Source organism: Mytilus californianus, unplaced genomic scaffold (assembly GCF_021869535.1).
Source record: "Mytilus californianus isolate M0D057914Y unplaced genomic scaffold, xbMytCali1.0.p SCAF_15, whole genome shotgun sequence".
NCBI lineage: Eukaryota > Metazoa > Mollusca > Bivalvia > Mytilida > Mytilidae > Mytilus > Mytilus californianus.
In genome coordinates this window covers 7,018,780-7,090,868 of record NW_026262637.1, presented here as the reverse complement: position 1 = coordinate 7,090,868, position 72,089 = coordinate 7,018,780, and the positions used below count along the sequence as shown (strand labels likewise).

Here is a 72,089-nt window from a genome sequence, read left to right as displayed (position 1 = left end):
TCACATAGAAAGAACACATCTTTTTGCAGATCATTCAAAAAGAAGGAATAAGCCTCGCGTTTTAAATTTGAAAATTTAACTGTCTCGACTGGATAAATATCGTATATATATATATATATATGTTATGACTAATAAAGACATAAAACGTTACCTTGTATTTATTCTCCTCAATGTCCAAGGCTGACAGTAACCAATGATTCACATCGGTATATACTAAGGACATTCCCTAACTTATACAGGCTCCCATCTTGTAGTAAAAAAAACTTGTTATAGTTGGGCGTTCGATGACTAAGTGGGATGTATAAATATTCAGTCACGTCAGGTCGGAGTGGTAATGTTAAATCCGATTCGACTTTGAAGATGGCAAACGAACAGAAAGTCGCGGTTAATGACTTAAAAACATTCCGTTTAAATATAAAAGAGAAAACTATTTAAATATTATCTTTGTATTACTCAAATCATAATTTTTGTAGGAAATTGTTAATAAGCATTACTAAATAAATAATTACAAACTTTTAATCATGTTAATAGATATAAGAAGATGTGGTATGAGTGCCAATGAGACAACTCTACATCCAAGTCAAAATTTATAAAAGTAAACCATTATAGGTCAAAGTACGGTATTCAACACGGAGCATTTGCTCACACCGAACAGCAAGCTATAAAGGGCCCCAAAAATTAAGGCTATTTTCATAACCACAAAGAAGCTAGCACTTTACAAAAACAAAAGTTGTCTTATAATAAATAATATAATCATTATTATGGTTTCAATAGGTCTTATAATAAATAATCTAATCATTATTATGGTTTCAATAAGTCTTATTTAAAAAAAAAAATGTATTTTGTATATCTATTCAAGAAATCTATAGTATTAAATTTGGAGACCAAAATTTTTAGCCGGTTTATCTCCGAGCCGACGATCGTCTGAAGTATTATATAATAATAAATAGTTAGTGTATGTAATGTACTTTATAACTTCATATAGTGATTGCTTTAATTAGCGTAGCTTAATTAATCAAACCCCAAATAAAGTTCCGTAGCTGGTTCCTTACCGTCTTCGTTTTGTAAGCAGGCGGAAATGGTTTTGTATTCAATTTGTCTTGAATTTATGCCAACTCGGCTCACGGCCAACTCGCCCAACTCAAAAACTCTCACTAATTATTACAACTTGCATCACTTTATCAAACTCGCACCACTCAAAAAAAGAAAAAGAAAAATAACAAACTCGAAGAATCTATCTATATACTATTAAATTTGGAGACCAATTTTTTTAGCCGGTTTGTCTCCGAGCCGACGATCGTCTGAAGTATTAGAACCATGTGCATAACAGTGTAGCCGAGACCATTGATTGGCGCGCAAAAATATCCCATTGACTGGGTCAGATTAGGTGAACGTTCGTCTGTAACGCCCAAAACTCACGACGTATTTATTATAGACATTTAAACTGTGAGGTCACCAAAGGGTCTCAACGCCTAAATAAAATAATTCGAAAAACTAATCAGGAATAACCTTTGTGTTTTGATTTATATTGAATACTTATGTAAACGTTCTTTACTTGTGTTTTCGTTATGTTTTGATAATCAATTTTTATGACATCGCACGTTCTTTCAACAAAAAAAAAAGGATTTAACTGGCTTTAAAAGTTACAATGCATGTGTTGATTATTATCTTTTTTTTCGGACGTCAAGGCGATTTAACAATTGCGGTTGCATGTCCAATTATGTCATCTTTTAACTTTTATCTGGTCAAAATTTTATTTTAGAACGAATGCATGATCAACTTTAAAAAGTGTGCGTACACAAAACATATAGACAAAATATACTTCTGTCCTGTCTTTTTCGTACTTGCAAGTTATTAGACAATAAAAAGGCTATTTGGATCAAGCCTTGTGGAATTTGCATTTACGATTTTGAATAGGTAAAATGTATAGTTTGGTGAACTTTTCTGCTAACTACTATACTTGTGAAAAACCCTTGGCAACAGAAACATTTTCAGCTTTTTTTTTAATCGATATAATATACTGTGCACTGTAGTTCGTATATATACTGAAACCCGTTGGCAACCCCACAGTTTAAATGTTTATAATAAATACGTCGTGAGTTGTGGGCGTTACAGACGAACGTTCACCTAATCTGACCCAGTCAATGGGATATTTTAGCGCGCCAATCAATGGTCTCGCCTACACTGTTTTGCACATGATTCTATATAATAATAAATAGTTAGTGTATGTAATGTACTTTATAACTTCATATAGTAATTGCTTAAATAAGCGTAGCTTAATTAATCAAACCCCAAATAAAAGTTCCGTAGCTGGCTAGCGTTTCACAAAGAATCGTACGATTTACGTTTACGATTAAACTTACGTTAAGCGTCAGATTTTACCTACGAGTGTTTCACAAAGGTGATTGTAAACGTAACGTAAACGTAACGTAAACTTACGATTACAATGAAAAATGGGTGCTTTCTTTGACAGCCGCTTTCATGTCTAAAGAATCGTTCTTTCAAACCAGGAACAAAATTCATATCATCGTAGTTTGAAATGGTTTGTTTGTATGGTGAATAGGTTTTGTGAGGTAAACATGGTAAGTATCCCGTCTAGTTTAAAGATGTTTTTTTGTTTTGGTTTTATTAGAAAAAATTGGCTGGTGGTGGGTTTTTTTTCAAGCCGAGCGTCTGTTTTTGCTATTGTTAAAGAACGATGAAGTCATAAAAAAAACCAGACAAATTCATTAGGACTTCGACATTTCTTGAATCCAAATCGATATGAATTTCTAAATTTCTAAATGGTTAACACGAAATTATACGTATCTTCAAATGTTTAATAATAAATGAACTGGTATAAAATTCGTTAAGCCTTGTGATTCTGATGCATGTCTAGGCTTTTTTAAAAGAGGAACATACTGACAAGACAACATTAAGATTTGTACATGTAAAAAGTATCTGCATATTTTCATTTCATCTATTATTATGCTATGCATTTGCTACTGTGTCATCCAAAAATATGGTCATCAGAAAAAAAAAATTAAAATTAAAGCATAAGGGACTTATCATTTTTTACCTGGGATTTGGGGGGGGGGGGGGAGGGGTGGCTAGTCATTTTGAAATCAAACATATAAAAAATTTTCTTGATCCCCCATAATATTTTACTATTTATTTTGATCCCCCCTTACACAGATTTCCCCAAAAATGTGACCCCCCTCTATTTAAGATGCAAAAATTTTAACATGCAAAACACTTAAGTTTCATGCTATTTTTAAGAAAATATTTCAAACATGAAATATTTTCAGTGGATTGAGTCCCAAAAACATATTAGAGGGAAAATTGCCTAGAAGTAGGGCTCTTCCATAAAATTTGATAAATGAGCAAGCCATACTCAGTGTTCGGTAAAGCATTTTTTATTTATTTTTATTATTTCCTATATTGTTCTATAAAAGAAACATTGTTCCAAAGTAATTCTGTAAAAAAAATATACATTAAAAAGTAAACGTTTTTTGAAACAGTAACAACACATTATTTACTAAAAGGATCTATTATATGTTCCTCTCTTGAACTCTGAGTAAACACAAGATATATGTTAGGCCTTATTGAAACATCCAATGACCATGGAGTCGATAAACTTTTATAACGGATAGTTAACACAGCTTGAACATTTCAATTACTCATTTATTGTCACATATCTTACATATACATAATGTGTGATAGTAACCCCAAAATTTTGATTTATTAACCTAAAAAGTAAAAATTTGGAGGACATTAGAGGTATAAATGGACCAATAGGGATCTTATATGAAAACAAAGAGGTACATTAGTGGTTTTTATCATCTTAGAAACCTCTGCTTTGGATTATTTTAAAACGGAAGCAGTTGAGATGGTGAAGAATTTTTACAATAAAAAATTCAATCTTCCATGCAAAATTTTAATGCGCTTGAAAAATCAGATGAAAATCAAAATCAAGCAGAATTAGACACTTATGAAGCTCTTGAAATGCAAGGTACAGGAGAAATTAAATCTTCAGATAAGTCTGATTTGTTTGACTCTATAACTGTTAAGAGAGGGTTTACATAGGATATGCCTGTTGCCCAATCCAATTCAATTTATTTTAAGAAAATACTGTTTAAACTAAATAACTGTTAAGCTTTTAGGTCCTGAGGGTTATGTTAATGTGTGATCAGTCAGAGGCGGATCACGCCATTTATAAAAAGTGTGTGGGGGGTCCTAACCCAGGCTAAAAGGGGGTTCCAACTATATGTCCTCATTCAAATGCATTGATCGTCAGAAATAAGGGTGGTTCCAACCCCTCAGAACCCTCCCCTGGATCCAGCACTGTCAGTGAACTTGATTTTTTTAGTTACATATACAGAACATAATTTTGGTAAATGGTGGTAAAACTTTCTTTGCTTAAAATATATTTTGAACCCCCTTGAAATATGTAAACTACTTATTTATGATCCAAAAAAATGATCCCCCCACTTTAAATTTATAAAAAAAAAAAATGAACCCCCTTTTCCACTTACAGAAAAAACTTGATCCCCTACATATTGACCAGCCTCCCCCCCCCCCCCCCTTCCCAGGTAAAAAAATGATAAGTCCCTAAATGTCTACGTATTTTTTATTAATTTTTTTTTATCTGGGGGTTGTAGTTTTCCAAGAATTTTTATTCATTCGAGTCATGTTTATTGATTTTTTTAATTTGTGAATCTGTAAAGGGCGAATCTTAACTCCCGCTGATGCACACCCGTTTGCCTTAATTACTTTACGATTGTGATATGGCCGTAATTCAATGTAACTATAAAAAGAGATATCAAGAATATAAAAGGGTCGTCGCGGGGTTTCCTTCTCATCTGTTTTATTTTTTTTTTTTATTTTTTAAATTTTGCACATTATTCCTAATTCTGTACATTTTTCTCTGTCCTTATTATTCTGACCTATTTTTCTAGATTCTTTTCTTAATCCATTTTCTGTAATGTTAGCCCCTTATATTCTCTATTCTATAAACTCCATTCAGACCCTCTATAACTTTTTTTTTAATTACAGGACCAGTCAGCAGTTTGTTGCTTATCATTAATGTGAAATAAATAAATCGATGCATTAACAAGAAATGGTGCATGAATATGTGTCCATAGAACACAAATCCCCCATTTGCACTATACATATCCATGTTAAATTTGCATATTTTGTTAAACAGTTCTCTGCATCATGAGTTTCATTTTGATGTGATCTCAAAGTAACTTAAACCCAAAATTTAACCTCACACTCGCTTTAACTGATATTTTATTGTAAAAAAAAAACCTGTCAATTGAAATCTTGGTCAATCCATAAGGACAGGTGGCGATAAGGGTCTTTTTTAGACCCGTCGCAATTTTCATTTAATTTTTTATGTTGTAACCGTCGGGAAATCGTGACACTCTTGTATTTATTTTATATAAAATTGAGAATGGAAACGGTATTCTGTTTGTAGCAAGATATATAATGGGATGGGGGTGATAAAGGCGAATAGGACATGTACTTTTTAAGTATTACACAAACTTAAGTGCATACTATTAAAATGTCAAAGATACACAAAATCTCGTAGTATTCAAGAAAATTTTGAACGTAATAGGGGCCTAGATGGACGAATTGTTCAAGTAGTTCAACTAAAATGTTCACTCTGAGCCTTTCAAGACTGTTCGTGGCTGTATTTTGACCTCAATTGACCTGGATTCGCACAGAGTAATAAAAGTGGCGCTAAACATCAAATAAATCAATCTCAATATAACGTAACGAACATCAAGAATCTCTTATGGAATACGATATATATCCTTTGGTTTATGGAGAAATAGTTCATCATTATATTTGTTTCATAATCTCATACATATACGCCATATTTAAATTCTTTAAATGATATTTACACATTTTGTCTCGTGCTATAGGTGGAGTCCATAAAATGATTTTTTCCTGCATGAGGAGTATACTTTTACATTTATATCGTGTCGTAACATTTGTCGTTTATGAACTAATATACGTTTTGTCTTTCAACCCCCAATGAATTGACTGCCGGTGTAGATAAAGATTGTACTGCCTGAACGGTAAAGATTCTTTGTTATTACATAATTATGGGTCTGTTGGTGGCAGAATGCAAGGCAAATTTTTTGCCCTATCCAATATGTCATCTTTTAAAGAAATGCAGTTATACTTGCCAACATACCTTGCAAAATTGACATTTTCCCCGTATGCATGAAATTTTGCCATTGTACAATTTCCTGCCAAGTAATATAACAAACTATTTTGATACAATTTACGGGATTATTTGTTAATATCTTTATACGAATACGAATACGAATACGAAAGTTTTATTTTGATTCGGTTCACATATAACAATACAAACATAAGCTCTTAAGAGCTTTTTACCGAATATAAGGTAACACAAACACAACATAAACACAACATGCAGACAGGATATATAACAGCACAGTCATATCGAAATACATGCAAAGCACTTTTAAAATACATATCTAAAGCCAAAGCTGAAGCACAACTAAAAATTAAGCACAACTAAAATTAAGCACAAATAAAATATAGCACAAATAAAATATAGCACACATGCAAAAATTTAAGGCATAATAACATGTTAGAGCAACTTCTAAAATATGATAAAGCTTATCTACAAGCAGAACAACAACATTTTGAACCATTCCAAGACTGTATAAGGCTCTTAAATTGAGAAAAACTGTTTTCAGTCCTGAAATGGTCAGGTAGGCTGTTCCACAGAGTAGCAGCTGCAAATTTAAAACTTTTCTTACCAAACTGTGTAGTTTTTACATGTGGTATATCCAGTATATTACTATATCTGAAAGAATATTTACAATCTTTTATATTTAATAAATCATGTAAACAGACAGGTGCTAATTTATTGACTATAAAAAGTTTCAATTGCCATAGATCTTTGTCTTTTAATATGCAGTGAAGGCATCTTAGCCTTTTCAAGCAACTGTTGATATGAGCTTGAATGGTCTTCGTACACAAACCTTAGTGCTCTTTCTTGCACTTTTTCTAATTTTTTTGAATTTTTCTCGGTACAAAAATGCCATGCCAAAGGGCAGAAATTGAAGTTTGACAAAATAAATGTATGGAAAATAGTAAGCTTACTTAGCTTGTTCAGATAAGCTCCCAAACGTTTCAAAATATTTAGTTGCTGAGATGCCTTCCTGCATATTTTACCAATATGAATATCAAAATTTAGCTGATAATCTATGTCAATGCCAAGTAATTTGACAGTTGACTCACACGAAAGATCAGCACTTTGGATACGTATAGATGGATTTTTGTTATATGTCTTTTTCCCAACTGCTAGGGCCTGAAATTTGTCGGGGTTTGCCTGCATTTTATTTATTTTGAACCACTCAATAAGTTTGAGTGATTCAGATTCCAAAGTAGAAATCAAAACATCATAATCAGGACTACAGTAAGATAAAGTATTGTCATCTGCATAATTATACAAAGTTCCATTTTTTATAAATAAGAATATATCATTGATAAAAACATTGAATAGTAGGGGGCCCAGGATAGAACCCTGGGGAACCCCCTTATGAATGTCAGCCCAACTGCTAAGAATACTATTTATTTTAATTTGTTGTTTCCTGTTTGTCAAATAAGATTTAAGTAGTGAAATAGAATGAACAGAGACACCATATGCTGATAATTTATCAAGCAGAATTTCATGTGGTAGGCAATCAAAAGCCTTTGATAGGTCCATTAAAACAGCAGCTATATACTGGTTTTTATCTAATGCTGCACGCCAATCTTCTAGCAGTCGTAACAGTGTGGTCTGACACCCATGGCCACGTCTAAAAGCACACAGATAGGGATGAAAAATAATTTCAAAAAAATCACCAAGTTGAATTTCAAAAACCTTTTCATAAATTTTAGAAAAAATTGGTAGAACGCTGACAGGCCTATAATTGGCTTTGTCAAGTTGGTTGTTTTTCTTGTGCAGTGGTGTTACTTGAGCCTGCTTGAGTCTATCAGGAAAAACTCCAGTTTCTACAGATAGATTTATAAGTGTTGTTAACTGTGGCACAATTATCGGTTTACAATGTTTCACTACTTTTGCTGGTATGCCATCTACTCCAGTAGCTTTTTTAATGTTAATTTTATTAATAATTTTTGCTACTTTTTCTGTTGTTGTTTTCTGAAAATCAAATTTTGTGTTAGTGCAGTTTTGATCTTTTATTTGCAAGATACTGGCATGAGTTGGTGGGTCGTATAGCACTTCACTACCAATCTTGTCTGCAACTGTCGAAAAAAATGTGTTAAAGTGTTCTGAAACATCTTTGGTGTTGTTTATGATTTTGTTGTTTTCATATAAAACAATTTTTTGTTCCCCTGAGTGACATTTTTTTGAGAAAAACGGCTTTATAGTTGTCCAAAAGTTACTGTTTTTTTACAATTTGTTTGTAATTTGTTGACGTTCCCATCAATATGTTTTTTTTATACATAGAAGTACAATGATCGACAATGTAAGGGATTGTCTTAAAATTGTAATGAAATTGTCGAAAATATTTTTGACAAAGACAACCATATTTTTATGTATAGGACCAGTGTAAAGGATAAATCGAGAGGGACATCATGTTGAATAACGGAAAACAATAGCGAAATGAATATTAGTTCGAGCTGTTATATAACTACTATATAATTACAAAGAGAGGGAAATTAGGGGCTGCCTTGGTAAATTATCAAGTTGCTTCATTTTGATTGGGGGCTGGTCATTTGTACCTGAAGAGTGAATAATAATAATAATAATAATTAGTATTGAGAACTTGATGAGGAGGGGTGAATTTTTATGTCTTTGAAAGTGGGGACTTGAATTTATTATCTTTCATCAAGGTGGGAATTTAAAAAAAAATAAGAAATTCCAATATTTCCTTCCATCTACTTGAATGCTTGAAAATAAGAATCTCGCCACCTTAACAAAACAAAACAAAAAGATTTAGGATTTAAAAAAATAGGATTTTCATGCCTACAACATTCTTAATTTGAAAATGAAATTTTATGGGTATAAACAAAAACAATCACATTATGGCAAAGTAAATAATCATACTTTTCAATTAAAACTAGAATTATAGAAATGTGTATAATCAGAAAGAACCTAACAGGTATTGAGTACGGGGTTGCAGCATACATTTTATACCTTTTAAAAAACGCGAACCTGATAGAGCGCATGGCAACTGGTGTATTTACATTGAAACTATGGATTCATACCATTACATTCATGTATTCAATTATTGTTTTCTCAATTTCTAAACTGTTATTTGTTTTAAATAATCGTAATGTATTTACAAAAATTTCTATTCAATAAAGGGCACCGTCAACCACGGAAATAGTCTATAACCACAGGACTACAATATATAGGGAATGATGGCCAAATATAGCCTATGCATAAATATTTATTGTTAACTTCATAAACTCCGTGTAAAACGTGAGTGATAGTATGACATATATTTGAGAACTAGTAAATAACGTTTCTAATTTTCTTGTGTGAGAATATTTTGTACAGAGTTACGTACAGGAGTTATTAAAACTGAAAGCACATACATGTATCCCTGGCTATATAGTGCTGTGCTAGTTCAATCACTTATAAGTTTTTATGGTCAATTATTTGGACTTTTGGAAGCAAGGACAAGGTGCTCGATCGTTTAATTTAAATGAAAATAAACTCAAATGTAGAAATGGTTTTACGATTATTTCAGGATATAACAGATTCAGTTACTTGCGATCGTTTATGAAACGGTCAAAAACTTACGATTTGACGTACGACCGACGTAAGATCTAAGATTGTCGTACGATTTTTCATCGTTTCACAAAAAATCGTACGACAATCTTAGATCTTACGTCGGTCGTACGTCAAATCGTAAGTTTTTGACCGTTTCATAAACAATCGTAAGTAGAATTTTATCGTAAGTTTGATCGTAAACTTACGAGTGTTAACAGGCAGTCGTAAGTCAAATCGTAGTGATTTAACCTGTTGGCATTTGGTTAAAATCAACAACATCAAATTTTCTTACAGAAAATTAAGTTCCATTAGTTAACCAGAATACATGTATTCATATTATTTTGTCCCAATCATAAGTAACTGAATTTGTTTAATTTCTGAAATAATCGTAAAACCATTTCTACATTTGAGTTTCTTTTCATTTAAATTAAACGATCGAGCACCTTGTCCTTGCTTCCAAAAGTCCAAATAATTGACCATTAAAACTTATAAGTGATTGAGCTAGCGTAGAACTATACAGCCAGGGATACAAGAATGTGCTTTCAGTTTTAATAACTCATGACTTCAGGGATACGTCGTGCATGCACATAACTCTGTACTACAATTTGTACAAAATATTCTCACACAAGAAAATTAGAAACGCTTATTTACTAGTTCTCAAATCTATGTCATACTATCACTCACGTTTTACACGGAGTTTATGAAGTTAACAATAAATATTTATGCTAAGCTAAAATTGCCATCATTCCCTATCTATTGTAGTCCTGTGGTTATACACTATTTCCGTGGTTGACGGTGCCCTTTATTGAATAGAAATTTTTGTAAATACATTACGATTATTTAAAACAAATAACAGTTTAGAAATTGAGAAAACAATAATTGAATACATGAATGTAATGGTATGAATCCATAGTTTCAATGTAAATACACCAGTTGCCATGCGCTCTATCAGGTTCGCGTTTTTTAAAAGGTATAAAATGTATGCTGCAACCCCGTACTCAATACCTGTTAGGTCCTTTCTGGTTAAACACATTTCTATAATTCTAGTTTTAATTGAAAAGTATGATCGTTCACTTTGCCATAATGTGATTGCTTTTGTTTATACCTATAAATTTTTTTTTTCAAATTAAGTATGTTGTAGGCATGAAAATCCGATTTTTTAAAATCCTAAATCTGTTTTTTTTTTTTTTTTTTTTTTTTTGTTAAGGTGACGAGATTCTTATTTTTAAGCATTCAAGTGGATGGAAGGAAACATTGGAATTTCTCTATTCAATTTTTCAAGTTCCTACCTTGATGAAAGAAAATAAATTCAAGTCCCCACTTTCATAGACATAAAAATTCACTCCTCCTCATCAAGTTCTCAATACTAATTACTATTATTATTATTCACTCTTCCGTTACAAATGACCAGCCCCCAATCAAAATGAAGCAACTTGATAATTTACCAATGCAGCCCCTAATTTCCCTCTCTTTGTAATTATATAGTAGTTATATAACAGCTCGAACTAATATTCATTTCACTATTGTTGTATGTTTTCCGTTATTCAACATGATGTTCCTCTCGATTTATCCTTTTCACTGTTCCTATACATAAAAATATGGTTGTCTTTGTCAAAATTTTTTTCGACAATTTCATTACAATTTTAAGACAGTCCCTAACATCGTCGATAATTGTTCTTCTATGTATAAAAAAAAACACATTGATGGGAACGCCAATAAATAACAAACAAAGATATTAACAAATAATCCCGTAAATTGCATCAACATATTTTGTTATATTACTTGGCAGGAAATTGTACAATGGCAAAATTTCATGCATACGGGAAAAATGTCAATTTTGCAAGGTATGTTGGCAAGTATAAATGCATTTCTTTAAAAGATCACATATTGGATAGGGCAAAAAATTTGCCTTGCATTCTGCCACCGACAGACCCATAATTATGTAATAACAAAGAATCTTAACTGTTCAGAGAGTGTGAAATTTGTATGCACTGTGTGACGGGGCATCGTTTTCCATATTAAGCAGACATGACTGTGTATGTATACATCCACCACATCCGAACTGACGACCACTTCAGCGAGGGATTTACTTCCTGACGAGAGAGGATCAGGCAGTACAATCTTTATCTACACCGGCAGTCGATTCATTGGGGGTTGACAGACAAAACGTATATTAGTTCATACATTTGTCATATACGACAATTGTTACGACAGAAATGTAAAAATATACTCCTCGTGCAGGAAAAAAAAATCATTTTATGGACTCCACCTATAGCACGAGACAAAATGTGTAAAAATCATTTAAAGAATTTAGATATGACGTAGATGTATGAGATTATGAAACAAATATAATGATGAACTATTTCTCAATAAACCAAAGGATATATATCGTTTTCCATAAGAGATTCTTGATGTTCGTTACGTTATATTAAGATTGAGTTATTTGATGTTTAACGCCACTTTTATTACTCTGTGCGAATCCAGGTCAATTGAGGTCAAAATACAGCCACAAGCAGTCTTGAAAGGCTCAGAGTGAACATTGTAGTTGAACTACTTAAACAACTCGTCCATCTAGGCCCCTATTACGTACGTTACAAAATTCTCTTGAATACTGCGAGATTTTGTGTATCTTTGACATTTTCCTTCGAGTTTGATTCGAAAAAATAATTAGAATATAAAAACAATTTCCAAAAAGTATGCACTTAAGTTTGTGTAATACTTCAAAAGTACATGTCCTATTCGTCTTTATCACCCCCACCCCCATTATACATCTGGCTACAAACAGAATACCGTTTCCATTCTCAATTTTATATAAAATAAATACAAGAGTGTCACGATTTCCCGACGGTTACAACATGAAAAATTAAATGAAAATTGCGACGGGTCTAAAAAAAAGACCCTTATCGCCACTTGTCCTTATGGATTGACTAGGATTTCAATTGACTGTTTTTTTTTACTATAAAATGTCAGTTAAAGCGTGTGTGAGGTCAAATTTTGGGTTTAAGTTACTATGAGATTACATCAAAATGAAACTCATGATGCAGAGAACTGTTTAACAAAATATGCAAATTTAACATGGATATGTGTAGTGCGAATGGGGGATTGGTGTTCTATGGACACATATTCATGCACCATTTCTTGTTAATGCATCGATTTATTTATTTCATATTAATGATTAGCAACAAACTGCTGACTGGTTCTGAAATTAAAAAAAAGTTATAAGAGGGTCTGAATGGAGTTTATAGAATAGAGAATATAAGGGGCTAACATTACAGAAAATGGATTAAGAAAATAAAGAATCGAGAAAATAGGCCAAAATAATAAGGACAGAGAATAATGTACAGAATTAAGAATAATGTGCGAAATTTAAAAAGAATATAGAAAAAAATTTAAAAAAATAAAACAGATGAGAAGGAAACCCCGCGAAGACCCTTTTATATTCTTGATATCTCTTTTTATAGTTACATTGAATTACGGCCATAGCACAATCGTAAAGTAATTAAGGCAAACGGGTGTGCATCAGCGGGAGTTAAGATTCGCCTTTTAAAAATACACAAATTAAAAAAATCAATTAACATGACTCGAATGAATAAAAATTCTTGGAAAACTACAACCCCCAGATAAAAAAAAAAATTAATAAAAAATACGTAGACATTTAGGTACTTGTAATTTTTTTTTCCTGGGAGGGGGGCTGGTCGAAATGTAGGGGGGATCAAGTTTTTTCTGTAAGTGGAAAAGGGGGGTTCAATTTGTTTTTATAAATTTAAAGCGGGAGGATCATTTTTTGGCACATAAATAAGTAGTTTACATATTTCAAGGGGGTTCAAAATATATTTTAAGTAAAGAAGGGCATTACAAATGAAAATGTGTTTTTCCACCATTTAACAAATTTATGTTCTGTATATGTAACTCAAAAAATCAAGTTCACTGACAGTGCTGGATCAAGGGGAGGGTTCTGGGGATTGGAACTCCCCTTTTTTCTGACGATCAATGCATTTGAATGAGGACATATAGTTGGAACCCCCCATTTAGCCTGGGTTATGACCCCCACACACTTTTTATAAATGGCTGGATCCGCCCTTGACTGATCACAAATTAACATAATCCTCAGGAACTAGCTGAATTAACTATCCGTTATAAAAGTTTATCGACTCCATGATCATTGGAGGTTTCAATAAGGCCTAATCTATATCTTGTGTTTAATCAGAGTTCAAGAGAGGAACATATAATAGATCCTTTTAGTAAATAATGTGATGTTACTGTTTCAAAAAACTTTTACTTTTTAATGTATATTTTTTTACAGAATTAACTATCAGGAACAATGTTTCTTTTATAGAACAATATAGGAAATAATAAAAATAAAAATAAAATGCTTTACCAAACGCTTTAATTTTTTTTTTCTTTCTGATGACCATATTTTTGGATGACACAGTAGCAAATGCATAGCATTATAATAGATGAAATGAAAATATGCAGATACTTTTTACATGTACAAGTCTAAATGTTGTCTTGTCAGTAGGTCCCTCTTTTAAAAGAGGCTGGACATGCAATAGAATCACAAGGCTTAACGAATTTTATACCAGTTCATTTATTATTAACATTTGAAGATACTTATAATTTCGTGTTAACAATTTAGAAATTCATATTGATTTGGATTCAAGAAATGTCGAAGTCCTAATGAATTTGTCTGGGTTTTTTTTATGACTTCATCACTCTTCAACAACATCAAAAACAGACGATCGGCTTGAAAAAAAACACCACCAGCCATTTTTTTCTAATAAAACCAAAGCAAAAAACATCTTTAAACTAGACGGCATACTTACCATGTTTACCTCACAAAACCTATTTGCCATACAAACAAACCATTTCAAACTACGATGATATGAATTTTCTTCCTGGTTTTGAAAGAACGATTCTTTTTTTAGACATGAACGCGGCTGTCAAAGAAAGCACCCATTTTTCATTGTAATCGTAAGTTTAAGTTACGTTTACAATCACCTCTGTGAAACAATCGTAGGTAAAATCTTACGCTTAACGTAAGTTTAATCGTAAACGTAAATCGTACGATTCTTTGTGAAACGATAGCCAGGCCAGCGTTTCACAAAAAATCGTACGATTTACGTTTACGATTAAACTTACGTTGAGCGTAAGATTTTACCTACGAGTGTTTCACAAAGGTGATCGCAAACGTAACGTAAACGTAACGTAAACTTACGATTTCAAAGAAAAATGGGTGCTTTCTTTCCCAGCCGCGTTCATGTCTAAAAAAAGAATCGTTCTTCTAAAACCAGGAAGGAAGTTCATATCATCGTAGTTTGAAATGGTTATCAGTTGTTTTTTTGTTTGTATGGTAAATACGTTTTGTGAGGTAAGCATGATAAGTGTTTTAAGATATTTTTTGCCTTGGTTTTATTAGAAAAATTGGTTGGTGGTGGGTTTTTTTTTCAAGCGCGATCTGATTTTGTTATTGTAAGTTGAAGAATGATGAAGTCATAAAAAAACAGACATATGATTGAATCCAAATCAAAATTTCTAAATTGTTAACACGAACTTATACGTATCTTCAAATGTTAATAATGGACTGGTATAAAATTCGTCACGTAAGCCTTGTGATAGTTTCTGATGCGTGTCTAGGTTTTTTTTTAAAAGAGAAACCCACTGACAAGACAACATGAAAAAGACTTGGAAATGTAAAAATTATATCCATATTTTCATTTCATATTTTATAATGCTATGCATTTGCTACTGTGTCATCCAAAAATATGGTAATCGGAAAATTCAAAAAAATAAATAAAAACATTAATGTCTAAGTATTTTTTATTATTTTTTTTTTGTATCTGGGGGTTGTAGTTTTCCAAAATTTCTTATTCATTTGAGTCATGTTAAAGACGAAAATTTGATTTTTTTTATCATCAGTTGTGCATCTATAAAGGGCAAATTATAAATCCCGCTGATGCACACCCATTTGCCTTAATTTCTTTACGATTGCGCTCTGGTCGTAAATTCAATGTAACTTTATAAAGAGATATCAAGAATATAAAAGGGTCTTCACTGACGGGGTTTCCTTCTTATCTGTATTTTTTTTATTTTTTCTATATTCTTTTTGCAGATTATTCTTAATTCTGCACATTATTCTCTATCCTTATTATTCTGTTCTATTTTTCTCGGTTCTTAATTTTCTTAATCCATTTTCTGTAATTTTAGCCTCTTATATTCTCTATTCTGTAAAGTCCATTCAGACCCACATATAACTTTGTTTTAATTACAGGACCAGTCAACAATTTGATGCTAACCATTAAAGTCATATGAAACCAGTGACTGGTGAAAAATAATGTTTATCCAATTCTTGAACCAATGCATGTATATATCATAAACTTAGTATACTGTGCACGATTTTAACATTTTTTACGCATCCATATCGTATAATCGTCAAAAAATATTTCTCTCGGTCTGTTATGATGTGAAAAAATGTCAGCCAATCAATGGTCGTGTTTTGAAGCCGTAGTTTACCGATTGTCACCTTTATAGTAAACAATCAACAAGGAAGCATGGATATTCAGCACGTGTATATATAACATGTACAATAAGATAATAGTTCATTTAAATGATAGATCCATGCGTATTGCGATCACCTTTTTTTACGAGAAAGGTCACGCTGAGTTCACTGCATACGGAAAACATATCTGCGAATTGTCTACTGGAAGTAAACAATTAAAAAAAGTAAATTTCTTTTAAATTTGGACAAATTATAGAATTTTCTTGAAAAAAAAGTATATGAACATAAGTTTTATAATAAAAACTAGCCATTTAGTTATAATAAACATATGCATAATTTTTTTTATAATTTGAAGTTTCATATGACTTTAACCTCACACACGCTTTCATTGAGAAAAAAAACTAACCATTGAAATCTTGGCCAATCCATAAGAACAAGTGGCGATAAGGGTCGTTAATTTTACCTGTCGAAATTTTCATTTATTTTTTTATGTTGTAACCGTCGGTAAATCGTGACACTTTTGTATTTATTTTATAGAAAATTGAGAATGGAAATGGTATTCTGTTCGTAGCAAGATGTATAATGTTGGTGTTTAAGGTGATTAGGACATGTATACATCAATATACTCTTTAAGTATAACACAAACTTAAGTGCATACTATTTGGAAATTGTTTTTATATATTCTAATTATGAGAATTTTCGAATTATACGGATGCTAGCAGATCATGTAGTATTAAACTCGAAAGGAAAATGTCAAAGATAGACAAAAATCTCAATATTATTAACAAGCAAAACTATTGATAAATAACTTGTATTCAAGAGAATTTTGTAACGTAATAAGAGCCTAGGTGGACGAGTTCTCTAAGTAGTTCAACTATTACTTTCACTCTGAGCCTTTCAAGACTGCTCTCGGTAGTATTTTGGCCGTAATTGACTTGGATTTTCCACGATATAGCACAGAGTAATAAAAGTGGTGTTAAACATCAGCAATGAATCAATCTCAATATAGAGTCAATCAAGAATCTTTTATGGAATACGAGATATATCCTTCGGTTTTATGGAGAAATAGTTCACCTTTATATTTGTTTCATAATAGAAAACTTCTACGCCATATATATAAATTATTTAAATGATATTTACACATTTTGTCTTGTGCTATCGGTGGAGTCCATAAGAAGGTTTTTTCATACATGTGGAGTATACTCTGTCGTATATGAACTACTATACGTTATGGCTTTCAAAACCCAATGAATTGACTGCTACAGATAAAAAATGTACTGCCTGATTCTCTCTCGTCACGAAGTAAATCCCTCGCTGAAGTGTCGCCAATATAAAAAAGAAGATGTGGTATGATTGCCAATGAGACAACTCTCCACAAGAGACTAACTGACACAGAAATAAACAACTATAGGTCACAATACGGCCTTCAACAATGAGCAAACCCCATACCGCATGGTCAGCTATAAAAGGCCCCGAAATGACAAATGTAAAAAACTTCAAACGAGAAAACTAACTGCCTAATTTATGTACAAAAAAATGAACGAAAAATAAATATGTAACACATCAACAAACGACAACCACTGAATTACAGGCTCCTGATATGGGACAGGCACATACATACAGAATGTGGCGGGGTTAAACATGTTAGCGGGATCCCAACCCTCCCCTAACCTGGGAGAGTGGTGCAACAGTACAACATAAGAACGAACTATAAAAATCAGTTGAAAAAGGCTTAACTCATCAGATGGATACAAATAAAAATACATCTAACAAAATCACAGAGTGGACGTGGCCGGGTACTTGTATATCCCCACAACAAAAAGACACTAAGTACTGATCTGAGAGTACTGGTAGTTACTGACAGCTTGTTCAAAGCCAACAATAACTAATAAAAAAATCATGCATCTAAGACTAAATTATCGACCAGTACACATCCAATATCCAATGGATTTAGTGTAAAGACGTCATAAACAGTCAGAGAAAAACATGACCTTGTGCACTGCCAAGATACAGGTATCGACAGATTGTAGATCCATGAATAGTGTAGATGTATATAACAATAATATTTAGTTTGCTTTTAATTTACTAATAACAAAATCAATATTAATACCAATAAAAACAATATTCAGTGATATAATTACAGTGTTGAATTGGTAACCTTTTAGAATAAGTTTATTTAAAGGATCGATAAGTTTACCAGATCAGTCAGTTCGGATGTGCTGGATGTATAAATACGCAGTCATGTCCGCTTAATATGGAAAACGATGCCCCGTCACGCCGTGCATGCGAATTCCGCACACTCTGCACGGTTAAGATTCCTTGTTATTACATACTTATGAGTCTGTTGGTGGCAGAATGTAACGCATTTTTTTTGCCCTATCCAATATGCCATCTTTAAAAAAAACTAGAGGCTCTAAAGAGCCTGTGTCACTCACCTTGGTCTATGTGCATATTAAACAAAAGACATGTGCATATTAAACAAAGGACAGATGGATTCATGGCAAAATTGTGTTTTGGTGATGGTGATGTGTTTGTAGATCTTACTTTACTGAACATTCTTGCTGCTTACAGTTATCTCTATCTATAATGGACTTGGCAAAGTAGTTACAGAGAAAAATATTTTGTAAAAATTTACAAATTTATGAAAATTGTTAAAAATTGACTATAAAGGACAATTACTCCTTAAGGGGTCAATTGACCATTTTGGTCATGTTGACTTATTTGTAGGTCTTACTTTGCTGTACATTATTGCTGTTTACAGTTTATCTCTATCTATAATAATATTGAAGATAATAACCAAAAGCTGCAAAATTTTCTTAAAATTACCAATTCAGGGGTAGCAACTCAACTACGGGTTGCCTGATTGGTCTGAAAATTTCATGGCAGATAGATCTTGACCTAATGAAAACTTTTATCCCGTCAGATTTGCTCTAAATGCTTTGGTTTCAGAGATATGAGCCAAAAAACTGCATTTTACCCTATGTACTATTTTTAGCCATGTCGGTCATCTTGGTTCGAGGGCGGGGTCATTGGACACATTATTAAACTAGATACCCTAATGATGATTGTGGACAAGTTTGGTTAAATTTGTCTCAGTAGTTTCAGAGGAGAAGATTTTTGTAAAAGATTACAAAAATTTACGAAAAATGGTTAAAAATTGACAATAAAGGGCAATAACTCCTTAAGGGGTCAACTGACCATTTTGGTCATTTGAATTATTTGTAGATCTTACTTTGCTCAACATTATTGCTGTTTACAGTTTATCTCTATCTAAATTCAAGATAATAACCAAAAACGGCAAAATTTCCTTAAAATTACCAATTCAGGGACAGCAACCCAACAACAGGTTGTCCGATTCATTTGAAAATTCAGGGCAGATAGATCTTGACCTGATAAACATTTTTACCCCATTTCAGATTTGCTCTAAATGCTTTAGTTTCAGAGATATAAGCCAAAATCTACATTTTACCCCTATGTTCTATTTTTAGCCATGGCGGTCATCTTGGTAGGTTGGGCAGGTCACCGGACACATTTTTTAAACTAGATACCCCAATGATGATTGTGGTCAAGTTTGGTTAAATTTGGCCCAGTAGTTTGAGAGGAGAAGATTTTTGTAAAAGTTAACGACGGACGACGACGACGAGGGACGACAGACGCCAAGTGATTAGAAAAGCTCACTTGGCCCTTTGGACCAGGTGAGCTAAAAATGCATTTTACTTGCCGACATACCCTGCAGAATTCATTAATTGACATTTTTTCCCGTCTTCATGAAATATTGCCATTGTACAATTTCCTGCCAAGTAAAAGAAAAAAATATGTTGATGCAATTTACGGGATTATGTCGGTAATTTGTTGACGTTCCTATCAATGTGGATTTTTTTTATGCATAGAAGCTCAATGATCGAGAAAACAACATTTTTTATAACGGAAAACATACAGCAATAGCGTGAATAATAATAATAATAATAATAATAATAATAATAATAATAATAATAATAATTTGGGGACTTGAAAAAAATACACAAATTCCAATCTTTCCTTTCATCAGCTTGAATGCTTAGAAATAAGAATCTCGTCACCTTAATAAAAAATAGAAAATGAAGAAAACAGATTTAGGATTTAAAAACTTAGGATTTTTATGCCTACCATGAACATTCTAAATTTCAAAATGAAATTTTATAGGTACAAACATAAACAATCACATAATGGCAAAGTGAATTATCATAGTTTTCAATTAAACCTAGAATTATCGAAATATTTTTAATCAGAAAGAAGCTAACAGGTATTGAGTACGGGGTTGCAGCCTACATTTTATACCTTCGAAAAACGCGAACCTGATAGAGCGCATGGCAACTGGTGTATTTACACTGAAACTATGGATTCATACCATTACATTCATGTATTAAATTTTTGTTTTCTCAACGTCTGGACTGTTATTTGTCTATTCAATAAAGAGCAAAGTCCTCCGCGGAAATAGTGTATAAACACAGGACTACATTAGATAGGAGATGATGGTTCACCGGCAATTTTTGCTTAACATAAATGCTATGTTAAATTCATAAACTCCATGTAAAATGTGAGTGATAAAGTTGAGTATGACATAGATTTGAGAACTTATATAAGCGTTTCTAATTTTTGTTTTTGAGAATATTTTGTACAAATTGTAGTACAAAAATAGGTGCGTGCACGACGTTCCCCGGGGACCTTCAATTTCATTGATTTATTAAATCTAAAAGTAAAAGCAGATATCCCTATAGTGCTGTGCAAGCTCAATGATCACTTATATGGTTTTTAAGTCAAATATTTGTACTTTTGGAAGCAAGGTGCTCGTTTAATTTAAATTAAAATAAACCCAAACGTAGAAATGGTAAATATACGGTTATTTCAGGAATTTAAAGTTTCAGTTACTTATGATTGGGACAAAATATCATGAATACATGTATTCTGATCATCCAATGAAACTTGTTTTTCTGTAAATTAATCTAATGTTGTTGAATTTAACCAAATGTCAACAGGTTAAAACACTACGATTTGACTTACGACTGCCTGTTAACACTCGTAAGTTTACGATCAAACTTACGATAAAATTCTACTTACGATTGTTTATGAAACGGTCAAAAACTTACGATTTGACGTACGACCGACGTACGATCTAAGATTGTCGTACGATTTTTTGTGAAACGATGGCCAGGTTCCTTACCGTCTACGTTTTGTAAGCAGGTGGAAATGGTTTTGTATTCAATTTGTCTTGAATTTATGACAACTCGGCCCACGGCAAATATCTATTTCACTACATCATTTTATTCCATGCAGACTTTAAGTAATATAATTTCCATCTCATTCCATTGAGGTTGTAAATTTTTTCTTTCAGATTGATTTTAAGGTTGGAAAACTTGCACTACCTCTTAAATAATTTGATTGTCAAAGAACATGGAATAGTTCTTGTACAAATATTATACTGGAAAATGGAAATACTATTTTGTAAATTTGTTCATCCAAAAGATGATATCATGAAGTTTTCAATTTAAACTGCTTCCAAGTACAAATAATTTGGCATTTGAATAAGTTATAGATAATTCTTTGCAATTGAATTGGGAAAGGTGTCAATTTATTGGTTGCTGAATCTTTACTATATGATATATGAATTATACATACTAACTTGCATGTTTTATAGTTTTGAAATCTTTTTAATTGAAAAAAATATCAATTTCAACTCAATTTGTATACCAATTCAAGTCTCGTGTTTCAGTATATATCTTTTTTTCAAAATACACAATGTAGCATGTAAACAATATTTTAAAAACTATTAGCACTGTCATCATATTCCTTTTAATTTATTTATTAATAACTGTCAATTATTAAAAACATCTTGTTTTTGTTTCAAGTTTCAACTTGACCTTCCTCCACCCTCTTACATTGATTGCTTTCCCAAAAACAAAATTCTAGACAATTTAATTGTTAAAATTTAAAGAAATGTTAACTTAGACCTAATTAACTGTTTAGATAAGAATGTGTGACCGAGGTTATGGCCGACAACACGTGCTGCTATCAAAGGTTTATACATGTGTAAAATTTACCACATGTGATTGGTCAATTTACTGATGATTGATAGGAGAGTGGAAAGGTGTATTGTATTGTCAACATCACGGTGTATACGATGTGAACACAAATGTATAGACTTTGTATACAATATAAACAAGGTGTTGACTCGTTATTGTCAACATCGTAATGTCTAACACAAGGTATAGCTACAATACAATATAAACACAATAATGACACAATACAGTAGACATCGCGATGTTGACAATATCGATAAACCATAGGGGACTGCACATACTTCTATATTTTGGCATTGCACAAGGTCATGTTTTTCTCTGACTGTTAAAGACGTACGTCTTTACACTAAATTCATTGGATGTTGGATGTGTATGGCGCAGGAATAGTGTCACAATGGCGTTTTAATTCAATCGCATAATTCATTTATGCGATCACATGATTCATTTATGCGATCGCATAACTGTATTTATGCGACCGCATTATTGTATTTATGCGATGGCATAAATAATTATGAGATTGCATTATTATTTATGAGATGGCTTTATTCTATTTGTACGATCGCATTTTTATTAATGCGATCCCATAAATGTTTATGCAATATCATAATTACATTATTGATATGGCAAAAATGATTTCATTGTCCAATCAAAATCTTCCTTGCATGTAAGATTCAGATAAAATTATCGGAACAATTTTCTACAATCTAACGGTACGTCTAAATACCGCATAACCAGGTTAAGCGTAGCTCTATAAAAATAAATTAGACTTATCGATAGGGACATTTATTATCTTTTTCACATGTTTATAAATGACTATCTAATAGCAGTTGCTCCAAAAAACATGCCAATTTCTATTGAAGACTATTTACAGCTGCAACTGGTCGTGGATCCTCTAACAGATATTCAGAATGATTATAAAATATTACATTTTCTGAAGGCTCTGAACACTATTTATTTCCTGAATGATTGTCTAAAATTTAGTTAACAACAGTGGTGGAATCAAGGGGGGGGGGGGGGGGGGGGTCCGTGAGTTAGAACCCCCCTTTTATTCGACGACCAATGCATTTGAATGGGGACATATATTTGGAACCCCCTTTTAAAAATGGCTGCACCGCCCCTGAAAAATTATAATCTTTTTATCATCCTACCATAAATTTTGAAATCTAACTAATGTCTACAGTCATTGACTATACAAAGAAATTTTTAAACTTGTGCAAAAAAGGTTAATATAAAGATAAGAAGATATGGTATGATTGCCAATGAGACAACTCTCCATCCAAGACCAAATATCGTCAATGTAAACAATTATAGGCAACAGTATGGCCTTCAGGGTCAAAATGAAGGAAGAGCCTAGCTATAGTCGTGCACTGCAAAGTAATCTATAAAGGGTCCAAAATTACCAGTGTGAAACAATCAGACGAGATAAACCGACGACTAAATTAATATACAAAACAATAAACGAACAACAGATATGAAATAAAGTAACAAGCGACAATCACTAAAATGACAAGTTCCTGACTTGGGACAGGTACATATAGTATATATAAACCCTTCCTTTTACCTGGGACAGTGGTGTTACAGAACAAAATTAGAACAAACAAGTAAAAGTCTGTTGCAATAGGCTAAATTAGCTCATCAGATCAATACCATGCTAAATATAGAATTTATGATAAACAAATAAACAGGTTTGATGACAGAATAAAAACATGAGGTACCCAGTATAAATGGCCAAAATGCAAATTTCAACATTAAATGTAAATTGTACTGAGGCCAAAACACTCAAATTCAAAATGTAAAAGTATTGAAGCAGGAATAAACCTTACAATAAATTATGTCTTGCCTGGGACTTCTGTCGCAGAAAGAAGAGAGACTCAGGATAGTGATCCGCCTGCAGCGGCTTTAGCCCTTGCCTTTGATTTCAGAATGTAGAAGACCTGGATGCTTCATACTTTGTATTTAGATGCCTCATGTTGCGAAATTTCAGTCTGTAGTATGACATTGTCCTTGACCTCATTTTCATGGTTAAGTGACTAGTTGAAATAAAAGTTAAGATTTTTAGTAATCATTACGCTTCTCTCTTATTATGAGCAATAGGATAACTATATTTGGTATGTGCGTACCTTGCAAGACAGTATTCACTTTACTTCGACCTCATTTCATGGATCAGTGAACAAGGTTAAGTTTTTGTGGCCAAGTCCATATCTCAAATACTATAAGCAGTAGGTCTACTATATTTGGTAAATTGGTGTAGGTAATGACAGTAAGGTGTCATCTGACCTTGACCACATTTTCATGGTTTAGTGGTCATAGTTAAGTTTTTGTGTTTTGGTCTATTTCGCAGATACTATTTATCAGTTAATTATATTTGATGTATGGAACTGTTCTAAGGAGTACTGTCTGTCAAGCAGTAATCATCTGACCTTGACCTCATTTTCATGGTTCATTGTATAATTGTTATTTATTATCATTGGTCATTGTAAATTTTTCATTTGTCTGTTTATAAGGGATAGGAGAACTATATTTGGTTTATGTAATTATTGTAAGGTGTATATTCTGTCTGGCAGATGTCATCTGACATTTAACTTATTTTCATGGTTCATTGGTCAATGTCAAATTTCGCTGATTTGGTCTGTTTTTCGGATACTTTTGGGATAGTAGAACTATATTTGGTGTATGGAATAATTGTAAGGTGTGTATGTCTGTCTGGCAGGTCTCAGTTGACCGTGACCCAATTATCATGCTTCATTAATCAATGTTTTTTAAAGTTTGGCCATTTCTCAAATACTATAAGTGATGTCTCATTTATATCTTATGTATTGAATAATTGTAAGGTGTACATGTCTGTCTGGTAGGTCTCATCGTACTACTTGACCCCATTTCATGGTTCATTGGTTCAAGTTCTGTTTTGTTTCTGACATACAAGCAATTGGTTAACTATATTTGGTGTATCAAATGAATATGTACAGCCTCCATGTCTGTATGAAAGAATTAATCTCACCTTGACCTCATGTTCATAGATCATTTAATGTTATGCTTATACATTGTAGTATAAACTTATTTTTTTCACTTTGAACCGGCATAAATTCAATATGAACATTGAACACTAAAACAGGCGAGACATTTCACTGTGTCCACTCTTGTTGTTGTTTTGTTAGTTTATCGGATACTATTTATGTCGATGCATTCCACATGTGCTAGCCACTGTCACTGGAAAACAGGATTAAAAAAAAAGACTTACTGATGTTGGAGAGAAAAAGTTCATTCTTTAATTTAATCCATAGGATCCAATGTTAAATAGGAATTTAATTTACTTTAACAGCAACAACACTTGGTCAGCACTCTAAAAGGAATATTTCTGCAATGTTTGGAATGGTTCGGTCTTATGGTAATAGTTTTGGGGAAGAAGATAGTAATGTACTACTAGAATTGACCATTTGACCAATGCAGATGTTTGTCAAACATCACTTCAGTGATCTGTATACTTGTAATGTCGAATAGCTTGGAACTTTTATAGTCCTGAAATGAAGTGTTATTTTTCTCATTTATTAACAATATGGCCACCATGGAAAATTTGCCATGACTGTTGTACACGATACAGTACCGGTGTACATGACACAGTATCGGTGTACATGACACAGTACCGGTGTACATGACACAGTACCGGTGTACATGACACAGTACCGGTGTACATGACACAGTACCGGTGTACATGATACAGTACCGGTACATTAAATTGTAAGTGGAATTAATGGCAATAAAACCATAATAAAACTCCCAACGGTAAGATAATTATTGGTAACTAAGATCTATAAATAATCGTCAGTGGTGTTTAAATCCAAAACATACAAATCTAGAAAATTTGTCTTTAAGACATGGGATACCCTAGGCAGGGACAGTCTATACATTTTTGTACTAACGTTAGTATAGACTGTCCTTGCCGCCCTAGGTTAAATGTAAGTCACATTGATGCAATTGTTGACAACTATACTATAATGGTACATACAAGAATATTGTAGTGGTGATGTATCATTGATATATATTACTACAGGTTTCTGTCAAATGAACCTAAACTCAAGACTTAACCAAAGTCAATTAATTAAGCATGAATTGCAATCTATAAATGAGTCAACATGGTCGAAATCGTTTGAAAACTCATGATTGGAGTTACTGCTCTTTAATGACGATTTTTACTGATTTTTTTTATTGTTTTTGCTTTTTATATTAAAAACTATAGTAGATAAATAAACTCTTCAAACAGAAAAATGATCAGCAAGTCAAGCTCTACTAATAAATTACAGTAAAAATCGTCTGAAGACTGCTTATTGGATTTATTGCCCTTTAATTATGATTTTGTCAATTAGTTTTGTGGTAACTCGAACAGTGGTGATCTGTCTGTTTGTTGTGAGCAACTTGTGTACTGGAAGATTGTAATTGTCATTAAAAACGCACATTTTATTAATAGTCTTCATAGTAATTAATAACTATATTCAGGCCAACAAAAATACCTTTAACAGTTATTTCTTCAGGGAAGGTCATGAATAATTGTTACAATTACCAATGTAGAAACAAACATCCATCAAATTAAGTTTGTTTTACTATTATTAACAATGCCTTTTTTGTTTTGTTTACAAGTACACTGTTAGACTAACACGTGACTAGTGACTTTATGTTTACAAGTACACTGTTAGACTAACACGTGACACGTGACTTTATGTTTACAAGTACACTGTAAGACTAACACGTGGCACGTGACTTAATGTTTACAAGTACACTGTTAGACTAACACGTGACTAGTGACTTTATGTTTTACAAGTACACTGTTAGACTAACACGTGACACAGGGGCGGATCCAACCATTTATAAAAGGGGGGGGTTCCTAACCCAGGATAAAGGTGGAGGGGGGGTCCAACTATATGTCCCCATTCAAATGCATTGATCGTCCAAAAAAAAGGGGGGTTTCAACCCCCGGAACCCCCCCCCCCCCCCCCCCTCCCCTGGATCCGCCACTGCGTGACACGTGACTTTATGTTTACAAGTACACTGTAAGACTAACACGTGAAACGTGACTTTTTGTTTACGATTACACTGTTAGACTAACACATGAAACGTGACTTTATGTTTAATAGTATACTGTTAGATTAACACGTGACACGTGGCTTTATGTTTACAAGAACACTGTTGGACTTAACACGTGACACGTGACAATAAAGTCTGTTTTGTTAAACTCAGGCGAATACGAATTCAAAACTGACTTATTCCATGGTTCATTTCCATTTATCAAATTCCTATCTAAAACCATTCCACGAATAAGTTTTTATACGGAAATAATGTTTTCGTAAATCCTCTTAATTTATTTTTATTCCTATTTTTTCACCATGTTGACGAGGACTACTTTTCATGTACATAAATAAAAACTATAAATATATAACAAATTCTGGTATGTTCTGCATATCTCTGATTTTATACCATAATTATAGTAAAAATAAACTTTTTTAGAAAAGGTTATAATTTTTCTTTCAAAAACCTTAAAAAACATAATATAAGTGTTCCTCCCCTACTCCAATATGACTGCAACTGAATATTAATTTGCTTATTTTAGGTGCTTCCTCAAGAAAATTATTCCACAACACACCAATAGCTTTTTAGAAAATGACCCAAAATTAATACCAGTCGATGTACAGAATATTTTTTTATTTCAAGCAAGTCTGCACATCTGAAGGTAAGATAGAGTTTCAAAACATAGATCTATTATATGTTAACATAAATAATACATAAAATGGTATGGAATCTCAATATAAAATCTTAAGTCACAGATAAAAAGACGGACTTCTTCCATACATATAGAAAATTGAAAATTAATTCTAATCAAGTTTGTGACTTTTTCCCATGTTGATTATGGATACTTGTCATATGAAAAACTAATATGACATTTTTTTTTATCAAGTTTAATAATTTCTTTTTTAGGTTCATGTTCTGGTCATAAGTGAATAATAGGTTAAAATTTTAATTCCAGAAAAAATATTTCCAGAATCTCATGAAACTTCATTCTAGAGGTGGCGTGAATCAGATGTGGATACTAAAAAATTCCAAAGATCTTTTAGAGTACATACAATCTAAGACTCTCTCATCTTGCAATAGTATTAAAACATTTGACTTTTCTACACTTTACACAAGTATTCCCCATTCCAAACTAAAAGACAAATTGAAAGAGTTGGTATTACTTTGTTTCATTAAAAAGAATGGCGAACGTAGATACAAGTATCTTGTCTTGGGGAGGGATAAATCCTACTTTGTAAAGAATCACTCTGATTCAAACAAAAAATTCTCTGAAACTGACATTATCAAGATGCTTGATTTCTTGATTGACAACATATTTGTTACGTTTGGAGGACGTGTTTTTCAACAGACTGTCGGAATTCCAATGGGAACCAATTGTGCCCCTCTTCTTGCCGACTTGTTTTTTTATTATTATGAGGCTGACTTCATACAGGAGCTTCTTAGGAAGAGAGATAAGAAGTTAGCAATATCCTTTAACTTTACGTTCCGCTATATAGATGATGTTCTCTCACTAAATAATACAAAATTTGGTGACTATGTTGAACGAATCTATCCCATCGAACTAGAGATAAAGGATACTACAGATACAGTTAAGTTTGCCTCATATCTTGACTTACATCTAGAAATTGACAATGACGGTCGGTTGAAAACAAAACTTTACGACACAAGAGTGCACACGCTGAAATGTCTCGCCTACTATACTGACCATTAATTTTATGTTGATAGTCCTACATATAAAGTTGTACTACAAGTATCACATTAACATTTATGATCCAAGAAAATGAGGTCAAGGTCAGATAAACCAAGCCGGAAATACATGTACACCTTTAATACAATCCCTCCATACACAGAATATAGATGACCTATTGCTTATAGTATAAAAGAAACAGACCAAACCATCGAAATTCTATATTGACCAATGAACCATGAAAATGAAGTCAAGGTCATTTGAACCCTGCCAGACAGACATGTACACATTAAAATCGTTCCAAATATAGTTGACCTATTGTTTAAGGTATTTAAAAAAAAAAGTTAACCAGGAAAACTGAACATTGACCAATCAACCATGAAAATGAGGTGAAGGTCAGATGATACTTGCCAGACAGACATATACACCTTACAATCATTCCATACACCAAATATAGTTGACCTATTGCTTAAAGTGTAAGAAAAACAGACCAAAACACAAAAACTTAACATTGAGCAATGAACCTTGAAAATGAGGTCAAGGTCAAATAAAAACTGCCAGACAGACATGTACATCGTAAAATATTTCCATACACCAAATATAGTTGACCTACTGCATACTGTATTAGAAAAACAGACCAAAACACAAAAACTTGACATTGAGCAATGAACCTTGAAAATGAGGTCAAGGTCAAATAAAACATGCCAGACTGACATGTACATTGTAAAATATTTCCATACACCAAATATAGTTGACCTACTGCATACAGTATTAGAAAAACAGACCAAAACACAAAAACTTAACATTGAGCAATGAACCGTGAAAATGAGGTCAAGGTCAAATAAAACTTGCCAGACTGACATGAACATCGTAAAATATTTCCATACACCAAATACAGTTGACCTATTGCATACAGTATTAGAAAAACAGACCAAAACACAAAAACTAAACTATGACCACTGAACCATGAAAATGAGGTCAAGGTCAGATGACACCTGCCAGTTGGACATGTACACCTTACTATCATTACATACACCAAATATAGTAGACCCTATTGCTTATAGTATCTCAGATATGGACTTGACCACGAAAACTTAACCTTGTTCACTGATCCATGAAATGAATTCGAGGTCAAGTGAAAACTGTCTGACGGGCATGAGGACCTTGCAAGGTACGCACATACCAAATATAGTTATCCTATTACTTATAATATGAGAGAATTAAACATTCCAAAAAATCTGAACTTTTTTTTCAAGTAGTCACTGAACCATGAAAATGAGGTCAAGGACATTGGACATGTGACTGACAGAAACTTCGTAACATGAGGCATCTATATACAAAGTATGAAGCATCCAGGTCTTCCACCTTCTAAAATATAAAGCTTTTAAGAAGTGAGCTAACGCCGCCGCCGCCGGATCACTATCCCTATGTGGAGCTTTCTGCGACAAAAGTCGCAGGCTCGACAAAAAGAGATGATTTCAGCTTCCCAATTGTGAACTTTCCATTTCTATGTAGCAACATTCCAGCAGCGCCTGCATACGGAGTATATATCTCCCAATTGATACGATATTCCCGGGCTTGTGTTTCCTATCATGATTTCCTTGATAGAGGATTGCTGCTCACAAGGAAGCTATTAAACCACGAGTTCCAAATGGTGAAGTTGAAGTCATCCCTTCGTAAATTTTACGGACGCCATCACGAGTTGGTTGACCGTTATGGAATAACCGTTTCACAGGTGATATCGGATATGTTCCTTATGTCGTAACTACAATACCCTTCCCTTTTCACGAATGTGACTTACCGAATTAGACTATTTACCGGATTTGTAATAACATAAGCAACACGACGGGTGCCACATGTGGAGCAGGATCTGCTTACCCTTCCGGAGCACCTGAGATCACCCCCAGTTTTTGGTGGGGTTCGTGTTGCTTAGTCTTTAGTTTTCTATGTTGTGTCATCTGTACTATTATTTGTCTGTTTGTCTTTTTATTTTTGGCCATGACGTTGTCAGTTTGTTTTCGATCTATGAGTTTGACTGTCCCTCTGGTATCTTTCGTCCCTCTTTTTTTCAATTAATATCAAAATAAGGATATGTGTTTTGATTTCCAATCAGACAATTATCCACCATATATAAATGATGTGGATATTAGCAACTTTAGTTAACCTAGATAATCTTCAACAATGAGCAAATCAAATGCATAATAGTCCACTGTAAAACAGTCAAATATGACATTTGAATCAATTATAACAATGTAAAAATAGAAAACCAAAGGCCTGATTTATGCCATAACGTTAACAAAACAATGACAATGACACTCCTTGAATTTTTTGAAATACTTAGGATTGCTTACCCCAGAAATAGACTGTCTCAGTATTTTGCAAAACCTTTCGGAAATTTAGGTCCTCAATGTTCTGCAACCTCGTACTTTAATTAGTCTTCTTTTAAATGTTTTGATTCCAGCGACACTAATGAGTCTTTAAAGAGTTAGACGAAACGTGCGTCTGGCGTACACGATTGTATTATGAGTTTGTTAGTTGCTTCGTTTATGTTTCATGAACTTACAAAATAGCTTATGTCTTTTTGAGAATTTAGCCCTCCCCTTTGAAAGCTTGTTAATCACTATCACGATTAAACATATGATGAAATGCTAAATAATATCACATTATACCTTTCCCTTATAAATTGTCACAACTACCTTGACTTTTCACTATAAAACTGACCGGGGAATGTGGTATGAGTGCCAATGAGACAACCCTCCATCAAAGTCACAATGTGTAAAAAGTATTCAATTATAGGTTAAAGTACGGCCTTCAGCCTTGGCTCATACCGAACAGCTAGCTTTAAAGGGCCCAAAAATGATTAGTGTAAAGCAATTCAAACATTAAACCCAACGGTTAAATCTATATCAAAAACGAGAAACGAGAAACACTTTTGAACCAAATCAACAAACGACAACCACTGAACAAAAGATTCCTGACTTAGGACAGGTGCAAACAAATGCAGCGGATTTAAACGTTTTAACAGGCGTCAACATTCACCCTAACCTGAAACAATAGTGTAACATCACAACATAGAAAGACAAACTATAGAAGATCAATTGAAATGGCTTAACTCAATCAAAAAACATATCGACAAAAAACAAAACATACACTGAACGAATGAATTTGATCTATGAAACAATATAAATACAATACTAATAAAACAAAAAGGGGGAGATGTAAAACAATATAAGAAAGACGGCTGTAGCAGATTGGTGCCGGGTCTCCCTTGAACAGTCTCATTATTTAAATTTTACTGATTTAATGTTTACATCATTACAACTTATTCATAATTATTTTGGATGACATTTGCAAGATTAAATACTAATCCTGGTACCTTTGATAACTATTTGCAGTTTGCGTATTCATTCGTATTCATTGGTACAGATGCATAAATTTGATAGACATTTAAGTTTGCAGACTTTATTTATGAAATTTATCGTTTGTCTTAGGGAGGAGGAATGTGGTAGACAGGATTATTATGTAATTGTTATTTCCCTTGTTTAAAACTATAAGTTTCATATTTCTTTATTAAATAATTTACGTGAAGCTTTTTCGGTATATATTTGTTTAATTGAAGATATATATTGATATTTTGAATTCATTGGTTAACGATATTTATTTATATTCTAAAATGTAGAATTTGCATCTTCGCAAATCATTTATAACCTTCTTTGAAAAACTTATACATTTTATATAAGTGGTTTGGGATTATAATGTCGAAGTGTCGGAGGACTGATATTCAGTCCAACCTAGGAAATCGGAAAAAAAACCTAGGAAAGCTGTGCATTCTCAAATTATTAAAAAAAAATTCCAAGTCGCCCTTTAAGGTTATCCATCGTCTCCGTTTAAATCAGTTCACAAACTAGAACAAGCTGTGGTCCGCATCCCTGAATCTCCAGCAGAATTGTTCCTGCTACACAACTATAACCTTGGACAATTTACCATGCTTTTCCTAACTAAAAATTTGTGAATTTAAGAATCCAGAAAGTTCTTTGTTTAATTGTGTAACAATACAATTGATGAAAATAAAATCTTTCGGATGTCTATTTGATTATATAACCATCTTTTTGACTCTGTAATTATTTGCGATATCTTGCAAACTAATTTGTAACCAAGACAATTTTTGAATTTAATATTTCTCTACAGGGAAGTTTTAGGAAATTTCTCTGAATTTCCTTAGCTTTAAAATTTTCGTCAAAAAAATTTGTAGAATGCGAGAAAATATGATTGATAACATTTCCTGTAAGGAAATATGACGTATGAATTGCCTTTTAGGACATGTCATGTATAAAATTTCCTTAGATTATTCAGCGTTGACATTAGCTTACAAAGCCCGTATGACCAAGTCAGCTATCATTAAAGAGGGAACACGGAGGACGACAAAGCCTGGTCAGCGATGGCAATAGCTCACAAAGCCAGTATGACCAAGTCAGCTATCATTAAAGAGGGAACACGGAGGACGACGAAAGACTGGTCAGGGATGACAATAGCTCACAAAGCCCGTATGATCAAGTCAGCTAACTATAAAGAGTCACACGGAGGACGACGAAAAACTGGTCAGGGAGGACGACGAAATACTGGTCAGCGATGACAATAGCTCACAAAGCCCGTATGGACAAGTCAGCTATCTATAAAGAGGGCACACGGAGGACGACGAAATACTAGTCAGCGATGACAATAGCTCACAAAGCCCGTATGACCAAGTCAGCTGTCTGTAAAGAGGGCACACGGAGGACCACGAACGACTGGTCAGCGATGACAATAGCTCACAAAGCCAGTATGACCAAGTCAGCTATCTGTAAAGAGGTCACACGGAGGACGACGAAAGACTGGTCAGCGATGACAATAGCTCACAAAGCCCGTTTGACCAAGTCAGCTATCTGTAAAGAGTGCACATGGAGGACGACGAAAGACTGGTCAATAGCTCACAAAGCCAGTATGACCAAGTCAGCTAACTGTAAAGAGGTCACACGGAGGACGACGAAAGACTGGTCAGCGATGAAAATAGCTCACAAAGCCAGTATGACCAAGTCAGCTAACTGTAAAGAGGTCACACGGAGGACGACGAAAGACTGGTCAGCGATGACAATAGCTCACAAAGCGCGTATGACCAAGTCAGCTAACTATAAAGAGGGAGAAGATACACGTGAGTGATCAAACACCAACAAAGCAGACCATATTCTAAAAAATAAAGATGAGAACAAATCTGAAAACATTCAGGTTACATACAAAAACAACGACAAACTGTTAATTTCCAAGGAATAACGTATGGTGATGTGAAAGTTTATTACTTAGCATTACATTAAATAAATGTCTTTACTTACGTATGAAACGGCTTCAGCTGACACAAACGGAATAAACTTCTAACCTTGAAGAAATCAAATCCTTTAGCTAATGAAATGTTGTAGCTAAAACGATCATTCCAAGTTCATTGGCTCAACAAAAAAGTACCTTTTTTAATTATTCAATTTGCGTTTAAAGATAAGCTGTAGTACAATAAAACAAAACCCAATACGAAATAGAAAAGTCTTGTAACAGGTGGCTTATTAACTAAAGTTTGTCTACATCAAACACAAATATATGTTATTCAGCTTTATTTATCATTTGCTTACAAGGATGTTACAAAAAGTAAGAATAAACTAATCATAGAAACCAAGATTGATTTTTTTTCGGTAGACGCGCGTTTGTAAAAGTAAACCATTATAGGTCAAAGTACGGCCTTCAACACGGAGCCTTGGCTCACACCGAACAGCAAGTTATGAAGGACTCCAATGTTAACGAACATTCACAGTATGACAGCTCCATATAGGTGTAATACCACCGCTGATTTTTCCCTAGTAGTCTTTGTTAAATTTGCACTTTTAAAAAAATTGTGAAGAATTTATCTTTGTTTCAGATAAAGAAATACTTTGCACGAGTAAAGTTTTATCCTGTCCATTACTATAGACAAAATTTCACATAACATTTCATTGCATATAAGAAAATAACCATCACTGAAAGTTAACAAATCAAATTGTCACCCCTTTTTTTCTGTGTACAAGCTTTAGTAACCATGTAATCTCAAGTTTCCAAAATATTTTATAGAAACACCAAATAAAAAAATAATGGTGCTTTGAAACACCCAAGATATATGTTTATGAGTTAGAAATTTTTAACTGCAATAAAATGTAGGATTAATTTTCTACAACTGTCAAATTCAAGGGAATATTTTTTTCAACCCTTTTTCGTATGCAACCGCAACCGGGTGTGACGTACTAACGATTTGGTGGTATTACACCTATATGCACCAGTATATTGTATAGAATCCCGTTTATTGTTAAAGACTTGTCTGGTCCTCTAGATGTCTAGGGGTTATGTTTTGACGTTGGGCTACTGTTTCATTGACGTTTGCCCCGCATCGCATTGTATTAATATATGAGTATTTAATGATATGAAAGGTGGTTCCAAGCAGATGACAAAATTTTAATTTCCTGAAGAGAACTCAAAACGGCAATTTTGACGGTTTTTTGGCAAATTTTGTTTTTTTTTTACCAAAAATGTAATGTATCAAAAGGTCTTTTTGAAACAAACTATTTTTTTCTGGAAAGACACCGTTCGATACAAAATTTTATAAAAAACTTGTGATATTAGCAATTTTGTATAAAAAATGCTTTGACCCACAACATGTAGTGCTGAACACCATTTTGAATTTTAAGGACATAAGTAAAATGTTAAAAAATGTTTTGGTTTTAATTATATGATAAAGACTCTTTCATAGTATCATTCCAGTACGATTTGAAATTTTATATTGTTTTACCCTTTCAGTGGAACAAATACAAAAATATTGTCCTTTACTCTTTTTCACCATCTTCAACTTTCCACGGAAGTCTGATTATTTTGTGATGTAGCTCTATTTGAAGGAATCTCTTGGTTCAGATAATTAAGTAATTTCACATGTTTCAGTACTGTGTACTATGATGATGCTATCTATATTATTTAAGGTCAGCGTAGTGAACCCTCGCCACCTGAACATGCCTACATGTTAATGTTTCAGTACCATGTACTATGATGATGCTATCTATATTATTTAAGGTCAGTGTAGTGAACCCTCGCCACCTGAACATGCCTTAACGTTAATGTTTCAGTACTATGTACTATGATGATGCTATCTATATTATTTAAGGTCAGCGTAGTGAACCCTCGCCACCAGAACATGCCTACACGTTAATGTTTCAGTACTATGTACTATGGTGATGCTATCTCTATTAATTAAGGTCAGTGTAGTGAACCCTTGCCACCTGAAAATGCCTACACGTTAATGTTTCAGTACTATGTACTATGATGATGCTATCTATATTATTTAAGGTCAGTGTAGTGAACCCTCGCCACCTGAACATGCCTACACGTTAATGTTTCAGTACTATGTACTATGATGATGTTATCTATATTATTTAAGGTCAATGGAGTGAACCCTCGCCACCAGAACTTGCCTACACGTTAATGTTTCAGTACTAAGTACTATGGTGATGCTATCTATATTATTTAAGGTCAATGGAGTGAACCCTCGCCACCTGAACATGCCTACACGTTAATGTTTCAGTACCATGTACTATGATGATGCTATCTATATTATTTAAGGTCAATGTAGTGAACCCTCGCCACCTGAACATGCCTACACGTTAATGTTTTAGTGCTATGTACTATGATGCTGCTATCTATATTATTTAAGGTCAGTGTAGTGAACCCTCGCCATCAGAACATGCCTACACGTTAATGTTTCAGTACTCTGTACTATGATGATGCTATCTATATTATTTAAGGTCAGTGTAGTGAACCCTCGCCACCAGAACATGCCTACACGTTAATGTTTCAGTACTATGTACTATGATGATGCTATCTATATTATTTAAGGTCAATGGAGTGAACCCTCGCCACCTGAACATGCCTACACGTTAATGTTTCAGTACCATGTACTATGATGATGCTATCTATATTATTTAAGGTCGATGTAGTGAACCCTTGCCACCAGAACATGCCTACACGTTAATGTTTCAGTACTATGTACTATGGTGATGCTATCTATATTATTTAAGGTCAGTGTAGTGAACCCTTGCCACCTGAACATGCCTACACGTTAATGTTTCAGTACTATTTATTATGATGATGCTATCTATATTATTTAAGGTCAATGTAGTGAACCCTCGCCACCTGAACATGCCTACACGTTAATGTTTCAGTACTATGTACTATGATGATGCTATCTATATTATTTAAGGTCAATGTAGTGAACCCTCGCCACCTGAACATGCCTACACGTTAATGTTTCAGTACCATGTACTTTGATGATGCTATCTATATTATTTAAGAACAATGTAGTGAACCCTCGCCACCAGAACATGCCTACACGTTAATGTTTCAGTACCATGTACTATGATGATGCTATCTATATTATTTAAGGTCAATGTAGTGAACCCTCGCCACCTGAACATGCCTACACGTTAATGTTTCAGTACTATGTACTATGGTGATGCTATCTATATTATTTAAGGTCAATGTAGTGAATCCTCGCCACCAGAACATGCCTACACGTTAATGTTTCAGTACTATGTACTATGATGATGCTATCTATATTATTTAAGGTCAATGTAGTGAACCCTCGCCACCTGAACATGCCTACACGTTAATGTTTCAGTACTATGTACTATGATGATGCTATCTATATTATTTAAGGTCAATGTAGTGAACCCTCGCCACCAGAACATGCCTACACGTCAATGTTTCAGTACCATGTACCATGATGATGCTATCTATATTATTTAAGGTCAATGTAGTGAACCCTCGCCACCTGAACATGCCTACATGTTAATGTTTCAGTACTATGTACTATGATGATGCTATCTATATTATTTAAGGTCAATGTAGTGAACCCTCGCCACCTGAACATGCCTACACGTTAATGTTTCAGTACTATGTACTATGATGATGCTATCTATATTATTTAAGGTCCATGTAGTGAACCCTCGCCACCAGAACATGCCTACACGTTAATGTTTCAGTAGTATGTACTATGATGATGCTATCTATATAATTTAAGGTCAATGTAGTGAACCCTCGCCACCTGAACATGCCTACACGTTAATGTTTCAGTAGTATGTACTATGATGATGCTATTCTTATTATTTAAGGTCTGTGTAGTGAACCCTCGCCACCTGAACATGCCTACACGTTAACAGATTCCCAAGTCTCGTACACATCAGGAGAGATCTACGAGTTTCTATGTATACCTGGTTATAAGTTAGATGGGAGCGGTAACCTGACATGTTCTGGTACCAGTTGGATTCCGGGTCTACCGTCATGTAGTTCAGCAGGTATTCTAATCACTTCATCATATATGTAATACAATGTTTTTGTAGTGTTCAGTTTTATTCGACTTCAAAACAATTTGTAGTCGCGTCTTTAGTCATTCTATGGGTGTTGCACAATGTGAAGGTGTGGTACAATGTATTGGCGATGTGCTGGTATAATGTACATGTCAACATATTCGAACACATTATTTTGACCCCGAGCCGACCTGTATTTGCTGTTAAACATCGATGTTGCGAACTTAGCGGAAAAGCAGCAAATATCAATTGTAAAGTCTTTTGTGGTCATGGTATGGGTATAATACAATATATACGAGCGGTACAATTTATGGGTGAGGTACAAAGTATGCATGTGGTCATGTATTGGGGAGGTACAATGTATGCATGTGGTCATTGTATGGGTGAGGTACAATGTATGCGTTTGGTACAATGCATTCGTGTGGTTATTGTATGCGTGTGGTACAATGAATGCGTGTGATAAATGTATGCGTGTGATACAATGCATGTGTGTGGTCATTGTATGGATGTGATACAATGTATGCGTGTGATACAATGCATGCGTGTGGTCATTGTATGGGTGTGGTCATTGTATGGGTGTGATACAATGTATGCGTGTGGTACAATGTATGCGGTTGGTACAATGTATACATGTTTTGTTGTCAGTCGGATCCTGGTTTGTTTATTAAATGTCTATAATTTTGTTTAAACGAATTCAAAATTCGGAAATATTCTAAAGATTCTGTTGATAATAACCAGCCAAAAGCGATTAAGAACATTAAATGGAGAATATTTGATTCTAGCAAGATGTTGGAGTGATCTCTGTCTTGACATTTGCTTTAACAAACAAGTATGCTTATTTTAGTATGTAATACCCACACGTGTCACGCTCCCTCGAAATATAAAAACTGGCCGCCACCAAAAATTCAACAGTGCTGAAAGTGGCGTTTAACACCAATTAATCAATCAACCAATCTTATAAAGTATATATAGTGCCCGAGTGACATGTAGTATTTTTTGCACAAACATCGACATTAACGAATTGACAATATAAACTTCTATGTAGTTAACATGGTTAACAATTTTATATTTCTTTTCAGAGCTATTAAAGTGGTGGGTACATTTTGTTTGTGTTGTTGCTGCAATCATTCTGGTTCCCTGTATCCTACCAAGGGTATATGCTTGTATATGATACGTACATACTGATTCCCTGTATCCTACCAAGGGTGTATGCTTGTATATGGTACGTATATACTGATTCCCTGTATCCTACCAAGGGTGTATGCTTGTACATGGTACGTATATACTGATTCCCTGTATCCTACCAAGGGTAAATGCTTGTATGTGTTACGTATATACTGATTCCCTGTATCCTACCAAAGGTAAATGCTTGTATATGGTACGTATGTACTGATTCCCTGTATCCAACCAAGGGTAAATGCTTGTACATGGTACGTATATACTGATTCCCTGTATCCTACCAAGGGTGTATGCTTGTATATGGTACGTATATACTGATTCCCTGTATCCTACCAATGGTGTGTGCTTGTATATGGTACGTATATACTGATTCCCTGTATCCTACCAAGGGTAAATGCTTGTATGTGTTACGTATATACTGATTCCCTGTATCCTACCAAAGGTAAATGCTTGTATATGGTACGTATATACTGATTCCCTGTATCCTACCAAGGGTATATGTTTGTACATTGTACGTTAATACTGATTTAGTTATCTTATCATTATTAATCTCTCGGGTATCTAATTTTATACAAATATGTAAAAAAAAATGTCTGTAAAAGGATTGAGAACATCGGTAATGTATTATAATCATTTGCGTCATTGTTTGCAATGATTAAATTGGCCATAGTATCACTTAAACATGGATTTTTCTTGTACATTTTATTTACTTCGTCGTGTGTTTTAAAGATGGGGTTGGTATTTTTACATACAGACAATTCTCACGATACAAGATGTATGCAATCGAAATAATATGAAGGTGTTAACTTTCGGATCAATTAGATTACATTACGTAGTACAAATTTTAGTAAACTTTAGTGCACAGAGTACGTGTTTTTACTTCCAGTGGAACCTATTTTATAAATATTCTGGAAGGGAGAAAAATAAACGGTATGGTATGCTCTACATTAATGTGGGTCAACCGATGAGAAAGGCGGTAACTTTTGACCGCAACGGAAAACTGTGAGAATGTTCGATCTGGACAGAAATTATATCCATCAGCCCACTAAAGCTTCTCTTAAAGAGTTGTTACCATGGTTGAATGCTGAGCAGAAGCCGGTAAATGCCCTAATGTCACCTTTGCAACTGGGCACGTATGCGTGTTTATACATTCAGCACAATTAAATGGAAGTCACTTTCATAGAAGACGTAACCTCCAGACAGCGAAACTTTATCCCGGGGTACCCTGGGGGACAGGCTTCAAAGGGTACATGTGTGACAAATATTAAAAACTCTATACTAATTGTTGCCTGATTGCCTGAGATAGTTATAGTTGTACTTTAAGGTAAATTTTAGAACAAATCAAATCAAACAAGTAGAAAAATAATACTATCGACTCAGTGTTAAAATATAGCAAAGTGCTATCGACTAATGAAATTTGTAGGATTTGTGTTTCTTAATCGTGAAGAATGAATGAAATCATGTTCTTAGTAAGGCGTTATTCTATTGTTTTGACCTACTTACAGTTCAAAACAAAGAGTTTCTATCAATGAGTTACAACTACCCTGAAGCACATTTATCTGCTTGAAAACATTGTGATTGAAACTGATTCAAAGTTGAAATTTTAAAACAACAAAAAATCAGAATAGGATGAAGTTTACTGGTGCATTAACATTGGTACCGTTAGCTTATAAACTTGCTAACGCTCGTACTTAATCATAAAGAAAGGGATTATCATTCTATTACATGTACATAATGATTGGCCATGATTGAATGGAATTGTTAAAACTCGAGAAGGTTTAAAATGTAAAACACACATACAAAATTTTGTAAGTACTGATAAAGGAAAATGTATTATAGTATGCGCTCAATACATCAATTCGTGTGCTCAATATAATTGACCGCACAAAATATCAAATTGACCACATACTATTAATTTTCTATATTGAGCACACAAAATAATAATGTGTGCACACTATACAATTAAATTGAGCACACAAAAATACATTTCCCTTTAAAAGTACTTCTGAAGAAGCATTCGAGTTTTTTTTTCTGTATAGGTCCTAACAACAAAAAACAACGAGGCTCCGTAGGAATGTTATCAATTACCATTCATTTATTGCAGTAAAAGAAAAAGCAAAGCTGACGACCGTAAACCTCTAACAAAAGACAAAGGTGGTTACCATGGTAAAGGAGGTGAACCACCCGGAGTATGGAGGGAAAATAAACCAATAACCCCAGTAACTGATAAAGGGAAACACAAACTTAGCTCACTTCAAGATAATTACTCAGGTTATCCTCACTCAAACAACACTTATTACTGAACGTTGATTGGCTTATAACTTTATCAGTATTTATATACATGCAAGATAAAAACGTTCAACTGAATTTGTTTGATGACAATTGCATTAGTTGTATTGTTTATCTTACAAAATAATCTTATGGGTACCGGTTATACGAAGAATAACAGTTTTGAATATATTGTTGTTGGTGTTTTCTTTTCACAACATAATGCCCCTGTTGTTACTGGTTTTCATGGCAGTATAAACTTTTAAAAATTATGTTTATTTTATTTATAAATAAATAGAATGATAACCTTTAACATTATGGGAAAATTGTCAGTGGTGATTTGACAATGATGTTATAAATATGTTCGACCACACATACAGTTTTCGGCAAAATTAAATTCCAAAAGACCTCTAGTGATCAAAATACGGTGCTCAACATCAAATAGGTTTCCATACAACTTGTTAAGCTCTAAATCAGTTTGTTTAAAAAAAAGTTTCAATAAGTGTACTCCAGATTATCAAAATTCTGCCACCAACACAAAATTGTCCTATTGAAAAAAGACAGAGAAAGATATTACAAATGACAACCAATGTTTAACGAATATTGTTTTGTTCTCAAAGTCTGTACCAATTCACTTCACTTTTATTAAAGTAAAGCAAGAAGTTCGCAAATCATTGTGTATAAAAAAATTCGCCTCCATTTGCACCCATATTTTATCCTGCCTTTTTAACTCTATTGCAACAACAGCCGTCGCAACGGCATTAGTTTTACCTACAGGTCCTGACATGTATGCAATCGCAATCGCCTTTCCGTTTTTACGAATTGAAAATTTACTTGTGTCACGGGAAAAAATCCAAGCTGAAATTAAATACATTCCTTCAACTTCTACTGCAAACTTTCCACTATTTATGAATGTTGGTAGATTATTTATATTGGACGACGTTGATATTTCAGCAAACTTGACTACGTATCCACTTGATTTGGAACCATAATCTTTACTTGCTGTACAAGCAGTCATTGAAACTATAAAACAAACACATAATTCAGAAAAATTATTTATAATAATACTTTTTATTTGATAAGAGAAATATAAGCTGCAAAATTTACATTACACTGAATATTTTTATACAATAAATGTTTTTATTGCATCAAATATATGGGGTTCCGTATCGAATTATCATTGTTAAGAAGAAATTTGAAAAAGAAGACATACATTGTTTGTTTTTTTTCATAATTTAGTGTCTTCAAATAATAAGAAACAAGTGTCCGATCCTATTTGTTCGAAATAGATTACAACATGTCTTTTCCATATTGGCCCTGGTATCATCCCTCGACCTATATCGGCCCTCGGCTAAAGCCTTGGGCTGATATGGGAGTATCGGTATGATACCAGGGCCAATATGTAAAAGGTCATGTTATAATCTATAAATAAATTATAATATGTAGTTTTTTTTTCTTCAGGTTCATTGTTTAAATGTCATATTGCCTTTTATGTCACGGTGATGTTACATTATCTCTTCTGGTTGGTTTTCTCTTTCGTTCTCGGTCATCTCGTTATCTTACCTGTTGTTGTTTCCTCTCTTCTCTCATTCATATACCTAGTTTTACATTACTGTAACACACACTCTCTCTCCCTCCTATCGTTACCTTAACTGTTGCTGCACTTTAATATATCCGTCTAGCTCCGCTCGTTAATTAACATGTTATTTTTCTATAAGTAATATACTTTCCATCTTCCTTTATTAGCTTACCTTTTTCTATTCCTCCGACAACACTTTGTTTTATCTCCTCTCGAATTAAAGCCTTCATTTCTTGTTTAAAAGATTTTGACATACTAAGTAGTTTCCAATTTCTCTTCAACTGATGTGTTCACATTATGCAACTCAGTTTTATACTCTTTCTGAATTTTCGTAAATAGTTCCAACGAATGAACAGCAATCTGATCCTTTGTATCTTCCATTCTATCATTGTATGTCGAATTTATCTCTTTCTGAATAAATTCCTGTAGCTGTTCGTTCATTGATGAAACATCCATTTCTGCAAACAGATACGCTTTCTGACTATCCAAGAGTGGCAACTTTACAGAATTACAGTTTGCACCCTTACATGGCTTGCTTAAAACAATGTTTTGCCGTATAACAAAAATAAACATAAGCAAAACATTTGAAATCAATTTTCTAAAATACATTGTTTTCAAACACTGACTAAAATAACAATACTTGACCACAAATGCTATGATAGAAGTAATGCGCATCTTATTAAGACATTTATCCAGACTTTCGCGGCCCCAAATTATGAAATATCTATGTAGGATTGATTAAAAATATACCAAATATAATTAATTAATTTAATTATTCGAATTACGGAGAAGGTTGTGTCAGTTAAATACTGATTATATAATGTAAATATTTCCTATTATCTATAATTGAGTATCTATGTTGGTTCAATTCAGGTGCCCTTTTAATATTTCAAGATTAAAGTATTACAGCAAATTATACTAACTTTTTGTAAGATTACGGTTTCAGACTAGTCAGGCAATGTATTTGTACTTTATATTCAGTTAAAAGCTTTCGACGTTGAATGACTCGTGTATTTGATCAATTCAAATTACACCCACAACTTCTTTCAACAACAAGATACACGGTCTTCAAAAGACAAATCATCGTGAAAGAAATAGCAATGGTGGTCAAGTATGGCGATCGAATCACGAAAGAAATTTTCTCTAACTCTTAACCCCTTTATACTTAAGTTTCCTCGACCGGTTGATTATTTTATTTTATTATCAACGTGAGGTTCGATTTCAGTTCTTCATTGTCTTTTTGAAGATCGCCGCGATATAGCCTTTTTTGTGCTAAGGTGTCGTTTAGCAAAAACCAATCAATTAATCAATCAATCTTTTTGCAGATCATTAAAAAAAAAGTTGAAGTTTGCGTACATGTATATATCGTCTAAAAATGCATTTAAGACACATATCGATAGTTAACTTAACGCTCAGCAAGCCTTGAGTTTTGATTTGAAAATTTAAATGTCACGAGTAGAGAAATATTATTTAACACTCGCTTCAGTAGAAGAATCAAATTTAATCGAGAAGACACATACAAATCTTACCATTATTTCTTGTCTATGCAAAGACCAGCATAAATGTCTGACTTAAAGGAGATGTTATTATCGGTATTTATATTTTTGAATGTTGCCTTAAATATTTGAATAATGGCTTCAAACTGTCGAGTGTACTAATGCCACGTCTGTAAAAAAACACATCTCATTGAAGATTGACTTACTTTCAAAACTTAAGTAACCGTACCATCAAACTAATTACCATTAGAAATTTTACAGTCATTTTTAGTCAATAAAGATATTATTTTGTAGAAATTCGCATCCAAGAAACAAATGGACCAAGTAAGGTCATATGCTTTTACTCACCAAACATTGATTTAGATTAAATGGTTTTAGCTTATATCAATGTTAGAGTAATTTTGATTTCTTTGAATTTTGTACCCTACACCTGTTAAAATTGAATTTTAATGTTATGATTTAGGTGTTTGTACGGGATGTAGTTAGATAGAGATATAACTATTATGATATGTTTTCCTTGAACTTCACACACACACATATACGAACTATTGATAAGAATCGTTTAAGAAAGTCACAAACATTGGATGTCCTTGACCATTGTTGAAAATGTTATTTGTTTTGCACAGTAAGTAAGATATCATACTAAAAATTAACGCAGACGGTTTTTACAAAAAGAATGAGTTGGTTGACCGATACGACGTGTCTTTGTCTCAACCGAAGAGAGACATGTTTTCACGGTCTTAGATCTTAATACACCAATTGTGTGCGCCTTAGCATGTTTAGACTATAGTTTTATCCTTGAAGTCTACATACAATTTGTATTTTCGAAATGATACACTCCGTTTGTTTAAAATTTAGCTACGTATATTTCAACATAAAATGTCACCAGAAATTTAAGCAAAGCTTTTTCTTTGATGGTAAAAGTAAATTTTATCAAATACCCCCTTTCTGTGTTTGTTTCAATCTTACCCCATTTTTTTCATCCTTTTAAAAAATTACCGTTACCACTGACAGATCAGCCAGAATGACGTAGACAGAGTTCTCACTAAGACTAGTCGATGAGTTTTGGACTCACGAAAATCTGTCTGGACTCACCATTTTCTCAATTGGTGATTCCAAAGATTCATCAAGAATGTACAATTTTGTATCAGCTGAGCCCAAATATCATAATTCGGTAGTAAATATTTATAGATAATCTTAATTTGATTAAATTTACTTTCTTTCAGTTGTTTTTCACTTGTTCAGTTGATTGATAACGTTTGATTTTGTCAGCTTTTATGGACTTCCCCTTTTTGAATTTGCCTTGTAGGTCAGTATTTTTGTTATACTTTTTTCTTATTTCGTTATGGAGACTTAGTATTGAAATAATAATTTATAGCATTAACATTGGGTTTTTTTCTTTGCACCTTTGTTCTCGCCATGGTCATATATGGTGAGTTTATGGTCTCGCCTACAAAAAACTATAGAGAGAACCCTGAAAGGATTAAATATATGTGTTTATTAATTATCAATTTCTTTATCCCCACCACAAAAGTATCATACGAACAGAAACAACCATAGTCTAAAAGCTAGAGTCTGTTTGTGTCAACTGTCACACAAAATGAAAACCGACTAATATATGTAGTGATCACAAAAGATATGAAATATCACTAATTAAAAACTATCGTCTATTCAATACTATTTCATCTCATTTATACATAAAATTAGAGTTCGATTTGATACTCATATCCTTATTCATATTTTTAAAGATTATAGACTCGCATTGACAATCATAGCTGTTCATTACCTTTGTATTTATATTCCAAACTCACAACTTGGTTTTCTAGTTGATGTATCCCACACTTTTGTTTATTAGTCGAGTAAAATAAAACAGTTGGTCTTTTTGTGTAAGTGTTACGTTGTTTATTAGGTAACTTTTAAAAAAACTTGTTGATTTTCAATGTAATTTTACATATCGTGTGATAACAACAACGCATTATTCATCAGTGCTATGATACTGTTTAGTATTTTATCATATACTTAGAGTAAATAACTTATAATTTTTACAGTATGAAAATAGCATTAAATTTACGTGAATTCCATATTTTCCGAAATGGTGTTTAGCGGGCTGATATGAAAAATTTATCATGGTACGTTTTCCGTGAAAAACATAACAAGGTAGGGTACAAAACAAGTATTAGGAAACAGGAAAATATATTATGTAAAATGCTAAAAAAAACAAATGATACAATAAATGCATTTTTCAAAGTTTCCAGCATAATTTAGAAAGTTCCTTTACAAATGTTGACTTTTCCAAACAGTGTTTCCATTATGTTTTGTTGGATTTTTTTTATAGTCAATATAAAAATATATTATACTGTTATTTCTATCCTCTGTTGAGGCATATGATAGAAAAATTTCATATCGGATGTTACATTTGGCGTCCGACGTCCGTAAACTTTTCACTTTTTTAACTTCTACTTTAGAACCACTTAAAAGGATCAATATATTAAACTGTTATTTTTCTCCATTCTTGAAGCATATGATTAAAAGATCATAACATGCCTTCGGCTCTTGATCTGATATTGAACCTTGGGCTGATAATACATCTGATATGAAAAATGCCATGTAATAATCTGATATTATCTTCTTTGGAGAATGATGATAACATCGCTTTGTTTTATTTTTTCAGTGCTATATTTCTTGTGTCATATTGGTACAGCACATGGTAAGTTAAGTGCTCATTTATATTTCGACAAAAAATCTTGTACTTAACCTTACATCCACTGTCTCCCTCACCTTGAAAGTGAGCAATTATGATTCAAACATTGATGCACTGTATATATAAATAATGTCAAAATTATATTATATACATATTTGATGTAACTTAAAGACCGAATAATAATTAAATAATGAAATGGAACATAATTAACAAAAGAAGATAGTTTAGAAATTCAAATGTCTTCAGTAAGAATTATTATTTTTTTACATTAGTGTTTTCACAGTAGGTATAGTGTCCGGCTGGGATCGTGGTTTTTCGAGTGATTTGATCGGGTTTTTTCGAGTGTGACCACTTTTTTTAAATATGATCAAAAATGTACACAAACAGACTTCCTTTCTGGTAAAACGCGAAAAAGAAACTAGAACTCTATATACAAGATCATAGAAGGTAAATTAGTATTTTTGATAAAAAGATATTATCAACCCTAAATTATTTTGTTCTATAAACGTTTAATATAGCCTTACAATGCTTTATTCCAAAATATAGATTAAAGCTATTTTTATACACATACCAATGCAAATGTCAAAAAAAGTGTGCACATGGAATCTATGTATAGTTATACAGACAGTTTCTCGTTTCTCGTTTTTATATAGATTAGACTGTTGGTTTTTCCGTTTGAATGGTTTTACACTAGTAATTTTTTGGGGCCCTTTATAGCTTGCTGTTCGGTGTGAGCCAATGCTCCGTGTTGAAGGCCGTACCTTGACCTATAATGGTTTACTTTTATAAATTGTAACTTGGATGGAGAGTTGTCTCATTGGCACTCATACCACATCTTCCTATATCTACTTTACAAAAATTCTTGTTTTTGCATTGAAAACGACATTTTGGAGAGTAAATTCATTTTCATATGTCCGTGTTTTTCGAGAGCAGTCCGTGTTTTTTCGAGTGTGACCTTGTTTTATCGAGTGAAAAAATATTTTTCCTATGGCTTAAAATGTAATATGTCAGTGTATTTACGTTTACGTTTAAAAAACAATGAAAAGGTTCAAATAAAGTACTTTTCAAAGCACGAAACAATGCATTAAACCAGTTTAAACGTAAAAGTCATCCTTCATTCGCATTCAGAAATCTTCATGTTAGTGGACCGATATGGATTTCATACAGTAAATATTTAGTGATGTAAACAATCTTTATGTGAGCTCAAACATGTTGGACTGAGACGTACGTACACATAGTGTGTAAAGCGGGTAAATGTGGGTTTTTTTTACAGAAAATATATCCTTAATGTTTCATTTACTATTTGTCTTAATGGAATTGTTATCTATCTTGGTGTAATCAGGAGTGTACAGAATTTTACATCGGTGTTGAAAATATATACACCCGAGGCGCAGCCGAATGTCGTATGCATTTTAAACACCGATGTAAAATTCCGTACACACCTGACTGCACCGAGATACAGAATTTATTTCTTATTTAGAGTTCGTTTACTTTTTATATTCCCGGGGAAAAAATTGAAAAAAAAATCTTATGACTAACTTCCACTACACATTTTCAACACCGACGTTGCTGTGTAATTTTCAAATACTATCTATTTATTTTAATTTTGATTTGTGGAAAATTTGAAATTATTAGAAGAATATTGGAGAATATTTATATTTTTCAATTCACTTTGGTTTTTTTTTTTTGGCAATAATTTAATTTTTTTTTAATCTAAATTTTTTTTATTATTATTGTTTCCAAAGTTTTAATTTTTATAATTTTGGCAAACATTTTATTTTTTTGAAATTTTGGCATATTTTTTTATCCCCTGGTGAACTAGGGTGGGGTGTTATTTACACCCTGGTAATTAACCAATCAGATTGCAAGATTCTTGCTTCATAAGAAATAATGTTTTATCGTTCTAGAACAATGTTCAATTGCTCCTACTGTGAAGAGAAGTCTGATCAAGGGTATGCTATGCTTGGTCATACAGTAATAAAGCACCAGCATATCTAAACAGTTGACAATGTATATTTTTGAGGTGAACCGGCATATTATATACACATGCATTTGTTCTCTTTTTTATTGTCATATCAAAAGGATCGTATTGAAGCTTACAGATTATTTATTTCGTTGTTTATTGAATACAATGGACAAGTCCCATAGTTTATCATCAGCTCGGTAGTCAGTACTTCGGTATTGACATGATTTATAACAAACTTTTCTAAAATCATTGACCACCAAGGGGGACAGGGGAATAGAAATATGGTCACTTTAGTCCTCTTCCCACCAACCCTTGCCAAAGTGGGACGTCCGTTTGGCTGTGTGGGATAATCAAGTACGCAACCACGTCCGGTCATAATGGGGCGTGTAGTGCTACGCTCGTTGCACGTTGAGATCCCTTGCACCAGCTCTTTGAAGGGTCCGTAGGTGGCCTGTTGCAAGGCAAAATTTCTGTCAATATTCAATATACTTTCATTTTCAGTGGCAGTCTAGTAAATTTCCCGACCTTTATCCCGAACGTCCTCTGTTACAGGACCTACTTATTGGATTTATTGTTAATTTGTTCTCGCTCTTAACATGCACGAGACATTTGCCACTGGACGTTAAGCAACCAACAATGAATCATTTAGAATTGTCCGTTTATAAAATTTAAAAAAATTATAAAGAAGCTAAAGTTTCAACTCCATTAGGCAAATATGACCTTAGATGGATTTGGCTATTTTCAGGTCCTTTTGGTCAAATAGCATAAGATTATAAAGTGTTGTTTTCACTTTTTATTAGATATTCCATTCAATTCAAATGTTATTGTTATTTATCAATTTTTTTTTATTTTTTTTTTTTTTGGGGGGGGGGGGGGGGGGGGTCCTCTTAGTAGAATATTTGGGTTTTTATTGAATTGTTCTGATTGTTTACTCCTTTTCCTTAGTTTTCTTGCTCCTATGTTTTTTCGTCACTGTAATATACTAGTATATCAATCATAAAATATTACTGACTGTAAAAAACAAAGGTAGCATGCAATGAAATTTTTAAAAAAATATGAGTCCCTGTACTCGGTTCTTAAGACCGTTTTAAAACGGACACATTGATTTCTTATATATCGTCATACTGCTAGGTTATGGTAAAATGTTTTGAGAACAGAAATTTATCATTAAATTGAAAAAGGTTAACTTTTGTCAACATTGTAATATGTTTTTTGTGAATTATTGGGAATATATAATATTGTCCTTCACTTAATTACAGTTATAAACTAGAAAAAGTCAGTTTTTAAGGTCAAGAATGTCTTATTTATAATTCACATTTTCTTCAAAAAAACCGGACGTTTTAACTCTTGCTCTCGAGAAAACACGGACAATGCAAAACACTGAATTTTAGGTTAAATACAACGAAATTGTGCGTCATTTGGGCTCAAAATATGTAAAGTTATTAAAATAAGATGGACATTCGTGAATAAAACTATTATACTTGCGAAATAGCAGTTAATTGACCTGATCGCATGTTTTATCACTCGAAAAAAACCGATCTACACTCGAAGAAAATGGACCGATTCACTCGAAAAACCACGGTCTCCGACGGACACTATACCTACTGTGGTTTTGTTTTTGTGACTGATTTTATTTTATTTCAGAAAAATCTTACTTTGAAGATCCAGCACCATGGATGGACTTTTATTTGGGATTTTTAGACAACAACGGCCTTAATGGTTATGTTCAGCTTAGCGTAGTTGCAAACGATTCTGGATCGTGTAACATAAATATTCCATTCTTCAATATCAGCGAATCAATTTCTATCAATGGCAGTATTAAAATTTTTTACAATATCAGCAAAGATATTGAAATGAATATCACTGGAATAGAAAAGAAAGGTGTAAAAGTTAGCTGTGATATCGATGTGTCAATATATGCTATGAATTACTATATGGCATATTCCGAAGGGTACCTGGCAATACCGTACCAGAATTTGGGACGAAAGTACATCGCAGCTACGTATAGCAATATTAACTTCACAATTATAATGCTAAATAACGTCAGTGTTGGAGTTGTATGTACAGAAGATAACACCACGGTAACGTTGTTTCTGAAAATTAAAAATGGTGTTTTGTATTTTGGTGGACATGCGTATCAATCGAATGATTCTCTAACTGTCAATCTTAATGCCTATGAAACTTTTTATTTTTCAAATACACATGACCTCAGTGGTACACTTATTACATCGACATGACCAGTGGCGGTTTTTTCTGGTGGCGATATAAGCATGAACAAATCTTCCCAATATACGGACTATACAACGGAAATGATTCTACCCAGTGAACAACTTGGGAAAAATTTTGTTGTTCCATTGTTATATGATTCATTGTGTCTCTACAGAGTACTAGCCGATGACGATACTACTGTAACCATTCAGAACTCAACAAGTAGAAGTACTAAAAGTCTTGTCAAAGGCCAGTTTCTGGAAATTTCAAATTTTACTGCATCAACCGTTGAATCTTCCACAGGTGTTCTTGTACAGTTATACTGTGCTGTACTACACACCACTTGTAATTATGCCATGACCACAGTGCCAAGTATTCAACATTTTAAAACTAGTTATCGATTTGCTGTTGTTTCGAATTATCCTCTTGACAGGTTTCCGCCAGATAATTTTTATATCACAATTATAATCACAGCAGACGACAAACATGATCTGAATTTAGACGGCAAGAAAGGAATTGTGTTTAATGAAAAAGCAAAAATTAAATTGGTTGGAAAGAAATACTCTATCCTTTCGCATGAACTAAGTGTAGGAATTCATGAAATAGAGCATAGAGGTAGAGTTCCATTCGGACTTATCGTTTATGGACAAAATCCATTAGATGGATATGCTTACCCTGCAGGACTTAAATTGAATTCACAATAAAAGTGTTAAACAGAAAGTGTTCCGTATAAACAAAACGTTAACTTAGCCCCAACACAACTATCCCATAACTCGTAAGATAAAAGAGGGACGAAAGATACCAAAGGGACAGTCAAACTTACATTTTTTTTATAATTAAGTTTGTCACAGAAATTTTGCCAGTACTCGGTTTTTGCTTTATCAGTGATACGTTTAAACTCTTTAACTGCTGTTTTATATAGTTCATGATTTTGTTCTGATTTTGTTTTATCATACACTCGGTGTTTATGACGCTTATTTTTTTTTTTTTTGCATTTGTACAATCATCGTTCCACCAGGGACAGTTTTTTTCTTGCATGAACTGTACCACTAGTTTTCGGGATTGTTTCGTCTGCGATTTTAGTTACAACTTAGCATAGATTTTGGTTGAAAATTTCAATATCGTCATGGTGTATATTATCTTTATTTATTTCATTACAAAGAATAGTGAACCTGTGCCAATCGGCTTTATCGTAAATCCATCTTCGTGGAGTGCAAACTTTATTTTTAACCGGTTTTGCATTTAATACAGTGAGTATTGGGAAGTGATCTGAACATAGTTTATCGTCTCAAACTGACCATTGGCTGTCATTGGCAAGTGAGGCGGAGACCAACGTTAGATCTATATGTGTTCGGTCACCTCCGACGGTTTGAAATGTACCGGTATCGTCGTTTAAAATTACGAGTCATGTTATTTTGGTCTATGACCCTTTTTTTATAATGGTACCATTGCTATCTGTTGTGTTAGACCCCCACAACGAAGATCTACTATTAAAATTTCCAAGTAGCACAGTCTATATTATCTGTTAGATTATGCAGTACTTGTTGATAGTCATTAAATTTAATATCGTGATTAAGGGGTCTATACACATTAACTATATTGACAGTTTACAGATACGCCTACTACCTCTATGTTATTAGTATCAAAATTAAGTTGTGAGAAATTAACTTGAATCGAAACATAAATGTCTACTCCTCCTCCTATATGAGTTCTCTTTTTATTTTTACCTTTAGGTATTTATTATTTCCGAGTGTTGCCAAATATAAGGGTAAATTGGATAGCCCCCTGTCACGTATGATATCGTTAATTATCGCGGGATTTAAACTAAAACGCGCACATGATTTCGACATCAAGGTTGATAAGTCGATTATGTGAAACTGGTCTATTGATACTCAAATTATAACTTTAAAGCAAGGATTTGTATAGTGACTATACAAATCCATGTTTAAAGGTTCCAATTTTTACTGCACCAGTAAACTTCAACTTTTGATTTCTTTTATTTGTTTAACTATTCAATATTAAATCAATTTTAATCATAAAATTTAACCTTTCACGCTGATAAATGTGCTTCGGGCAGTTGCTATTCTAATTGTAAATAATTATATCATATTGAACAACGTTAAAACACAAAAACGTGTTGTTAATCACGTGTAGTACAATTATGTGTGCACTTTCGATGTATCTTTAATAATTTGTTATTCTTTAATCATTATGAAATTGTTATTTTTTCAGTATATGCCCCTTGGGGGTCCTTGATAAGTCAATAAAAATCTTGATTCTTGAAACTTGAATCTTGTAGTAAATGTTTATTTTAAATTAAATATTCCATACGGAAAAGATATACCAAGGAGACAACTATCCAGACAAGACAAGACAAGACAATTCACCAGAGTTTAAAAGAAGTGGATATAGGCAATTATCCATTAATCATAAACGAATATATTTGATAAGTTTTAACTTTAAGATTTAAGAAAAAAACATATTTTGTTTATAGAAAATACGGCGTCGAAACAACAGACTAACAGCTATAGTACTGAAAAGAAACAAATCCCAAAAGAAAGTACATTTAAATAACATGAAATAAGTCAAATGTAAAAATCATCAATGAATATGTTGAATCTTGTTCTGTCTTCCAAATACTCCGAACACTATATATATATCTGTTGATCATAAATTTTATTGGGTTTATATTTTGTTACGTAGTGCAATAAATGATTACAATGTATTTCAATGAATATGAACCCAGTTTACATTACAGTGCAGCTGCACGTTATCTCGTTTGTCCTATCGTAAATAGTCTCAGGTAGTTCTGTGACAGATTAACTCATAATTTACATATTTTTTTCACAAACAAAATGGAACGGGATCCTGTTATATTTGTACGTGGTATAGGTATTTTCAACACAAAATTCTTTGCATCTCTGTTTACTCTCTATTTAGCCATGGTATATGTGTTTTATCCTTCACGGAAACGCTTGATAATTGTGCACTTTCTAAACTCCGGCTACTTTTATTACTTTTTAATAGCAAAAGCATGATGGAATAAATTTCGAGTGTATATTGCTTAATTAAGCCACCTCTTTATGAGATTCGGTGTAATTAAACAGATTTATCATGTACAAGTGGAGTATTTCTATTTGCTAGAAAAATAAGAGTCTTAAAAGATATTTCTTTGCCTTGCGACTCAGGAAATTTTACTTTCTTTCGACTGGTATTTTAGCAAATACCCCACCTGAGCATGAAATACATGTACATGTATCTGTGTTGTAAACATTTGTCAGTATCAAAAGCAAATGCATAGACTGAGATATAGAAGACATTTTCCAATCGTCGTAACCACAATCCCGTCCTCCTTTTTCCCGAATGTGACCTACCGAATTAGACTTATCACCGGGTTTGTACTTACATGAGCAACACAACGGGTGCAACATGTGGAGCAGGATTTGCTTACCCTTCCGGGGCACCTTATATCATCCCCCGTTTATGGTGGGGTTCTAGTTGCTCTGTCTTCAGTTTTATATGTTGTGTTTTGTATATAGTTTTTTTGTCTTTATGTCCTTTTCTTTTTTTGCCATGGCGTTGTCAGTTTATTTTCGACTTATGAATTTGAATGTCCCTTTGGTAACTTTCGCCTTTCTTTATATATAATGCAAATCTTACTAACATGGGTTGATAATAAGCAAAGTGGAGCAGTATTTCATGTACCCGGCTTTAAAGAGTATCCTGAAATGCAACATATTCTCTCACATCTATATGTTTAAGCTTCAATAATTCGAATGGAAGATATGATATGACTTCCGTTCGAACATGTGATTCTGTACAATAATTTGGCAAAATCAGTTGGTATAGGTCATTGCAGAAAAATAATCAATCCTTTAATACATTTTCCCAAACATCATAACGAAATGAATTTATATTTGTGTTAAAACATTTTAAAAATTAAAAGAAATGCAGAAACCTTAACGATAAATTTATGCTAAAAAGTAAAAGTAAGCTATGATTAGGAAAGTGAAAGTACATGACTTTTTAATTGCTATTTATATTTCACAACAACACATACATAGATACGTGAGATATTTATCATATCTACTTTTTGAAAATCAGTAAACAAATACGATGCATTTTATATGCGTTGTAACTTAAATGATAGACCTTTGTTTCAATGTACTCACTTTTTAAAGCAAAACAAATTGCATACAGAAAATTTAAAAAATTAAGATTACTAAAATTAAAAGTACATAAAGTGTGTAGGGCGTTAATTACATGACATTTCATCATTTCATTAATTGCTCCATGTCTCTACTCTTTACCCACCACCAATAATGATAACAATAACTTAATAAAAGTCTCTTATGAACTGTACATCCTGTCAAACTCAAACAAAATTCCACTTTGGCTAGAAGAATGAAGTCTGCCACATTCTAATACTTCATGTACGTGCATTTGATTCAAGAGATAATGGGATTCAGCGATTTAGTTTTAACATATTTTATTTCCTACATCTAAGCAAAATGGATGAGAAACAGGTAAATCATACTTATGAATAAAATTGAGAATGGAAACGGGGAATGTGTCAAAGAGACAACATCCCGACCAAAGAGCAAGAAAACAGCCCAAGGCCATCAATGTGTCTTCAACACAGTGAGAAAATCCCGCACCCGGAGGCGGGCTTCAGCTGCCCCCTAAACAATAATGTATATTTGTTCAGCGAAAATGGACGTCACACTAAACTCCGAAACATATAAATGAACCAAAATTAAAAAAACATACAAAACTAACAAAAGCCAGAGGTTCCTGACTTGGGACAGGCGCAAAAATGCGTCGGGACCGGGTTAAACATGTTTTGTCAGATCTCAACACTCCCCCTTTACCTCTAGCCAATGTGGAATAAACAAACACACAGCAATACGCACAGAAAAACTCAGTTTAAAAGAAGTCCGAGTACGATGATAGAATAGGTAACAGAAGAAACTAAGCAAAATGACAATGAAAATGATGAAGTCTTCTCCATAATACAATATAACTATATATTCAATAATATTATAAGTATGCATGTAAAACGAACAAATTCATTATATATTATACGAACTACAAATAAAAAGAAGCAATTCATATTTTTCTATGATGATGACTTAGGTTTTGATGACGATGAATGGCCGTGTCAGTATCAATTAAATGTTTTGAAGGTACTAGAACTCTGTTTGACCATTTCAACGGTCTGTCCACATTGAAAAAAGAATATGCCGGAGTTTTCATTAAATCATGCCCAGGAGAGTCTTTAAGAAAGAGAGCGTAGGTAAACTAGGTATGGTAAGGCACGTCTGTGTTTAGAAAGGAATATACTTCTATCGACAGCGAATATATATATTAATTGAAACTGGTTGATACTTCAGGAGATATCACTGTGACGTCAAAATTAATTTATTTTTTGTTTGATTATCACAAATATTTAGAATTGGGGGAATTTAGATTTTTGACTTATAGTATAGTTAATGAATATGATATGTTGACATCTTGTTTTTTTTTTGTTACAATGTATGTGACTGTGCCGTTGAACACGGTATGATTTTCTTTACGAATTTCAGCCGATTTCATCTCTGGTGCCAATGTGTTACAACTAGAAACAAAATTGGATCGTGTGAACGAAAAATAAAACCAGACATTATGATGTGCTTTGACAATATATGGAAACTATATTTGATTGAACATCCAGTGGCAAATATTATGTACAGGACGAAAACATATTAACAATGCATATCAAATAGAAAGATTTTTCAGTATGATGACCGGGAAGGGGGCGGGAAATACACAGACACTGGAAAATGAGGGTATGTTGTTAAGGGAAAGTAATGTTGTCTTGCAAACAGGTCCCTCAAAGAGTTGTTGTAAGAGTTCTACAACAATGTATAACGTACAAATAGCGTACAATTGGTACTTAAATCTATTTTAACGTCTTTATTTCAACAATTATTGTAACGACTATGTATTTATACATCCCACACAATCAAAATGACGCACCAATTTAGCATGGGCTTAACTGCCGGATGGTGGAAGCCCAGGTTACAATTATCTTCGGCCAACAACAGCTATGACAAATGTGTTAAGCGGAACGTATACACATGTGTGAAAAAAAAACTTCGGATCCTTTAAATATATTATCCATGTTATCATGTAAGAGGACCTTTTATATTTGAAACAAAGCCGAGCATGCGAACATACCTCTATTCAATAAAGTATGGTGTCATTAATGATTGAACAGAACAAAATTAGGCTTATTTAGCCTGGGGGTATTGCGACCTTAGTTTTAGTAGCATTACTACATAAATCACCAACTAAAAACATACAATAACATCATACCACTATCCATGAACTGATTACTGGACAAACAGTGTTTTTTATTTGTTGACATGTTAGGAGATATTATAAACAAGTATTCTTAAGTAAATAAAACGGTTGTAAATTTTATTTCACCTGACTTTCTGAAAATTGAATTTTATAAACGTTTTATTTCGGCTACTTAAATAGAAACAATAATTCTAGTAAATGAACTCGAACAAGTATGCCAGATAAAGGGTAAGGACTGTCCTTTATTTGGCAATATTATAATCATGATATAGGATACTATTATATAGCAAATAAACTCCCCTTACTTAATCAATCAAACTACATAGAGATCGATAACATTTTGGTCTTTGATATTATATTTTCTCATGGTAAATCTTCATACCATTTTTATGATATACGGGACGACTTTTCTGTTCTTACTCTTAACTTTCTTTTCTCGATTGTGGTGTATGGTTGAATCCTTTTGATGGTAAATTTCTAAGTTGTTTCTATATGAACGCGTTTGAAGTTGCGTTTTGGATTTCAATGAACGCATGAACATAATTAAATAAAAGTTTAATAAAGCAATAATAGAATGCTTATTTTGTTTGTTTGGGTTTTTTTTTGCATTTGAATTTTATACAGATTGTTTTGTGCATTGCAAAAAATTTTCTGCGACGTACAACCATCGATATTAAAGCTTTGGACATTATGGTTTTATATTATAAACAGGTAAAGCAGTTATAGAGATAGCGTTTTTTCTGTGAACAGCGAACGGTCTTTGATACTGTATAGTTATGTTTTTTTATTATTGTTTTGTTTGTACTTTTATTTTTGTAACCTATTATATCGTAAGTTTTGAAGTTTCGCTCCCCCCTTTTTTACTGCATTATGTTCTTTTATGTTCCTTTTGTTAGTCTATGGATTGAAATTCAAAAGGATATATTAAGATTTAAAAAAAAGCGATAACTTAACCCTAAGAACACCACAACTTAACCCCAAGTCTTACATAACTTTGCCCCAAGTCTACCCCATATTCATGTGCGTGTTCCAATATAACTTGAACAACGCCGTTGCTTGTCTTTTCTCAAATTTTTAAAATGATTTTGTTATTTGAGGAATTTGGTATCGATTGCAGATCTTTGGTTGTTTCTATTTACTTTATTCACAACACTGAAGTTTTAGATTAGGGACGATTTGCAGCTTCACATATTTTGTAGACATGGTAGATGACTATTGAATATCAAAATAAGAAGATGTGGTACCATTGCCATTGAGACATTATTCACCTCAGAAAAAAGAACGAGAATGTATATAAATATAAGTCACTGTACGGCCTTCAACAATGGGCAAAGCATGTACTGTATTGTAGGCTATAAGAAGCGCCGACATGACAATGATCGACGCGAAACAGTTCAAAAGAGAAAACCAACAGCTTAATGTACATGATGTATATTAAAAACAATAATCGAAAAAAAAAAAAAAACAAATATGGCAGACAGCATTTTTGTTTGCGGTATTTTAACTATATATTTTATATTTGCCTAATAGATTATTATTCACGTCTCATTTTGATACGTGCATATATATAGGTAAGTACAACAACCTCCATACTTGCAATATCTCCATGATCTATGTCATCTATATCTGATAAATATATTCACCTAAATCATGTTAATTTCAATCAATAAATTAATGAAAAAAAAAGGTTAAAAAACGTATACAGTAAAGTAGTCCTAATAATAATATTCTATATACGCTATGTTTATCATTTGTTATGTTCAGGTGACTGACTCAGCACAGGCTGTGCCAATACATAATCATGATAATCTATTTATAGTTTATGGGGTTTTTGTACTTTCATTTTCCCATGTTTCCAGAAGTTTTACTTTCGAAAATTCCGACTGACTGGAAATTTACTGTCAAAGCCAATCATTGTACAAAGTGCATGCAATTTACAGCTTTAAAGCAGTATATAAATAAAATAATGTATTGTTCTTAGTATTGCATTTGTATATTCTCACATTAAACGTTTACAATGGAAGAAATAGATTATTTCATGGAACAGATACCGTGTTTACTATCCTGTACATGTTTTGCCGGAGCTGTGACTGTGTATTATAAAAGAAATTTCCGGAGCGATAAACTTCCGTTAGTGTTTTTCCTCATCCTGTCAAGTATATCGTCAAATCGTTCTGTAGAGAATAGTTCTCGCATATCGTTTATTATTACATTTAGTTTGTGTTGTTCTATTGTATACAACATTGTTAAACATTTAAAATGGATGAGCACTGTACGATTAGACTTCTTTCTGGCAATTTTGTTGACAGCATATGACTACAAGTTTGATATTTTAACCACAATTGGACGTTTAATTGGGATACCTTACAGCGTCAGCGCACAAAAATGTACGTGTATCATGAATTTTGTAAGAATAATGTTCGTTGTCATCCCACAGTTTATACGGAGGCCATCACAGCTGAAAGCCAAATTACAAGGACTTAGGAGTAAATTAGGACCAATATACATTATCTATTGCACGAAATTTGTAATGGAGTACACATACTATGGAACATTGACTTTGTATACAACGGGGATCTTTGCTGTCGTTTCAGCTGTAGTTGGCGGAGTGTTTCTGCGTCCTGACAACACTGCTGTTCTAGAAATTCTTGGATTTAGAACAAAAATGAACCTGAGAAAATATTTACATGGGCGCGGAATGATCATTTCATTTAGCTGCATTGCTTTGATGATGTTAAATGAACTTTTGAGTTTTTCAACATACAGTGTTTCTATCATAAAATTGTGATTTGATAATTATATATTGACCACTATAGTTATAAGCTAGCTAGTCAGACTCTGTTAAACAGTTCATTTATAATGTTTGGAATTGTTTAATTTTTTTTATATTACTGCCAGTAATAATACATTGCGAAATAGGGGCATTTAATTGTTGTGATTATATTTGCAAGATTCATTATTTATTTGAAATATGAAAAAAATATATATACATTTTACATTTTACTATTGTTAAAAATTAAATTGCTTTTGTTTTAAGTTTACTTTTCTTCTTTTTGGAAACATGCTTGGTTATAAACTACAGATTAACAACATTATCAGAAGATTCACCATATGGCGCGTGCGTCCTGGATTTTGCTTGTTATAAAGCATTAACAAGGCACCACCACTTTTAGCATCGATCCGGTTGAGCGGGGGTTTTTTTTAGTGTGAAAGTTGTGATCTTCTGACCATGATGACATAGAACAAAAACTTGAAAATATCAGTTTTCAGTTCTTTTTCTATATATAAATATAAGGAGATCTGGTAGCCTAGGACTTCTATATTCCAGAGTTTAAATTACGTTGATATACTAAATTATAGGCCACCGTATTGCCTTCAACAATGAGAAAAAAAAAACCACTACATTATATTCAGTTATAAAAGGCCCCGACATGAAAATTGTGAACTTGTGACAGTTAAAACCTGAAAGCTAACGACTTAATTTATAACAATATAATTTACGAAAAACAAATTTGAGAGACATGAACCAACGACAATTACAGGCGCTTAACCATGTTAACTTGGGACATGCACATAAAAATGTGACGGGGTTAAAGATGTATGTGAGCGCTCAACTCTCCCCTTATCTGGGACAGTGGCGTAACAGCACAATATAAGATCATACTTTAAAAATCAGTTGCAGATGGCTTAATTCAAAAAAGTAGATCGGTACGAAGCACACACAAAAGAAAAACTCCAACTAACATAAACACAATAGACGCAAAGTACTGATATTAGAGTTCTCGCAGTCACTGAAAGCTAGTTCAACGCAAATTACAGCTGTTAAATAAATCCTGATCTCCTAGAAAGGGCTCAACTCATCAGATCGATACAAAGCAGAAAAACAACTAACAAAAACACAGACCGGACGTGGCAGGGAATTTATACATCCCTAAAACAAAAAAGACACCAAGTACAAGTCTGGATACTCACAGTTACTGACAGCTAGTTCAAAGTCAATAACAACTAATAAAAACATTATGTATCTTAGACTAAAATATCAATCAGTACACATCCAACATCCAATTGATTTAGTATCACGGTAAAGACGTCATTAAATAAACTTAACAGTCAGAGAAAAACATGTGCAATGCCAAAATACAGGTATCAACATATTGTAGAACCCTATTTGATTTTTGTTTGTTTGAATGTCCTTGACCTCAGTATTTTTGAAATATTTGTCCTTGGACGGTTAAGCAGCAATAATCGAACACAAACAAATAACATACGTAACAATATTTTCTACAGCTATGTGAATAAATTGTCGAGGTTCGTGTCGCTCAATCTTTTGTTTCCTTGTACTGTAGTGTTGTAAACTGTAATTTGTCATTTTTCTATTCAGTGACCTTCGGTGTTGACGGTCTGTTTAAACTTTTACTGGGGACAAAGTTGTGTTTTTTTTTGTTTGCCGGTCTGCTTGCTGGTAGGTTAAAAATGATCTACTCATCAAGGTCGTCGGTTATGTAGCTTTCTTTGTTTGGGTCTGCGTGCTGGTAGGTTTAAGATGATCTACTCATCAAGGTCATTAAGAAAAAACACGAAATAGTATAACAGAAAATCTTTTAAAATTTAAAGTAAAGAGCCCCCGATAGTAGATAGATCTATGACCCTGGCCTGTGTTTTTATTGTTGCAAAAGATGGGGCTACATTTGTACTTGAATGAATGATATATGAAAGCTTCTGATTTCTAAAGGTAAATCTGGTATAAAAAAAATAAATTCAAGACATATATTTCCATTAAAGTCAATGCATAGGAGATTTTTTAATGAATTTATCCCAACGAATAATTTAAACTATGAAGGATTGTTTCCCCTTGATTTAAATCTTGTGTGTAGGAAGTTTGAACTTCCTTGACAAATATGTAAACAAAAAGAACGAACAACATGGTAAGATTTAAACCATTAAAAAAGGTTAGAAAGAACAATTACTTTTAGGGGACGACTTAATTAGTCCTATAATATAAGACTTCGGAGTTTCATATCATTTACATTCAACGTTTTTTTATCGGATATTTTTTTTTTACTATCAATGTTGAACATTGATAGTAAAAAAAAAATATCCGATAAAAGACGTTGAATGTAAATGATATGAAACTCAGAAGTCTTATATTATAGTACTAGGGGACGACTATTTAATGATTTTGGGGAGTAGGGGAGGAACGATTTTTATGGGGATTGATTATTCATCTTCATCATATGCATGCCATGCATGCCGTAAACTTTATTTTCCTCGGAAATTAATTTTCACTTACCTATATATACACAACTGTTTCCTACATCTTGTGTTGCAGAATATTCATTTTCATCCTGTCTTAAACCAAGTTATTTATTTTCAGCTCTTACCAGGCCAGGATATTTATTTTAAAATCTTCCTGCCCTCCCTCACCCCCCCCCCCCCCCCCCCCCCCCCCCCCAAAAAAAAAAAATCAAATGGTCTTGAGTAATACATACCTGCCTACTTTACTTGACTTAGTGTCAATATGCATACCTGATCTCCTTAATTCAAAACAGTCACAAATATAACGGCCCAGTTTTTCCATTAGAGTTAATGATGATGATTTTCTTGAGTCAAGAGCCATAAAAATTTAGAAGATTTATTTAAATTTTTAAAATTATAACAATTGTCAGATATGTATTGAAAAAAAGTCTTCCCTTTGAGTATCATAAAGAGGGCATTCTAACAAAAAATGAAGCTCATCTTCAACTTTACCAAGTGAGCAATTTGAACAAATTAAGGCGCTCAGATCTTTCTATATCTTTTTTTGAATATCTGTCGTCTCAATTTTTAAAGAGTGAGCGCTTATTCTTAATTTACAATAAGATGATATAAAGAAAAAGAAGAAAAAGTAGATACAGACTGTATATATACCTTTAAGTGATTGATGGTTGTCTACTCTGAAACAGTGATATCTTTAGATAGATATTTTTAGGTTTTAATGTATTTAAAAGTGTTGGTACAGCTTAAACTGATATGAAGCCTAATTTTATCACCAAGAATATGATGTAAATAAGTTAACAGTGATATTGGTGGAAGAAAATTTGTTCATGTTGTGAACTAAGAATACTCAGAAGAGGTGTGCCTACATTGGCAGAATTTATATAACAGAATTACAGAATTTGAATGCCTGTTTAGGGTGGTCAGTTTATTTAATAAAGAATTTGAAAATTTAAGTCAAAACCTCTCATGGGGGATATCCCCCATTAATAGGGATAGTTGGCAGGTCTATTAATAGTTTAATTACTTCTTTCAAGAAAGAGTGTTTTCAGTTATGTGGGCACGTTTTGAATAAAAATATTAGCATTGCAATGAAATTCAATAACATTAATATATGACATTACCATTAATTAGTAGACATGACATCATGATACCACTTATGACATCTATTGACCCCCTACATATCCATAGCCATGATAGGGGTCACCTAGTGATGGTGTTTAAGGGCATACGATACAGTTACAGGGGAGATAATGACGTTGCTAAAATAAAATGCTATTTTTCACGACGTCAAAGTGTGACATATTTGGAAAATATGCAGTTTTTGACTTATTTTAATCATTAACTTGAAAGCAAGTGCATTGAGCCCTATTTTTTAAATGACATTTGGCTTGATTATGTCTGAGGATTATTTGTACAAATTTTTATGAACAAATCACGGATGGAAATTTTTTAAATTAGATAAATATACCACAAAGAATGCCGTTTTTTATCTAAAATTATGAAAAGTTAATAAAAATGAATTATTTCCAAAGAATTGTTGCACAAATTTAGAGCATACTTTTGTAAATAAGATATATATTCCAAATGTTTTCACAAAAATCCTTTTGTGTTTATCTTTTTAAACAAAAAAGTTAGGAATGTCTATCCAATGGAAAAAAATATCCGGGAAACCGAAATTTTGAGTAAATGTCTAAAATTTACCACATTTATCTAAAAGTAGCACATGAAGGTATATTTTTTATTATATATTTGAATTGATTATAAGAAAAATAGCTTGTATGCAAATTGTCGTAAAAAAATCACTGTGTGATCAAAACTGTATTGTATGCCCTTAACCAATCACAATGTCACTAATTTACCAGAGGTGTGATAACCTATTGTATATTTTGACAAAAAATAAATTTAATATAAAAATAAGAAGATGTGGTATAATTGCCAATGAGACAACTCTCCACAAGAGACCAAATGACACAGAAGTTAACATTATAGGTCACCGTACAGCCTTCAATAATGAATAAAACCCATAGTCAGCTATAAAAGGCCCTGAAATGACAAATGTAAAACAATTAAAACAAGAAAACTAACGGCCTGATTTATGTACAAAACAATGAACGAAAAACAAATAGATATACAGCAAGAAACTACAACCACTGAATTACAGGCTCCTGACTTGGGACAGGCACATATTGAATGTGTCAGGGTTAAACTAGTTTGAAGACGCCAACCCTCCCCTAACCTGGGACAGTAATGTAACAGTACAACATAAAAACAAACTATAAAAATCAGTTGAAAAGGGATGAACTCATCAGATGGATACAAAGTCAAAATACATCTAACAAAAACACAGAGTTAAAGCTACTATATCATGATTATGCTATTTCACTGAGAGATATATCGATATATAGATTTGACAAATATCTGATGCATTTATAACAGTGGTTTTAAGTATCTGTAAAAAAAATGACATCTGATTAACCTTGTCACATATTTTATCTTGATTGCTTGACCTTATCATATATTTTGAACTTGACCACACATTACATAAGTGGCCCCTAAGTTTTTGTCTTTCCTTAACCAGTAGTCTTAAAGGCAACAAATTTCAGATTTTAAAGATATTTGCTTGTATGATACAAAAAAAAGACCATGTTATAAGTTTCTTATCTTTTTAGGGAAATGGTCAGGCCATCCTAACAGAAAAAGAAATTCAAGAAATAAGAGATGAAACACCATGTAAGTCATATTGAAGCTATTTTGTAGAGGATTATCAATTTTTTTTAAATGATTTGAAAGTCATATCTGGTTAGTTGCATCTTGAAAATGACAACGATATATATATATACAGTGAAAACTCCGTGTATCACTGGATTTGTACTTGAATGAGCAACAGGACAGGTACCACATTTGGAGCAGGAAATGCTTACCCTTCTTGAGCACCTGAGTTCACTCAGTTTTTGGTGGAGTTAGTGTTGCTCAATCTTAAGTTTTGTGGAATGATTTCCAATACCACAACTATCCAACAGATTCCAAATAATGTGGATGTTAACAATTATGGGTCACTGTAAAGCCTTCAACAATGAGCAAAACTGACATACCGGTACCCTATAGTTAGCTACAGGCATAAAAGGCTATACTGACAAAATTTGAAACAATTTGAACAAGAAAACCAATGGCCTGAGTTATGACAAGACAATAAACAAAAAAAAACATAACAAACAGCAACCCAACAACAGCCACTGAGACAATTATACATAACTGTTGTGATGCCTCATTAAAGTCAATATATTGAGTGATATTATATTTATTTAATATTACAACAGAAATAAAAGATTTGTTGTACCACTATGGCTTCATTTTATAGTATTTCTGAAATTCCATTGTGAGGGTTTGGGTTTACAGAATAGAAAATAATGTGCAAAAATTATGGAATAAGGAAAAATAAATGGAGGATTCCCCCCACTTGCATATAACTTTATAAAGGGACATAACTAGAACACTGTAAAAGTGACGCCACCAAATTCGAACTTGATCTGTGGTACTACATAATATGTATAAGTTTCATAACATTTGGTTTAGGCAAACTAAAGTTAGAGAACAGAACTAATTTTGGGAGTACTTATGGACTGACGGTTGGACGGATGGATGGACAAAGGTACCACTTAATGCCCCCTCCACCGCCCCAGAGGCATAAATAAAGAATTGAAAATAATATGGGGCTAACATATAAAATAGATAATAATTGCCCCCCCCCCTCCTTCCCTCCAAAATAAAACAAAACAGAAATTTCATCAAAAATAAAAGAATACAGAAATGATGTATTACCCCATCCAGACCCTCCGTTATAGTTTACATGTAGATATGTTCACATTCATTCAGAATAAAAGAGGATTATTCAGGTGTTCTATCTTCTCCTGTTTTATAGTTACTGATGCAGAGGTGAAATCATTGCTAAACAGATATGACGAGGTGGACACCTCAGAAAACAACTCCACAGGACTGAGTTACGATGATGTGCTGTATATGCCAGAATTTATAGGAAGTGTGTTCGCTCCACTTGTTATAGCAGCTAATGTGGATACCAAAACAAAACGTATTTATGCCAGACAGTTTATAAAAATATGTTCCATATTAAGTACACAGATCAAGGCTGAGGAGAAAAAGAAATGTAAGTATATTTATTCTTCCTGGTGTTGTGGTGCCATAAATTAGATCTAATATAATATTACCCTAAAATCAAACCAAAAAATGTAAAATATCTCAAAACAAGCCATCACATTATTAAGTTTTCAATATAGACAAAGGAGTTGAAGAAATGCTTCTATTACAAACTACCTTAATTTAATTGTGGACTGACCAATATGAAGGAAGATTTTTGTTAGTATAGGAATATGTGATTTAAGGAGCCAAAGGTTTTCATTAACCTTTTAAGACAGTTTTGTAAATATGAGGATTGCATGAAACTCATAATTATTTAAGTACTACATGTACCATGATTTATACAAAAAGCCAAAGATTAAAATCTGTAACAAAAAAAAACAAGAAAAAAATGTGAAACATGTTACAAGTGCGATAATTGTAAAATGGATAAGCCACCTTAATGTCCATTCTGATTCCATTCAACTAATTAGATACCACTCAGCATATAGGTCTTATTATTGTTAGTAAGATATGCATAATTCTAGTACAGATGAAAGAGAGGATATGGTAAAGATAAAATGTAGAAAAATAAATTAACACTGTTTGAATAACATGAACATTTTTACACTGAACATACATGTATTTTAAAATCTTGAAGTATATAGATATTAATGATCTGACAGTAATTAACAGTTTTTGAAATCTTCAAGTTAATAGAACTTATGTCAGATTAAAGATTTCATTACAAGATTGAAAGTCCTTCTGAACATGCATGAAATATTTGCCACTGGACATATATCAAAGAACAGTCAATCAATAAAGTTTGATAGAAAACTTTTTAGCAGAATTGAATCTGTTCCAGTGAAGCCCTTTAAAATAATATATATATTCCTTATCCATTCATTGCACTTTATCATGTTTATCATAGTAAAATCAATAAACCTTTATTTGTAGGAAAAATTGTTTGGGGGCATTTCCTAGTGAATAAGATTGGTTGATGTTTATTTTGAGAATCTGCTTGAAAAATATAGGACATGATTGTTTAAAATGTTTGTCATGATAGGATAAAGCAAAAAGATGTCTATCATCCAACCCTTTTTCATTTATTTTTAAGAACATCGTTTATGACTGACGATACTAAACATTATGTTTCAGATTTGTTTGAGTTATTGAACATCTATGGAACAGGACTGTTGACACATGATGAGATATATAGAATGTATAAACTGTTATTTTCTCACACCATTTCTGATGATCATATCCTAGCAATGACATTTAAAGCTCTCAACCATACATCATTACAAAAGAAGGGACAACTTACTAAGCAAGAATTTTTCAAGGTAACTATATTTTTGTAAGAAATAAAATACAAAAATATTTTTTTAATATAAATAAGAAGATGTGGTATGAGTGCCAATGAGACAACTCTCCATCCAAGTCGCAATGTATAAAAAGATAACAATTATAGGGCAAAGTACGGCCTTCAACACGCAGCATTGAATGCCTGTGATAAAAAAAAAAGGAATCAAAGTGTTTATAGAGGACATAAAAGTCAGATATTTGTCCTTGCATTAAGCTTTTGAATAGTTTTCAAATATACATCCCTTCCCTCCAAATCTGTGCTTGATCAGGTTTAAATTTAACTTGTTTGGTTTCTATTTATATATTGAGTTATCTCCCTTTCATCAGATTATATATGTACATTGTATAGATAATCAGATTAACTGCACATAGATATTGTAAAATATCATCTGCGAGCCACAATGTGAACCATTTCAGCAAGTGAGCGAAGCAACCAAGCAAGAAGCTTACATTGTATAGAGGGGCTGATACCTATGTAGAAAACTCAATAATCTGTTTAGTGTTCTACTACTGGTCTTTTCCCTCTAAATTAGACCATTTAGGCTTGACAAACGTAACCTTGATATTATCTTCTGACACATTGTGACATCAATGATAACTTCTCCTCAGACATAGTGACGTTGCTCATAATGTCTGCTAATGTCACCATAGATGTGATACGAGAACTACAGAGCAACTGAGCAGGGTTAACAATGACTGTCGTTAAGGAAAATACCTCTGCATTTGAGAAAGAATTATACATGTATTGTGAGAGAGTATACAATAAGGTGTATATTTATACGAAAACTGGTATCCAACGAATAATAATGAATCCACAGTATTTATAGACATCTTATCTGGCAATATATTTTGTTGTTTCCTGATTTTGGAGGCTATTTTCTATGTAGAATTAAACTGCAAAATGAACAGTACACTGTAATTCTGTGATTCACTCTTATATATAATACAGTCCAATCTCGTTGTGTCGAAGTTGAAGGGACCGGACAAAAGTATTCGACTCATCGGAGGTTCGAGTCATCCGAGGTCGAGTGCTTTGTCATACATTTGGAACGATTGAAATACTGTATGAGATTAGTGTAAACTAGAAATTTGAATAGTCTTTTTTTTATATTACACGTTATGAGTGTTCAATCTCCATATATTTTGGTCCCTCAAACATGGACAGATGCAAATCAATCACAAATAAAATCAATACACAAGATTTACAAAGGTCAGTCACTATAATTTATGAAATCACTCGAGGAATTTCGAACTGCAAGACATCAGGGTCAATTTACATAAATTTTACATCGACGGGACTATAAAGTTTACTTGACTAAACCGAGTATTCGAATCAATTAAGTTTGACTCATCAGAGGTAAATATGCATTGATCAAACGGGAATTTTACCGGGACCAAGAAATTACTTCGACTCATCCGAGTTTTCAACACAACCGAGTGGACGACACAACGAGGTTCCACTGTAATGAATTACTTTCTATATTTTATTATTTAGCCTTATGAATGTGGGTAAGGAAAATATCTCTGCATTTGAGAAAGAATTATACATGTATTGTGAAAGACTATATGCAATAAAGTGTATATTTATATATAGATATTTATCGGTCAATATTTTGTTGTTTCCTGAATTTGGAGGCTATTTTCCATCTAGTAAGAAATTAATTGGAAAATGAACAGTACATTGACTGATAAGTGATTCAGTCTAATAGCAGTCTTGAATTATCTTCTATATTTCATTATTTAGGCGTAGAGTTTTATAAGGCCTGATTTCCTCCTACTACCCTTAGAAAATAACAAAAAAGGGACAAAAGAAAAACCTCACAACAATTGTAAATAATAATTAAAGAAAAATTGAAAACAACACGTTTGACAATTTCATGCGTCCGAAGCGCTTTTCTGGATTTACCTTCATCAGTAACGCTCAATGCCAAACATTTGAAATCCGTGGGATGTATTAGTACCAAAACAGTTGAAGAGCTATATGACAAAAATACCTAAAACAAATAGCCAAATTCAACTAAGGTCAACTTTGCCAGAGGGAGTTGAAACCTTAGTTTCTTTATAATTTCAAAATTTATAAACGGACAATTTTAGAAAAGTTTGTTATAAATCATGTCAGTACCGAAGTACTGACTACTGAGTTGATGATACCCTCAGGGACTGATAGTCCACCAGCAGAGGTATCGACCCAGTGATGTAAAAAATTGAAAACAACACGTTTAATAATTTCATGCGTCTGAAGTGCTTTTCTGGATTTACCTTCATCAGGAACGCTCAATGCCAAACATTTGAAATCCGAGGGATGTATAAGTATATGACAAAAATACCTAAAGGAGAGGTAGACAACAACACCGTTAGCATTCAATAGAAGAATGAAATTTAGAAATATCAATTTTTATTAAGATGCCTCTTGTGTTTGTTTTAGATGATTCCCGACCATGAAATCATGAACAGAATGACAATTAACTTCAGATTATGAGGATTCACTCTTAATCACCATAGAATGAATAAAACATTAATGAAACGGCACCCCAAGCTGTACATGTGGAGGGAGTGATAAACACCCAACAATCAATCAGTCCTTTTACCAAATGAATTACTAGAAAGAAATAATATTTGATGAGGTCTTATACGAACCGTGTCGAAATTTTAAATTGTCATTTAGAAAGATTTTTAATAAACATAAAACTTATTATTATACTTCACATTAAAATGCCATATTTTGATTGGCTTATACGAGGGTGTTAATTTACTCTATCACATGGCTGAGCGGATGACAATTTTTTTGAATGTTACCCTCTCGCCCAGACCAATCAAAAATCGATAATTTAAAGGACAATAAATTGAATTTACATCAAGTTATTAAAGACAATGCTTAAGTTCTACATTTTGGCTCAGATTCTATTATTTGAAATAAAAGATCTTGCTTCACTTCTGTTGATTTTTCTAATACCCGTAATGTTGTTATGTATGTGACGCCATAGAAAATACTTTTAAATAAAATTCATCTGTAAAAGACAATAATGATAGGACATTCAGTATAATAAATTAAATAATACATAGCTGAGAGGGTGGTAGAGCAGATTGGTACCCCTCGAAAAAGCATTGTCAACCTTGGCTTCGCCACGGTTGACAATGTTTTCTTGGGG

General features: G+C 33.0%; 1 protein-coding gene across 2 annotated transcripts; it reads left to right on the top strand.

Moving 5' to 3' along the window:
- The first annotated feature begins 63,050 nt into the window (after positions 1–63,050).
- On the top strand, positions 63,051–71,872 carry LOC127725298 (uncharacterized). 2 transcript variants are annotated; one of them, XM_052232226.1, is made up of 5 exons: positions 63,051–63,113; positions 66,114–66,174; positions 67,364–67,606; positions 68,734–68,918; positions 71,366–71,872. In XM_052232226.1, the coding sequence occupies exons 1-5, from the start codon at positions 63,111–63,113 to the stop codon at positions 71,417–71,419; spliced, it is 546 nt and encodes a 181-aa protein (XP_052088186.1). In that variant the 5' UTR covers positions 63,051–63,110; the 3' UTR covers positions 71,420–71,872. The 2 variants fall into 2 exon arrangements, with proteins under 2 accessions (XP_052088186.1, XP_052088185.1); XM_052232225.1 differs by having other exon boundaries at positions 63,051–63,137.
- The last annotated feature ends 217 nt before the right edge of the window (positions 71,873–72,089 follow it).

Bases quoted from the DNA above. Each gene is read 5' to 3' on its own strand.
- LOC127725298 (XM_052232225.1), top strand. From the start codon at position 63,111: ATGGTAAGATTTAAACCATTAAAAAAG. The intron at 63,138-66,113 runs GTTAGAAAGAAC...TTATCTTTTTAG, and splicing joins GATTTAAACCATTAAAAAAG to GGAAATGGTCAGGCCATCCT. The intron at 66,175-67,363 runs GTAAGTCATATT...CCTGTTTTATAG, and splicing joins AATAAGAGATGAAACACCAT to TTACTGATGCAGAGGTGAAA.